Source organism: Amblyomma americanum, chromosome 3, assembly GCF_052857255.1.
Source record: "Amblyomma americanum isolate KBUSLIRL-KWMA chromosome 3, ASM5285725v1, whole genome shotgun sequence".
Lineage (NCBI taxonomy): Eukaryota > Metazoa > Arthropoda > Arachnida > Ixodida > Ixodidae > Amblyomma > Amblyomma americanum.
This window is the reverse complement of record NC_135499.1, coordinates 99247245-99319333: the sequence shown is the minus strand read 5'-3', so window position 1 is coordinate 99319333 and position 72089 is coordinate 99247245. Positions and strand designations below refer to the sequence as shown.

Genomic DNA, 72089 nt, shown 5'->3' with positions numbered 1-72089 from the left:
GTTCTAAAAGATAGCGCGAGAAATCCAAATACATAAAAGTGGTGCTACTTGAACGCAACAGATGCAAATTCGCATATTGTATATTCCGCGCCTAATGCAAACACAATACTCATCGGAGACTCGTTTACCTGGAACGCTTCGTACATTGCCAAGTGAAATAAAACCGTCATCCGATCTCTGTTCCTTGGCAGCAGGCGCTTTTCGGGGCGCAAGACGCGTGCATCTCCCGACGGCCCGCGCACCCAAGCACCGGCGCATCACCGCCGCCGAAGCAGTCTCTCGCTAGCAGCAAGCAAGCCGCGGGTCACGCACGTGAGGCGAGCTCGAGCTGCGACTGCACGTTTTTAGTGGGGCGGGGTTCCATCGCCGTCGCTCGACGGAAACGGAGAGCAGGGTCCAGCGAAACCAGCCGCCCGATTTGGGGGGTGGGGAAACTGGTCCGAAAACATCCCTCTCCGTCGGCTCCGGCAGCGACGGAGGAAGCGAAAAACCGGCTGTGAGAATGTGGCCTAACTGTAGCCGGGTGCGCCGGCGCGGCTCCGTCTAGATTCACGTGAAACCCGCTCCTGCTCTCATTGGCCCTCTGTCGCTGCCCTCTCCCGGCGTCGGCGTTTTTTTTTCTGTTCGGCCATAACACAACGATTTGGCGAAAAAGTCCTCTCCAGCGGCAAAAAAAAAAAAAAAACGCTCCGCAGCGGTCGACGCCGACGAATCGCTCGGAAAAACGCGCCATGGGGGCCACGCTTTAGGGCGCGCTCACACTTGTCCAAAAATCCGGCGAGCGAAGCGGATTCGCTCGCCGGGAAAACTAGGACCTGTTCTCACTTGTTGATGCCCGGGCGAGGCGGAACCGCCGCGCCGCTGCTGTTTCTCGATTTTCCACACACTTCCCGCCAACCACGTCACCGCTCGCGGCGTACATAGATATGGTTAGAAAAGAGCAAAAATCGATGCTGTCCGTGTACCATAACCGTATGTACGCTTGCGTATGTAAACGCAGCCACATTCCCATTTTTGGTTCAACGTATGCAAACAGACTCGCAACGAAAAGCTCAACCGAGTGGCGCCATCTGCTTGTCAAGACGGGAACTAGTACTGTAAACAAAACCGGCGCTCCTCTTAGGCTTAGTAGCGGCAGAATCGTCGCTCAAAATAAAAAATAAAGCAGATTTATCGCTTATACTTTTGCTTATAGGTGAGGTGAGACGAAGCGATGTACCGGTGTCCGATCTATGGCCAGTGAACGCGCTGAACAAGGCCGCAACAACGACGAATTCATTCCGAGGCGAGGGGCTGCGTCGAAGGGCGCCGCCATGTTTCTCGCCGCGACGGCGAACGCGAAAAATTTGGGTCCAGCCCGATCGCCCTCGCAGCGCCGCTTTCCGCCTCGCTCGGTGTCAAAAGCGGCCGAATCCGCATCGCTCGCCGGATTTTTGCACAAGTGTGAACGGGCCCTTAGACTCCAGGTGTAGCAGGAGACACAATCGCGGGGGGCCAGGTCAAAAATGTATACTGTCATTAAATTTGCAGCAGCTTTTGGTGCCCCCCAAAAATGTTTGTAGCTGAAAGGTAGATAAAGGGAAATGGAGGGGTAAAGGGGGGCATGAGCAGAGATGGGCGTAGCCATGAACCTGGGAAAAATAGTGCCTTGCATGGAGGGGCTAGCAGCCTCATTGGAAAAAGGGCGCGGCCGGGATGAAAGGTGGGGAGATTTGGGGATTAAAAAAGAGGGAAGGCGAAACCTAATAAAGGGATTTGGAATTCTTGGAGAATGCATGATGGGAAGCAATTAAGGTGATGCCATTAAGAGAAAAGGAAGTAAGAAACGCTCAATCCTCAGTGTATTACTGAGTGGAAGACGAAACGCAAGTGTTATGTGCGAGGCAGATGTTCGGAGCCAGAAACATTTGAAGAATAAAACATGAAGCATGGGCATTCATTTCTCCATAATGCCTTCAAATGCTCCTGTAATGTGAGAGGTAGCGTTATGTGGTCTTGGCTTGTTGAAAAATGCCATAATAATGCTGTCATAAAGATGGCAAAGCTATAAAGCGAGAATACACTGTTAGTCCAGAATACATGTTCTTTCGTGCTTCCATATTTATTTCGTGTGGGAAACAAGCTGGTATAACCCACGGCTGGCTATGGCCTGTCGTGAGTAATTTCACTCTCTTGTAGAGCAAATAATGCTGTACTTTTTTTACATATCTATGTAGACAAATCGGTCTCCGATATAAGATGAGGATGTATTCCACCCGTGCGTTCCGGGGCTTGCTGAAAAGAGGGCACTAGCCTAAAATGCATTGATTCCGACCTATTGCCTTACAACTGCCGCCTACAGAAATGCAGAAAACGACTAAAATGCTTTTAATTCCGTGCTTACTTGTGATGCTTTTCTTCAATAAAGATATTGTTTGAAATCGAAAAAAAAAGTACCTGTGTGCGATTATCAGAAGACGTAAGCCAGAGCGACGAAGAAAAATTAAGGAAGAGCGCAAAAAATGCATAAAAGCGACAATTTGGAACAATAATGCTCACAGAAAAGGACGGAAATCAAAATAGAAGAACACAACAAGATTCGTAATCACAGGGTGCGACGTACATTAGCGCAGGAATCTCTTTGCACGTGGCCGCGTGCCTTTATGATGCCGGACCAATATTTCGCACGTGTGCAAGGTAGAAGTCTAAAACACGAAGCCATTGCCTTGTTTCTGGCCGTTGCTAAAGCTGCGCATGAAGTCGGTTTAGCGATTACGGTCACGCCGAGGTACTCCCTTTTGGAAAAGTAGTTAAATCATGTAAATGCTCTGTTTTAGACCTTGATTTCGTGGCTGCAGTAAAAAAAAAAGAGGAATGCCTCGTTTTCTTCTCTTACTGCTGGTCGCAGTGTTCTATGAAAAGGGTAGTTTAAGGGTTATGCATGTTTAAACTCTCTAAGCGGCCCAGGCTATCAGTGAACCCGTAGTGAAGGACTCCGGAAATTTCGATCCCAAAGCGGTTCTTTAGCGTGCGCTGACATCGCACACTACATGATCCTCTATAATTTCACTTCCATCGATATTCGACCGGCACGGCCGGGATCTAACCCGCGTCTTTCGGGTTCGCAGCCGAGCGGCTTAAGGTGTTTAAAAGTCGACAGGTGCTATTTATAGACCCGTTTGAAATAATTCATATTTACAGTCTACTGAATGCAAGTATCGCACACACTGAACGGCGAACGAAACATGATTTTAATTCCTTATAGAGTGCCTGTGTGGTTAAGTTGTTGAGGCTCAAAAATATTTTCATTAAGGAAAGCCTGCTGAAAACTGCCGCAGTCTTGGTCACAGGTTTTCCAGTGCGAGCCTCCAATTGACGCTGCAAATTTTAAGCATCGCCGAAAACCGAGGTGAAAGGGAAGAATACAGCCGCAGCAGGATCAACAGCGATGCTACTGCTGTAGTCCTGTGTGTTTTTTCGTCGTTTCGGTTCGAAATTGCTAACTCGTTCGAATTTCGCGCGCTTTTCGATATCGAACGACGCATATTCACAATGCGTGGAAGCTCTAAAAGCGATCTGAAGGTTTTGATGGGAAAAATATTCGCTTATTTTAAATTTTGTTGCGCGGGCTACACAGAAAAGCATCCCCCTTTCTCACCCCTCGGCATCCTTGACACGAACAATGAGCAGCCCCCCCCCCCCCCCGCCTCTGCACGGGGACAAATCCTCTCCCCTTCCCTTTCCTGCTACCCCTCCTCAGCACTGATAAGAAGAGTTGTGCTCCAATAAAATAGTCAAGAGCAGTTCTTTCTTCCGCAAATCATAGACTTGAGTCAGCTGTGGAGACAATCTGCACTGCGTCATGGTGAGTTTATTCTCCGAAATGGCATATCTGGGACAACGCCTACAGCGAGTTCTTCCCCCATTTTCATCCGCCATCTACTTTCGCACACGAAAATTCTGTGAAGTGAACATACGCTGTCGGGAATTTGGTGCGGGAATTTTAATGAGGGGGCAGGGGGTGTTTGTCGTTGAGCATTATAAACGAGAATCGTGTCAGAGCTATCGTTGAGTGCCTGAAAAAACCTAGATTTGTGGAAATTTTTTTTTGGTTTTCCTCACTGTTGATAAGAACGACAAAACCACAATACTTTCAAAACGAAATTTTCTCCAGTGCACAACCTTACTATGCTCTATAATTAAGGTGTTGTTGATTCTTCTGGTAGCCTGCTACGCATCTGAAGATATCCAGGCGTTCGCTAGCAGGGCTGCTAACAAGTCTACATAGTCTCGAGATACTTTCGCGAGATGACGAGAAAAAAATCGAAAAAATCTGCCCATTTCGATTCAAACTTTGCCTAAAAAGAAGACACACTGGTCCTGTACAGCAATACTTAGTAATAATGTCTTGCATAACTTTTGGAACATTTCTTTGAATCAGTTATCCTCCAAAATCCTGCAACTATATTGACCTAACTTGTTTTAAGTAGCGCCTGAGACATACAAAGCGCTGTCTGTAGACGAATTTGTTTTCTAAATATCTCTATCTGCCATTTCTCATGTGTGCCGTATTCAATTCATTTTGTAAGATAACTGCTTACACCAAAGGCGTTATTGCATGCTGTCATTGAGGCTAAGACGACGGCAGTATTACGACAGTAGCCAAGAAATGCGCCCCACCCTGATTTTATGTCTTCATTGAGAGCAAAGATGATTCCGACCGCAGGAAAAAAGAGCTTTTCTAACGAGGCTTTAAATTTGATTATTTAAATATATACCTCTAATGGGACTTCTGAGATTGGAGCGTTTAAAAACGCGGCAAGTGCTTTGAGTCATTCTACGTGGGACACTCGACACGAGGCTTCTGGCATCAATTGGATATTCTTTTTGCAACATGTCTGAATCTCTCGCATTGCTCATGAAACTTCCAACAGCCTCGACCCGACATTGGCATTATTTCCGCACTAAAACAAACAATATACGCGCCAATGCCAAAGCAGTGATGTCGATGTCTAGGAAAGGGGCCGGCATTCTCTTAGAGGTGTAGCTCATGTATCTCTCCATGCTAAATATTTGATAACAGGCTTTATTTTCAGCAACGTTGAGCTTTCACGCATTTAACCACCCTCTGAGCCTTTTCGCGCGGAATGTCCTGTGGAATGGAGCACGACTTCGATCTGTGCGCGTTATGTTCCACGAACAGGGTTTTATGGAAGCACCGGTTGTTTGCACGCAGATGTGCACGTGGATCCTTTTAACCTCCCTCGGAGCCTTTTCGCACGGAATGCCCTGTGTTTGCACGCAGATGTGCACGTGGATCCTTTTAACCTCCCTCAGAGCCTTTTCGCACGGAATGCCCTGTGGAATGGAGCATGACTTAGCTGTGTGCGCGTTATGTTCCACGAACAGGGTTTTATGGAACCACCGCTTGTTTGCACGCAGATGTGCCCGTGGATCCTTTTAACCTCCCTCGGAGCCTTTTCGCACGGAATGCCCTGTGTTTGCACGGACATGTGCACGTGGATCCTTTTAACCTCCCTCAGAGCCTTTTCCCACGGAATGCCCTGTGGAATGGAGGACGACTTCGCTGTGTGCGCGTTATGTTCCACGAACAGCGTTTTCTGGAAGCACCGGTTGTTTGCACTCAGATGTTCACGTGGATCCTTTTAACCTCCCTCGGAGCCTTTTCGCACGAAATGCCCTGTGTAATGGCGGACGACTTCGCTGTGTCCGCGTTATGTTCCACGAATGGCGTTTTCTGGAAGCACCGATTGTTTGCACGCAGATGTGCACGTGGATCCTTTGAACCTCCCTCGGAGCCTTTTCACACGGAAATGCAAGGATACAGGTGGCTCACATGAAAGAGCGGAATGAGGCTCTTAGTGAAGAGACATTTAACAGCAAAATTAAATCTCTTCCCTCAAAGAAGCTGGTTGTAAAGAGTTGTTTCCTTGCTGCAAGGCGAAAATCACACAAGGGAATGCGATACGATGATGAGTGGATTTTAGAATGTATGCTGATGAGGATGCGAAGCCCGAAGTTGTAGGAACATCTCCGCAGACAGTCTATTATGGTTCTGCCAGGGCGAACTTGCCTGAAAAAGTACCTACAGCGCTTCAAGGGTGACTTTGGCATCAGTACAAAGGTCTTCGATGCCCTAAATGAAAAAACAAAGACCACGGATGCTTACAGTCGTCACGGTGGCCTCGTCAGTGACGAAATAAAGCTTTCGGAGCACCTAAATGTGAAATCAGCTGGGGAGTATAGCTGCAATGAATTCTTGGACCGTTCTGTGTATACGGTAAAAGCTCTTTGATTCAAACCCCGCAATGCGAAAATCCGCATAATTCGGACTGCCGGCGCGGTCCCGGCCAACGCTATGCAAGTCTATGGCGTTGCACGCTCGCTGTTTCGGAAGCTACGGGTCTCGCACCGGTTAATTCGAATGGGCTCCCAAAGGTGGTTGTGTACATACAGGTATCGGTTCGGCAAGCGGTCGTCCAAATAGCCCCCCTCAAAGCTGAATTCTGTGCTACAGAATCACTCGCGCACCTCTGACTTGCGCTGAACGGCAGGCGTGATGGCGGAGGGACGGCCTCATCTACAAGAGCGGACACAGTGATAGTTTCGATTTTGGTTTTCTGAAACGTACGCCCAACCGCACTAGCCAGCCAGCCAAACCCAGCTACGCGCCGTTTATAGCATTGGTTGGCTGTTTCGCTAATCTTCCCTATCCACATTTTTTTCTTGCCGCTTCGGAGCTGCTGAGCAATGCCGTATTCATCGCCCGTGAATCTTCCGCGCTTGCGGCGTGCGATGCACTAGCGGCAGAGCTCCACCGCTAAAAATAGTGATTGTTGCGCCGTTCTCATCTAAAATAACAAGCAACTACTGCCAAGTCTTTCACCAAATAAATTTACCGTGATGTAAGCGGTTCTTGTCAGTTTTTTTTTCGGAGCCATTCGATAGTTCGAACTTAATTTCAGACTATGCGAACATTTTTTCCGGTCCATTGAAGCACGAATCAGCGAGCTTTACAGTATGAGAAAAATACGATGTTCTGCTAAGCACTACAATATTGCTCGAGCCGTGCAGTGCTCTGGTAATATTCGATCGTCCAGTCTTTTAGCACGTGTTTCTTTTTATGCTGGTTTAGCCCCTTTGCCATATTCTGATCTGTGTTGAGAGATGTCTGCGCATAAAACAAGGTGTTTTCCTTGTGCTTTTTTCAGAATTCAGGTGATATTGAAGGCTTTGTTGACCTTGGAGGTCATACACCAGCTGACCAAAAGAATGTGCTGGCAGACCATGGGATGATTGTGCTGTTTCAGCCATTTACTGGTAAACGTTTTTTTTCTCTTGGTTACAGTTGGCAACTTTATACTTAAAACGCACGTACATTTGTGAGAGATTACCTTTCCGCAGGAAAATGAACGCAAATCCTCGGTTTTTTTGCCTCAAAGGGCAATGTGAAGGCCCCAATACTGGCGAAAATCATTTTGGAAACCACAGTCCTTGCGGAAAAGGCTGGTCTCTTCGTGGATTGCATAACATGCGACGGCGCCAGCTGGATTAGGAGCATGTGGCGGCTGTTTGGAATACAGGGTAAGGCTGTAATTTCACGCAAAATGCAAGATTGTTTAGAGTGTGCGTGGTGCTAGTGCAGATTTCATGTTTCTAATGTTTAAATATTGTGATGAAGAAACTGATCGCAATATTGTTTTTTTTTTCAAAGGTTCTCCAAGCCACAATCGGAGCAGCACCAAACACCCAGTGGATCCTAAAAGGCAGCTCTATTTTTTGTCAGATTTTCCACACCTTTTGAAGAATGTGAGAAATGGATTTGTTGGAAAAGGATACCTGACACCAGCTGGGCATGTTCACATTGGTATTGTACTAGCAGCCTTCGAAGCGGATCGAGAAAATGTTACACTGAATGTTATGTCAAGCCTGACAAATGCACACCTTAAGCCAAACTGCTTTGAAAAAATGAAAGTGGACATCTCATTTCAGCTCTTCAGCGACCAGGTCATCAAAGGACTTTTCATTTATAGAGAACACATTGAAGCCTCACATAGGACCGTGCAGCCGACAGTAGATTTCGTAAAAGAAATGAATCGCCTGATTCGTGTTATGACATCGCGAACAAGCGAGAAGGCACTCAAGCCTGACAGTCCAAATGTGCAATTTCTGAAAGGCTTCCTAGAGTATCTGCAGGAATGGGAGCAAACTGCAAAACCAGCTGTTGGTGATTTTCTTGCAGAAAGCACGTCTGCTGGGCTAAGGGTTACCATCAAGAGTACACTTGGCTTGCTGTCCTACCATACGTCGACTGTGGGTTTCAAGTATCTTTTAACATCCAGATTAAACCAGGATAAGCTTGAAAACCTTTTTGGTATAATTAGACAGTCGTCTGGCTATAACGACCATCCGACAGTGTCACAGTTTCTGATGACTGTGAATTTACTCGCATTCTACAACCTGGAAAAGCCACCTAGAGGAGTGAACTGCACCCCAGACGTATTCAAAGCACTGCTGAGCCCAAAGGTGGTGTGTGAAACTACGAGTAAGTTCCTTTCAGACAAAATAGATGACCTTCTTGACCACGGAAACGTCAGTGAAGCTGAAGATGTAGTTCAAGCTGTCGTGTCTAGCAGTGACCATGCATCGTGCATAGAGAAGAAGAGCCACAGTGCTTTCATCTACTACACTACAGGCTACGTGGCAAGAAAGATCATTGCTAAGAATTGTTGTCCACAGTGTGCAGGCTGCCTATGTGTAAGCAAAGCTGAAGCAAGTGCCGACGCCGCTTCGTACTTTACTAGCTATTTTGACAATGGGGGCCTAGTGTACCCCAGTCAGAGCTTGTCAGCTGCTGTAAAGGCCATGGAAGATGCCTTTACTGTGTTTTTTAGTAAAAACAAGCTCCATGAAATGAGTTTAGTGGAATTTTCTAGTCATCTACATACACTGTCTTTTCCTCAACTTGGCTGCTCAGAGCATGAAAAGGCAGTTTTATCTACCGTTGCAAAGTTTTATGTTCTCTTAAGGTTTCGTTTTTTTGTCAAGGGCCTCAACAAAGAGAGGGAAGCGCAAAGGCAGCGGCATAAGTTTCTAAAACTGCGTCGCTGCCAATAAATGCTTCTCATGTGCACATATGGGCCCTGCTTGCTGTACTTCTGTAACATGTCCGCGATTGATATTGCACGCGAATAAAAACGAGTGTTGCACGACTGTGTTTCCTGCGTTATTCACATTGCATGTGTTTACTCGTTCGCAAATGTAGTACGCACACAGCGAGAACACCTAATTATAATCCAATAAAATTACCGAAGCGTTTCGCCCACTTTATTAAAGAAAAGGTTACCGAAAAAGTACATCATATATATATATATATATGGATATTCGGAGGTCGTGGGTTCGGATCCCACCGGCGGCATGGTTGTTTTTTCTGCTGCTTTATAAGTAATTTTCTTTAATCGATTTATTAACCTAAGTACTATAATATCCCACTGATAAGCACAACACATAAAAAAAAACATTCCCCTATATGCACCTTGGTTTCGGTGACTGTTAGCTCCCTTAATAAGTTTGTCAAACGGGCCCCTCATTTCATTTAACTTATCTGCTAATAGCTTAACGAGGGTCTCGGTTCTGGCAGTCTTGATGCCATAGGTAGCTTAAGAGGGCTCTCGCACAGTTTCCGCCCTCGCCGTTAGATGACGTTCCACGTCACACTCGCGGTATTACAGGACGTGCTACGTCCGCCGCTATGGTCGAGGGTGGCGCTGGTGAACACTCTCAAGGTTCGCTTACACCCAATGAACATAAATACCCACGAGAGCGGCAGATTGGACAGCCGTCGCCGTAGCTCAGTTGGTAAGAGCACCGGACGCGATATTCGGAGGTCGTGGGTTCGGATCCCACCGGCGGCATGGTTGTTTTTTCTGCTGCTTTATAAGTAATTTTCTTTAATCGATTTATTAACCTAAGTACTATAAAATCCCACTGATAAGCACAACACATAAAAAAAAACATTCCCCTATATGCACCTTGGTTTCGGTGACTGTTAGCTCCCTTAATAAGTTTGTCAAACGGGCCCCTCATTTCATTTAACTTATCTGCTAATAGCTTAACGAGGGTCTCGGTTCTGGCAGTCTTGATGCCATAGGTAGCTTAAGAGGGCTCTCGCACAGTTTCCGCCCTCGCCGTTAGATGACGTTCCACGTCACACTCGCGGTATTACAGGACGTGCTACGTCCGCCGCTATGGTCGAGGGTGGCGCTGGTGAACACTCTCAAGGTTCGCTTACACCCAATGAACATAAATACCCACGAGAGCAGCAGATTGGACAGCCGTCGCCGTAGCTCAGTTGGTAAGAGCACCGGACGCGATATTCGGAGGTCGTGGGTTCGGATCCCACCGGCGGCATGGTTGTTTTTTCTGCTGCTTTATAAGTAATTTTCTTTAATCGATTTATTAACCTAAGTACTATAATATCCCACTGATAAGCACAACACATAAAAAAAACATTCCCCTATATGCACCTTGGTTTCGGTGACTGTTAGCTCCCTTAATAAGTTTGTCAAACGGGCCCCTCATTTCATTTACCTTATCTGCTAATATATATATATATATATATATATATATATATATATATATATATATATATATATATATATATATATATAAGATATCTATGTACAGCACAAGTTTCGTGTTTCGAAACACGAAGTTGTGCTGAATTTCGCAGCAGCTTTCGCGCAAGCGACAAGTGCTAAATGCGCAGCTCCTCGACAGAGACTCAACACAAACCATGAAACCTATAGTCAGCTGCCTCCATGACAGCTTTGGTCGATTACAGCTGAACGAAAGCAAAAATGCACTAGTCCTCTTGCCGATGTTGCGAGAGCGTTGCGGCTCGGCGGCACCCTCCCGACTTGCAGCGCTCCATGCGGCGGCCGTCGGCATTCATCGCTCGCGGTGCCACCAGGAAGGCCACGGTCGGCACACTAGCCAGTATATTCTAGGCACTATAGACCAGCTTTTCCTCCGTGACGTTACGCGCCGGCGCAGCGGCCCTAGCGGGAGGATCGGGAGTCAGGTGCTGGCTGCGGCCGCGCGCGACCGTGCGAGTTGGGGCCCAGCTTTTCCTCCGTGACGTCACGCGCCGGCGAAGCGCCCCTAGCGGGAGGAGCGGGAGTCAGGTGTTGGCTGCGGCCGCGCGCGACCGCGCGAGTTGGGGCCCAGCTTTTCCTCCGGCTGTCGTGACGTCACGTCACGTGGTTTGGTGGCTGCCCGGCCGCGCCCAAGGGCTGAACTGAGTGATAGCAATATGCAACGCATAAAAGGCGGACGACTTCGCTGTGTGCTCGTTATGTTCCACGAACGGCGTTTTCTGGAAGCACCGGAAGTTTGCACGCAGATGTGCTCGAGGATCCTTTGAACCTCCCTCGGAGCCTTTTCGCACGGAATTCCCTGCAGAATGGCGGAGCACTTCGCTGTGTGCGCGTTATGTTCCACGAACGGCGTTTTCTGAAACACCGGGTGTGTGCACGTGGTCTCTTTTAACCTCTCTCGGTGCATTTTCGCACGGAATTCCCTGTAGAATGGCGGACGACTTCGTTGTGTGCGCGTTTTGTTCCACGAACGGCGTTTTCTGGAAGCACTGGGTGTGTGCACGCAGATGTACACGTGGTTCGTATATGCATGAGCCCTAAGCAAAACATGCGTGCTGTTCCTTAAGCATTGCTAGAATTAGGTACCACTGGGCTCACCTATTTCTGAAAGCATGGCCATGAAGCCATTGATAAGGGATGTATAATGGCCACTCCCACTTGTATTCCTTCCCCACTGGAAAATTCAGGGAACGCTGGGGTAGCTGGCAGACAAGGAAGCGGGATAGATGACAACACCCATTTTCTTTCTGGTTGAAGGACCTGAGGACAGCATGAGATAAGAAGTTCAGGACAAAACAAGTTGGTCCCTGTTTCCCCTACCGATAAGCAGAGTGCAAGGGGAAAAACGAACACTTGCCCATCAATACACCCTCCTCTTCCCTTTCGAATCCACATTGCAGGGAAGGTGGAGCCCTAGAATTCTTGTGAATGTCATTGTTGTGACTAGGCGTGGGGGGATTAACTAACGTCTTTTTTCTCCCCTCCTTTTCGATCATGTGTTATTCTTCTCCTACCGGATTCATATCCCCATGCGACCGAGTCACGAACCAATGACCCCTGCCGACCTAAGCCTTGTCCACTTCCCTTCTACCCATCAATTCTCTCTCTCTCTTATCTACACATGACCTGAGCCACCTTGCCTATAAATGTGGAGCCAGGTGTATAGTGGGCGCAGTTTCCAGAAAGCTGTTGTACAGTGCTGGTCTCAAGTTGATTCGAGCCGTGAAGTCAGTGAAATCTCAAGCTTCGGTGTTTAAGCAGCAAGGAGGTTCATCTTGCATCCTGACGATCTTCAACGGATCTGTTCTTGAGGTGAGTTGATTCAGCCGTATATCTATGTCCGTATAGAAATTATCGTTTCGGTTCATCTATTAGCCCGCTGAATACTTTTACTTCTGCTGTTCTCACAACATTGCCCGTGCTTGCATACGAGTGTTGGTGTTGCAGGTTTGGATTTTTCACAGATTGATCCCAATATTCATTCGTTATTTTCATCAGTGCATTCAGGTCTACACAGAGGAAATCTTGGCTCCCTGCTCATCGACTCCTCGTGGAGTGTGTAATTCTACGGAAATTGAACTGCGACGTTTGAAGGAATTTTGTTTCGAGGCTAAAAATTGCAGTGATTAGATCAAATATACCCTAGGAACAAGTGTAAGACAATTGACGATAAGAAGTCCATAGAGAAACCGTGATCATAATTTCATGAGAGAATAGGTCGGTGCGTTATAACGGTACAATTTATCTATTGGAGCAAAAGCAGCTTTATCAGAGGTTGCCTTGTGTCGGACAAATTAGGAATTTCACATAGACCGTTCGTTTGCGGGTCACTTTTTTTTCCTGCATAGAGGTAATCGAGCACTATTTTTCGAGCGCAAATTCATGCAGAATTTAGGTTGATCCAAGAACCTTCTATGCTTTGGGTTTTTTGCGTTATATTCTACAGCGCAATGCGGTTTTCCAAAACAGTTTCTTTTCGTGCTTGACATAGGACACGCATTCTTTGCACTTCCTTTCATTAAGAAGCACAAAAATCACTCTTTCCACTAAATTTTGATGTCAAATTGAGAGTTTTCTTCCCTCTCTGTTGCAAATAGTCGCGTACATATCCAATCTCATACAGATCACTCTCACGGTTGAGTGGGATCAGCGTGCCTTTGTGTGTACAGAGCGAAAACATCAGCAACTATTTTAAACAGGGTCCATTGATGGGTGTGTGTTAAAGGCCGGTGGCGTACCATGCAGTGGGCCCAATAAAGCATCAGGTCTGTGGCCTTGCTCTGGGCTCTCGCTTCTTGGTCGCTCTGTTCAAATTTATGCCCAAATTATTCCACATGCATGGAATAGGCACTAGACATCCACAGAGTGAGATCCATCGTTTTTACAAACAATTTCCGTGCAGCCGCCGGATTTTTCGTCTTTCGGGATTCTGGGAATTCGAGGCACCACATCGCTGTCGTCCGCCTGATCTGCTGTGTCCGTTCAAGATATAATGGAGATCTTAACACACCTTTTCATAGGGCGGAACAATCTGTGAAAGAAGTTGTAGAGAGCGAGAGCCCAGAACATTTCCGCGGACATGGCGCTTTAGTGGACACTGCTATTCTCAAGAAAGTCATGATAATAGATTTGGCATTCGTGCTGCGTTCAACTCAAGGCGAAGTTATCTTTTTGAACGACACATCACGTTTTGTGGGCGAAAGACCAATTGTCCTTCCGCAATATGTGGTGGTGTAGCCAGGCGAGCGTTCGCGATCTGAATATTTCTCGGCCTGGTTGTAGATGATTACGCGTGATGAGGGCTGAGGCAGGTTTACGGCTGGATGCCCCACCTGACTAAATGCAATCTCACGCTTCACGTGGAGTCTTACGGCTGGATGCCCCATCTGGCTAAAAGTAATCTCCCGCTTCAAGTTGCAATGGTGTTCAGAGCATTTGCGCAGTGTTAACCAATGGGTGCTCTGCGAGACGAGCAAAATGTTTTGGAATGTTTTACGTCAAGCGTTTTATCGGTAGTGCTCTCGCCACGTGCCATGATCCGTTGCTGACTCCAACGTGCACGCATTTCGGTGCTTGAAAAATGACCGTCTTTGATATAGCGATTCACAGTACTGTAGCATGGTGTATGATGTACTCTGTTATTCTTCATAAACGCTGGACATCGCAGGTTCCCTGTGAAATCGGAAAACTGCTTTTAAAAAGTTTCTACAAGGTTGACCCTTGCGGGTTCAGCCAGTAGTCACCGAGCGCTATCACCTCGCGAATGGGCGTCATAAAAAGCGGCGCACAATCGGCTTAGCTTGAGAGCTGGCCGTGCGCGATCGAAAAGTGGGCACAACGACGAATATTAGTTCTGGGTTCGGCTCCCTTCTAATCCACAACCGAAGTTCGTATGGCGATAACTGGGCCGATTTCAATTGGCTCCAGTAAAACTGAACCGGTTCGGTAAAGGCTCTTAAATTATATATTTACTGTGACGATTGTATTGGTGGCCATTTTTCAAAGTTCACGCGTTGTTTTTTTTCCATTCATCACACAGCAGTCAACACAAGAGGGTAAAGAAACAGCGCCCAGAATCCTGTTCTCGCTTCCGAGGAATGACTTCCTCCGCCCGCTGAGCGAAAGACCTTCCGCCACAAATGCTGGCCGTCAGCTTCAACCGAGCTCGACCTCACGAGTGCATGACAGTGATGCTGCTGATATATTCTTACAGGAGGTAAGTACCACGCTTTGGTTTCGAATATGCTTATTAATGCGAAAGCATTTTCTGGCTATGTTTGCGGTATCGTGTAATCACGAGCTTGTCCCTAAGAGTTCGTCCGAACTAATGGGTTTATTAAAAAAAAATTGGTACCATCGGATACAGCATCAAAAAATATCTTACGGGAGATCGGGGGGTTGATGTGGGTTATATAGAACCCGAAATGTCAAAAAATCAGAACCAAAAAGTGGGCGGAGTCGGAGCAAAACAAGCGCCAAGTTTTAAAACACCGGAAATGCGCGGAGCCATGCGTGGCGTGAAATTTGAATGCAGAAGCGTGGCGCCCAGTTGAAAACTCAAAATGGGCAATTGATAGAAGAGGGGCCAGGAGGCGTCAATGCTTTCGCATTCCTCCAGTGGCGGTTACCTCAGTGGTGTCGAACGTTTTTAAGTCATCGCTCTTATGAAGAAAGACTGCTAATTAAAAGTTCTCCTGTGGTAGGGCGCTCTTACGGCGATTGCTAAGGGTCAACGAAAAGACCCAGCACTGACGCACAGGGCAGTGTGAAGTGCATTCTCGCTTTTTATCTTGTTCTCAAATGGTGTCACAAAAAAAATCAGATTAATCATTTTAATTCTCCTTCAACAGTAAACAAAAAGCCCAAAACTGATAGAAATTTGTGACCTTTACCTTGCTGAGAAATTTAAGATGGGCTCAAATAAGAGAATCTGCTAATATTTCGAAGAATCTTAGGGATAACGAAATACAAATAGCTATTCCCGGTCCGCGACCCTTTCAATCTTTTTATGGTGGGCCAGTCGTATTGTGCCTACGGCTAGAAATGGTAGTTGTTAGAAATTAAGGAGAAACCACCTTTGGCGTTCGGGAGAAAACAAAAAATAGGAAATGTGCAGGAGGATACGGGTTTCATACATATTTTTAATCATCAAATGAACCGCATTCGACAGAAGAGATTTTTGCAGATAGGTAATACATTATGTCAGAACAACGTACACTGCTTGAAATAGCAATAAAAATATCGCCTTCATTAAACAGGGGTAGAGAAAGAATACATATTTGCGTTTGTAAGAAAATTAGCCGAGAATACGAGCAAATACGCAGAGAGAAGGTTGAGTAACGTTGATATTAGTCGCGTTATTCCATTGAGTTGCGGTACTAGCAAAAAAGGGATATTTAATGCAATTTTTTTGCGCGGGTGGTCTCATTGTGAGTACAAGATTCTTGCTTACGCACGTGTAAATAAAGTTATATTTAAGAGGTTAACATTGTGGTCTTCATTTATAAGAGGGAAAGAGAAAAACCTTCTTATCCACTTACAAGTTCATGCAAGGACTTTTGTCTGGAAACTCCATTACGCTGTGTATGAATGCAAGTTGACTCGTTTAAAAGTTCTCCTGCTGAGAGGGATAGAAATTATTATAAATCAACCGAACAGTTTTTTTGGCACCCGTTCTAGCTTTTAGATATTAGTTTGTGTAACGATATCCCAGGTAACTGCTGCATTGTCTTGCACTGGTTATATAATTAAGTTATCTCCTAGTAGGCGATCGTATGTTATGGAGAACTGAAAAATAACGGTGAATTTTTCGGAAAATTATATTTATTCGTGTTTTAGCGGGAAAGCTTAAGCCCATTGTCACGAGTTGGGAGTTACTGAAACACGTCTAGTGGTGTTTCAAAAATACAACAATTTGAAATTACGTTTCCTATTCGCATATTTTGATCTAAAGTGTACATTAGCTTTTTTTCACCCAAGGAGAATTTGACAGTTGCAATAGGAAACATGAAAACTCCTTTGAAAAACATTGTTTACAAGCATTCCTCAGCCGGCGGCAGTAGCGCCACCTCACCTTGCTTACGCTGAATATTAGTTTGTTTCCATAGCCTAAAGTTATTATAGGTGGTACTTCTGCATATCGCACTAGTTGTACATATCTTTTTCTGAGAGGAATTCGCTTGGCCGGGTGCAGTAGGGGGAGTTTTAGGGGAACCTTTCGCTCTACGCAATCATCCGCGAAGCCTAAAAAACTGCGTTCTTCGAGAAGCTACAGATTTGTAGCCTTGGAGCAGTGCTCTCAATATCGCTGTGCTATCCATTCCTCTTTTTTTTTATTCCCACAAAGGTCTGTATGATAGGAAGAAGAAATTATAGATTCCAAGGTGCGCAGGAGTTGCGCATGTTTTTGTTCTTGCATACATTACATTTTGCATAAAACGAGATGAGAACCTCTTTGTGGGAGCTGACATTGAGGCCAGGATTCAAGCTATCAGATCTGTACATCACATTTGGATAGCAGGAGCACTTTGGGTCGGAAAACTAGTGAATTCTCTTCTCCTATATCTCTGGTCCTATAATTTAATTAGAGACAAGATGAAATGGCTTTTCGAGATTATGTGCGTCATTATTATTCAAAACTGAAGTCTGGAAGATCGTCTCTTAAAATGTTTTTTTTTTAATTTCTCTCCACCGCAGACGCAATATCCCATCAATCCTTCATTTTTGACTAAGCAAACGGAGGTAGACGAATGGATACGGGAGTGCCATCTCCATAGCCTTATCCGTACATGCAACGAGTTGCGGTCCTCACCCGAGACGCTTTTCCTCGCAGTTTCCCTCGCGGACCGCTACTCACAGGTAAGCCAGGTTTCTGTCATTACATCTGAACCGTGTTAACAAGTGCCGCCTAAAACGAAAGTGCAAACGAAAATGCAGTATAATCAAATTGAATGCGGAAACTAATACGAAAAAATTTGGAATTGAATGAGACGAGTGATGACCTAGCGTTACGTTTCACCTAAAAGGGACTTGAGAATTACCTCGTACGGAGCTCGAAAGCATTTGCTTTTAAATTCTCCGTTGTTGGTCTCGTTTCTAGTGTCTTTACCCATATAATTTTTCCTGTCTTATTGTAGGTTCCTCTGTGTTATAAGAAGGCATCTGCAGATTTTATTCCTCCTGATTGCGCATGCGTGAAGAACTGAGTATTGATATACTTTGTAATACTCGCCGTGTTTGTTTACCCTTTGTAGCTTTTGTGCTGCAGCTTCCAACAGTGCCTTGTACTGACGGAATTCACTGGCAGCGATGGTTGCAGTTGCGGAAGTGTTTAATATATCTTATGCATTGGATTAAGAAGACTATTCCAGGCGTGTTTAGCTTGAATTTAAGCTCGTCCTGAATGTGTACTTATGTGGTCATAATGAAAAGAGAGCCGTTTATTCAAACGCAACATTCCGGTAACAACTCGATCGCACTTTGCATATTGCCGACCATTGGTTAGAGTGCTGTGTTGGGCTCTATGGCGCATAACTAAAAGCTGTTCACGCTATGTCATTAGAAAATTCCGACGCGATTTATAGCTAGGCGAAGTAAATGTGAATTTGTACTCAGACACGCTTTGCTGTAGTCTTGTGTCATTTAGAGTGGCAAAACATTCTTTATGCGTGCATTAGCTGCTCAGGGAGCTTTCAATAACGAGTGTGTCTTGACTGTTCTGTGCTCCGGCTTCTGCTGCTTATCCCTCTACAGGTGCGCGTCGTGGATGAGCGCCGGATGAAGCTGCTGTGGGCAGTAGCTCTGTATGTTGCGGTGGAGCATAAGGAGCCCACGGAGGAATTGCGCTACCGCTCCTACCTCGCACCAACTCAAGGCATGTGAATGAGCAAAAAGGAAGAACTGTGCGCCATGGAAGAGGACATTTACCTGGGTGTCGGCTGGTCCCTGGACCTGGCGTCGCCCCTGGAATTTCTTCGTCGCAAATGCAAGGCTGCCATGGTATGTGCATGTGGTGCTTGGATCGATTTCCCTCCTTATTGATATCAGTGGGGAGTGTTGCGCATTATCTCCATTCTGAAGCAGAGAATATAGAAGCCTTCAGAGTATAATAGTGGTGACCTCATTCATTTGTCGACGATAACAATAAGCCTGTGATGTTGCTCGTCATCCACGACGTGACTTCATTGGGCTGTAGGTTCGATAGGTGCTCGATACAAGCGAGCTCTCAGAAGAGAAACTAAGCTGTCGTATTGTTGGCACCGCTGTATTAACGCTGTTTTCAGATTCAAAGGGAGCATTGATGTTGCAATATTTTATGTAGAGGACACAAAGGAGTGCAGATGAAGTACAGACACTTTCATCGGGTGCTAGTCATGATGATTTTTGTAAATATATTTATGTTAAGGTTAAGTGGTTACTTTGGCGGAGTCGGTCTGTATTCGTCGGTTTCTTATGCACACGCGTTGTTGTTACAGATTGTAGAAGCATGCAGTACTCTAGGCATGACTTGTTATGGCACCTGTGGATCTTAACTAATGTAGCAGAGACACGTAACTTCGGCTGAATATTTTCTTCTTTGTTATAAAGCGTACGACAATCTTCTAAATGGACCAGCACATTCTATTCCCCTAGGACCCATTATCAGTTTTATCGATGTTCCTTTCTTTTCAACAGCGGAGCGATGACTGTGACGTCACAAGTCCGTAGATTTGACATGAAGCTAGGAAAAACGTGTGATATAATCACTGCTTCTTCGTCTCAGTTAACGATGATGATAATGCCCGCCGGCCTCAATAGGAGGAACGCAATGGCATTAGTAGTAATTATATTGCATATTGTCTCATGTTTCACGTCACTGTAGGGACCTTTGATGTCATTGCGATATGTAGGCTTTTAAACCCAAAGGGTAAGAGGCGAGATATATTGCGATTTTAAATTGCTTAGCGGTCCCAGTCGAAAACCACGCTGTGATCCACGTATACTAATGTTTTACGCCCAGTTATAAAGCAGAAAACACGCGCCGAGAAATTAGACGCGTACATTCTTTTAAACAGACGTTGAATACAACTCTGTCGACATTTCGTGCTTTTACATTATAGTTTGTTATTCTACGTGCGTTTCCGGGCATGCTGTGGCTTTTTTCGGCAGCCTAATTGGCTGCATAGTGTCGGTAAAATTGAGTATAAACTTTTCTCTGTAATTTGTCTTAACTTTCCTCCAGTTTGGATTAAAGCATGGTGCAGAATTTATTGTGGCGTTGGCGCATGAAAACTTTTCGCACCTTGAATTTTAACATAGATATCGGGATGTTATGCCGAGCGATGTCGTTTACATTTTAGATTGCGGTAATGTACCCGGCCAACAACAATTTATCATCAGTCTCAATTGAAAACTCAAATTTCTCCTATAATAATTAAATTTTATGTTATCGAAGTTTGTAAGCCGGTGCATACGGTAAAATTCCAGCCGCACCCGGTTAGTTTGTTTCGATCGTCACTCTGTGCAATCAGCCGCCAAATATCAACTTGGATAATATTTTACAAGCATGACTGCAGAACAAAGACACTTTAATTTTTCTTGGTTGGCAGGGGGAGTTTACAAGGCCGCATGTTAGTCCGGGAGGTAGGAAAGGAATATTATAACTTGAGGCGCCTCTAAGAAACCAACATATTCAAAGGTAATAGTAGCATCTCACCAACCTACCTGCTAAAGTGGTGATAAACCTCCCTTTTTTGCTAAAAATGTTCTGGCAAAGTTTTTTCGCCGAGTTCAAAGCAAACAAATTTTTTTCAGAATTATCTAACGCGGTTGAGTGCCGCGTGTAGCAGGTTTCTGTTGGAGTAATTTATCTGGTTTTCTTCTGTCTAGTTTCTTGGGACGAAAAATAGCAAGGCACGAGATCTGGCTTCCACAGATATGCTTAGTGGAGTTGTTGGGTTTCTAACTGACCGGCTGCCGCATGTTTCTTGCCCTCAACAGGCAAGCGAGCAGGAACATCTCACGGCTTTGAACATCCTCGAGTTATGCTTTATCGACTTCACCATGGCTTGGATGAAGCCCTCCAAGAAGGCCGCATCTGCTCTGTACTATGCCATGCACTTACACGGAAAGCAAAATCTGCGGTATGCCATTGAGTCCTCACTATCTTTTCTCTCTTATAGCCTATAAACAAGGAAATCGCGCAGTAATCAGTCGCTTGAACAATTAAAAGATTGAATTAAACTCGGCAATGACTTCTTTAAAGTTTTATGCGAGCATCATCGTTGGACTGAATTCACGAGATGGAAAATAACGCATCTTGTCTTTTCCGAGCAGAGATGGGTTAGCTATCTTTCAACAGATTCATATTTATTAAGCAAAACTTTTCCAAATTCATTTTAAAAAATTGGAGGACACTTAAGCTTCGCATTTAAGAGTGGAACACGACAGCGTGTTGCAGCATTGCCATGTAGTCCATGGAACGCCACCGCCCGTTCGGAGCGACGCCTTGCCCGTTAGACAAATCGCTCAGATACGTGCGGTGAAACGGACGCGCGGAGCGGCAGACCACGTAAAGCGCTGCCAGGCTCCTTGTCGAAACGCGCGGGACTGAAGTTGCACTCGTAGTTCGTCGGCACATCGTTCTCGGCAAACTCGATGCTACGAACGCCAGCATAGATTCCGCGCCGACCGAATGGGCAGTAAGCCTCAAGCTTTGTGGCGAACTCGCTTTGGATGTGCGCTGCGTTGTTCGCCGCTCACCGCGTGATTCCTGCGTGCCCGCACGGCCCCACAGCGCCCGAACGAGACGAGCGGGAACCGCAGTTGTTCCTGTATATGCTCCCGCAGGGAGCATATAAAGGAGGCGCTGCCGTCGCGCGCCATACGTTGGGGCAGTGGCGTACATTGCGAGGAGGAGGAGGATCGATTTTTCGCTCACGGCCGACGCCAACGACACCGGCTTTTCTGTGACACGAGCTCCTTAACGCTCTCGCGTTAAAATACGCCACTTTTCAAAGGTTGCATTACTTTCGTGTTGCCTTACAGTCCGCAGAACCTCTTTCGCGCTCCTCTGAGATTCGTTCTCGTGAATTTCTAATGTGATCGCAATTTGTCTAATTGGAATCGGCGCTATATGTGCGCGAAAGTAACTAAGCTTCCAATCGAATGTGTATAAGAAAAAGAAATTTTAACTCTCATTGGTGCAAGGTTCTATTTCTTGCTAAATTTACAAAGTACGACATAATACAGATGTCCATTTCGTGAAAAGCGTCATTTGTTTGTGAATAAGACATTCGCATCGTATGTTTAACTCGGCTGAATGGTATTCTCTTCATGAGACGCTATCTGTATTCAGCGTTGCATTAAAAAAATGCTTATAACCCTCCGTTAACTGCTAAACGGGATGTTTTCAGCAGCTCTAGTAGTACCACTCAAATCGTCTCTTCAGCGCGTATATTTTCTCTTCTGGAGTCGCTGCGACTACTAAGCACACTGCTATTTATTTCCAGCTGGGGCCCCGAGATGCAGTTGTGCAGTGGTCACGACATAGGCGTCCTGCAGCCTATAGTGACAGGGATGCAACTGTTGATGATAGCCACCTGCGAAAGCGAACATAGCGTGGGTCTCAATTTTGCATATTCTCAACGTATAAATCTTGAGATAGCTCGTCTACTGGCACAGACCGTGCATGTCACTAGCGGCTAATTTAAATGTGAGGAGTTTTGCTTTCTCTGTCAAGTACAATGCATGAGATGAGCAACAGTGGTGACTAAAAAAGTCTCATATTCAGCAATTCCGCACGAAATCATTTTTCAACCGGAAAGAATTTATGACCGCAATTTTTTCAATCAGTGTGAGAATTAGTATGCCGGCAGTTCTCCCATGGCCAGCTTCAATTTTTTTTCTAATAACGGTTTTGTTAGTGTCTAAAATGTTCCCCGTTGGTTTTCTATGGCAGGTTAACTATTGAACGCGATTGACGAAGGATTTTAAAAATAGGTCATAAACGCCTCCGGAGAAACAACCATTGCCTAAATATTTCCATAACACAACCTTACAGTATTGAAGCTTTTTGTATAATAATGGACAAGAATGTCAGAGCTGCTGTTCGCAGTGTCATTACAAAAACATTGGAACACCTATTTTGCCGCATCTGGATGTCTTTTGCGGCAACACATTAAATATTTGGTGTATTCTATTGCAGGCCTAATGCAGATCTACGGGAAGGAATGGTCTGACTCTTCCGATTGATCATCGAACATCAATGCGCACCAGCTTCGCCTGATTTGAAAGGAAGATTTCTGAAGTTCAAGCTTTGCCCTCCAATGGCTGTATTCCACTGCATGTTTTGGGGCTCTGAGTTTCTTCAGCAAATGCAGCCATTCTCTGTTGTCTTAATATTTCTTATGCTTTGTCCGTAATTAAGTATAGTATTTAAGTGACCACAGCGTCGTGTGTACCTGTGCAGCACAGCTACCTGCGTGAAGTGGCGCTGACAGTAAAGTCCCACAGCTGTATCTTGAATAATGGTGAGTTGGGCCAGTTGGATGTAGTTAATTTTGGCGGTAAAATTCAGCGCTAACGGACGAAGGACACAGAAAGGAGACAAAACAGCGCTTGTTTTGTCTCCTTTCTGTGTCCTTCGTCCGTTCGCGCTGAATTTTACCGCCAAATTGTATCTTGTATGTTGAAGTCAAAGGGGGTTAACTGTAATTTGGCGAATTTGGCGATGAGCAGTCTACCACTTGCATTATTGACCTTGCTTTAGTCCTGTGGCTCCTGGCACGCTACAGGTTTTGAAGAATCATCCACAAAACTGTCAGGAACCCGCGAATCCCCTCTTCGCGTCTTTATTTCACTTACTTTCGCAAGTTAAATGAAGAAGAGTCTAGCGTATATATACGTATACTGAGCTTCAGCATTATGTTAAAATACTTTGTGTATGGTGATGTGATGGAGGAGACGCTCTCTAAACAATATAAAGAACAGTTTTTTTAATAGCATTCGGAGTTCGCTACAGGAAAATATAGAATACTATGGTTAGCCGGGAGGTTATGCGAGGGTGATCTACAAAATGCTCTTGATTCGGTAATCAAAAGCGTTATTTGGCCAGTAGCCTGCCTTTTTCTTTTTTGCTGACAGTAAACTTGTGTTGAGAAGTTGTTCAGCTCAACTTCGTTTTAGGCATGTGCAGTTGCAAGCGGAAGCAACTGTTGCGAACCGCTACGCACCGGTGTTGCTATCTCAGCGTCACGAAAAGGCGTACACTCGATTTACACTTGTATAATTCGGACACAGAATTCCACGATCGTAAACGCAACGCACAATATAAGGCACGCTTCCATCCACATTATATTCGATGCAGAGCAAATGCATTGCCCTAAAATGTTCTGGCGTTCAGCTGTAAGAGGGTGCTTCGACGAATGACCTCTGCAAAAAAGAAGTGGTCGGAAATAATGCTCGCGACGTGACGAACATTGCGTTTGCAGTTTAAGGCGCAGGATTTCGCACAGATGGAAGAAAGGAGTGGGAAAAATTCAGTGCGAGCCGTTGCTCCGTGTTGTAAACAAATTGAGCATGCTATAAATGCAGATGTTATTTACGTGTTCCAAACAGGAATATGCGGTCGACGAACGCAACGAGGTGACTTAAATATCAGTGGAACGCTCCGCAGTGCCTACGTTTCCCGCACATTGTAAGTACTGTGAACTTAAGCCCGGGATACATGGAACGTTTTTTGGGCGGTTCTCGCTCGACGGCGCGCATTTGACGCCCGGTCTCGAAAAAAACGCCCGCCGCCGCCTATCTGGCCCCGCCAGATATTGACGCGCGGCGTCCGGAGAGACCGGAAGCGGCAGTCGGAGCAAGCCAATAGCAGCGCAGAAAGCCCGCTCTTCCGGTTTGGCCGCCTCCGCCGCCAGCATGGCCGCCATGGCCGACGAGCTCTGCTGTGTTTATTGCACGAAAATGTTATTATCGTGAAAATAAACGCTTCACAAGGCATGAAATGTCACTTTTTTTGGAGAACATGACCGAATCTTGGATCGAAATGCCCGCTTTTCCTCCCTGAAGCGAAGGTGCCGAAGAAAACCGCAGCCGATGGTAGCCACGGCTGAGCGGGCATCGAAAGGTACGCGACCGCATGTATTTCGTTATTCTGAATAAGGAGTCTGCGTCGCTGCTCTCAAAGAGCTCCTCGCTCAATGGTATTTGCCACTTGTTGATCATATTGCTTTCGCGCTGAGAGATACGCGGCGGCGGGCTGCCGCTTTTTCGCTCCATGTATCTCCGGCCGGGCGTCGCGCCGCCGCGACGTTTTCTGCCGCGCGAACATTGTCGGAAAAAACGTCGTATGTATCCCGGGCTTTAATGCTGTTTAGACAAAGCAATTGTGTTATATCACCTCAAGGATCAAATTCTGCGGCAGTTTGTTCAAGAATTCCTTGTCTGCAAATAACCAGATATAACGGTGGAGCAAGCTTCTGTAGCGCTGACTGCGCGCGAGATAAGCATCTTACGGCAAGGTGAAAGCTTGCATCACAATGGGCGTGCTTCTTTCAATATGTATTGATATATTTTTTTTTCATAGTGATAACTCATGCGTTGCCTGCGTGGGGAGAGCTGGCGAATAAGAACAATATTTGCCAGCTGAGCGAGCTTCTTTGAAAGTAAAACCAACTTGAGTATTTTACTCAGTATTCTCGTGCTTGAAAACAAGAAAAAAAAAGACCTGGATCCTTTCTGAGAGCGAATATCTGAAATGTGGGCGTTGGAGCTGAAGAGCGTTCCAGGAGGTGTCAACGGAAAGGCTGTGTCTAATATTAAAGACAAGAGTCTGCTTTTTCAATATTAGCCACGCACAAAAGGGCTTCATCGTCGTGTACCGTTGGAACGCTGTGAGGACGATACCGTTACCCGGTTGTAGGCCGATGTTTTTCCTGTTGAACGTAGTGGCATATGACGGCTGTGCGTACGTGTGCGGTGGCTGAGGACCCCACAACTCCCGCATGGGTGGCAACTTTTACCGCTTCGGTACGAACACAAAGACATGGAGCTCGACTGAGGTGTGTATTGATCAGCCCACGTTTCTCTGTTACTCTGCCTGCGTGGTAGGACACCGTGTGTACGCTCTTTGACAAAAGTTTAGAGCCCGGCGGTTCTGCTTCTAAGCCTTGCTCTGGGACAGCTGTATCATTCATGGAAATCCTACCCATTGGAGGAGGCAGGACCGGAAAGGTCCTTATCTTCAGGAAATTTGGATTGCTCGACATCACATTACGAACCGCACAGTGTGCTTCAGAAGTGAACCGCCTGGGCTCCGAAATTTTATCACAGGTTGTACATTATTAGTCGCCAACCGTAGGTTCACTTTCTTGACCTGGATGCTTACAAGTCATCCACTTTAAAACAGTGTAGAAGGTGCAATATGATATCCTGGTGGCTCAGCCTGTGCACTCGTTAGCCGAATTACCTCTGGCGCAGCGCGCCCTGCAGCAACTGTGTGTTTTACCTGGACACAGTTAACGCCACCTTGGTGCTCCCGGAGTTACGCCTCAGCCATACCCTCATCGTGCTTAGACAAGACATGTGTACATATTCGATTTTTATAACACGAAGCTACCTATCGCCTTTGCTGAGGTGCACATAAAGTACCACCCAGAGAAGTCACGATGAACACAAGTGAAGCCAAAGAATTCGGACCCATGTGCCAGAGTGCTCCATGCGTTGTGCGTGACTGGGCGATTGCTTTTCGCGGCCACACTGAAATTAGTGCTGTGACTGTCTGGATTGCGGCATCGTTGGGCTTCGAAAAAAAAACAGAGAAGGAAAACCGAGACAAGGGGAGAGAGAGAAATGGCAAAAGGAAGAAGCCTCTTAAAGTTAGAAACTATATGTTTTAGTGCTGACAGTTACCGGGTCGCTGGCACTCGGGGCGGTTCGCTGAGCTTCGTTAGGAAACGCTTGACTACGTCAGCGCTATGCTTGATCACGCGGGATGATGCACTACAGAGCTGGTATAATCGCTCTATGTAATGGGACTGCACTAGTTGCAATATAGTGCCCGGAAAAGGCGGCTTACAGAAACTAGAACCCGAGAGATATTGCAGGCTTTCTGAACACATAGCAGAAAATATTAACCTTTTTTTTTGGACTGCCCAGCTTTGAGGAGAATGAGTCGACCGATCTTTAGCCAGCAATATCCATGTAGCAGTAGCCCTTATGCCAGTCATTAACAAACAATATCCTAATAAAAGTGGAAGAATTAGCTTGAATATGCTCGGACGCATCTGTTCCCGCCGAAAAATGAACTGCTCATTTCATCGTAGGCTGCGCAGTACACGAATAAACGACAATGCGGGCGCTATCTTTCAGAGCCTGCTGAGTGGAAATTGCAGTGCCAGCAAAATTACACGTGGGACGGAATAACAAGCGTTGAACATAAGTTAAAAAAAGAATACAGGACCAGAATACACACATACAGTATATGTCCAGGGACTTCGCTCTTCAACTCAACGACAAAGGTCGCCGTTGACCGCCTCTTCACAGTGCAACAAATTGACTCACAATCTTAACTCCCCCCCCCCCTTCTTCCTCCCTTTCTTCAACGCCTTTTGCATCAGAGCTTTCGTTCCTTTGGCCTCCTCAATACTTAAAGACGCTAGCTACTGCCCTCAGTCACGCCTAATGAAGGAGCCGAGTCGGCTTCGAAATGTTGGGTTAAAAATTAATGATTTGGATAGAGTTGGCAGATTAGTATAAGTCTTCAAACCCTACCAGACAGGCAAATTAGTCGAAATGCTTAGTTTTCCAGACCCTGTTTCGCACAATTTCCTGCCGGTTTCTTAATTTCTCCGCACTATTTTGTCTTACATGACGGTTAAAGAAGGTGTCGGTCGTCCTGCGCTTCCTCATGTGTGCACATGGATGAAATGTATAGTGTGAAGTCACATGTGAGTCTCGTTACGTTAGGTGATTGCGAAGCTACGTGTCGCATTACGCAGGATATTTTTGTCGCTTGTGATCCGTATTTAATCAAACGTTGCGTGCGTTTGAGGCAAGCGCGTCCATACAGCAGGCGCTGTGAAAATTTATATTCCAAGAAGCATATATGCCCATCGCAGTGCCCATCAGAATTAAGGATATCAATAGCACTTCCTGAAAGCCGACAAGAAGCTTCAGTACACTTTGAGATGCTGTCCTTTAATGTCGTTTCCTATTTATGTACAGGATAAATATAACACCATAGGCGGTCCAGATTAGCAATCGTTTTCATTCAATAAAAATACTGCAGTTCTGTGGTAGCCGTGATGTGTTTCATCCACCGGCTTTGAAGCAGGTGTGTTGAGGGGTGGACAGTTCATCCTACCCAAAATCATTGACCACAACTGGCAGCTTGTTTTGATGAATTTGTTTCCTAGCCGGTTACCGTTGCGTTGCTCCAGACCAAACTGTATTGCAAATTCCTAAAACTGAACCTTTCCGAACTACTTTTACATTAATCGTATTCTTCTAACTTTTCACAGACTTCGCATTAAAAATGTATCTTCTTAAGTGCTCAATCTCCCCTCTGTCCTTTTTAACGGAGAATTTTGTTGTTTATCCTTCTCGCTTGTCTTGAAACTCGTACCGAACTGGTTGCAGTGTATAACACCTGAAATTGGCAGGAAGCGGAAAACCAATTTTACAATACTTGATCGATAAATTCCACTCCGGCAGGCCCTCTGCCTTGACCGATCAACCAGAGAAGCAATGGTTGACCTTCGAATAGTTTCTGAATTTAAATTCTATGCTTTCTTAGAACCCGCACATGTAAATTATGTGGGAAGACGGGGAGGCGCATAGAATGGTAGGGCGAAAAATGAAAAAAAAATCTCCTTATGCAGTCATCCTCCTATTTTTCCTGCTTTCAAGATAAATCGCATTGATTTTGAGAACTTATCTCTAAACTAATCTTAAGCACTGTTGTTTGCATTTTAAAAATAACGCTGACTTTTTAAACGTAAATAAAAATATGAATAGCCGCAAGAACTGAATATCAGCTCGCCTTTGAATACGCTCACTGCATGCAAGCAGTGCTACAATGAAAGCCTGGAGTAGCATGCCAGGGCAACAACCAGACAGACCTCTCCTGTTTCATTAAAGTCTCTCCTCCTCCTCCTCCACAAAGAATGCTTAGAGCCAATGGAGAAATAATTAGGATCCCTGCTGTGAACAACAAATTTTTAGACATACTGAGAACCCATGGGGTAGCTCGGTAAGTTCAAAGAGGCCGCGAAAAGCACATATTCAAGGCCACAATTGCCACTTGTTGGCGGCTCATGGAAGCTGGTTTTGCCACTGGCTCACTGGTTGCTCACGCCACACCCAATAAAGTTTGAGGGTGGCCCACTGGTAGGCTATGAGGCACATGAGCTAAATGGCTTCGGGGCAGGTTATATATGCGCATCGGGTGAACGTTTAAGGAAAAATGCCTATGACAGCTGTCATCTAGATGCGATATGACAGATTCAGAAACGTGACAAAAATCACATCCAGTTTTAGCTGAGGAGTAATGCACAAAATATCCGGGCTTCAGAAATCCCGCGTCAAATGCCTCATGCGGAATGACTCGCTGCGCTTGCCGCGTTGTGAAAAACTGAATTCATAAATGAAAACGCTTGGTAAAAAGATTGAATATCTTGTTTCGTAAACCACACTTATTTCATAATTTAACTCAGGAATAAGAAAACGTTTATATATTTGCACCGCAACAAAGATGCTTCAGTGACATTTCTGGAAAAGATGACGGATACACTGCATGACATAGAATCAATGAAAAGCATTCCACCAGACTGAGTCTTGAATGCAGGGTGGGCAACTGCTTTTCCCAAGGTCGGGTTGGAGTGCACGAACGCAACGTTTATTACGCGCGCTCTCGTCAGACTGTCGCGCAACTTCGCATGCATATTACCGAACTGCGAGTATCGTCTTTCAAGAGACACTAATTACTTGAAAATCCGGCGTCGGTGACATGTTCCTGCCCTGTGCATTTCGTTGATACAAAGACGTTCCGAACAGTCTTGCCACTGTTGGCTACTTTTCTACAAATCTGCGAATTTTTCGACAAGGTACACTGCTGCGTAAGAAATTAACAACATGTTTATTCTGTGGTTATAGTTGCAGCCAATCAACTGTAAACCTAAATTCACCCGATAAATAGTATAAATGGCTGCCGCCCGCTTTTAAACGAAAATGCTCCCGTGTGCTGTGCGATGTCAGTACACGTTAATGATCCCCATTAGTTCGAAATTTTACTGTTTACCTCCAGTACGGCACATCTTTCTATCCTCTGTTCTTTCACTCCCGCCTTCTTTTATGGAGAGGTATGGGTGTCCACCGAGATGTTTGAGACAGCTACTGCACCATTTCCTTTCGTCAAAAACTAATATTATCATTTTTCCTGCCATTTTAAAACCAAAGAGTAAAACAGAGCATTCACCCGATTTTACTATTTTCGAAAAGACGTGCGTCGGCATAGATACGTAAGGTTGAAGGCGGCAGTCTGGTGCGAGCGTTATCGCTCAACCCATTGCGAGGGCAGTTTTAGCGAAGGCACGAAGCAAAGGAATGCTTCGTATTATAGAGCCATATTTTGCGCACATGCGAAATATTTGGGTGGCATCATAAACGCACACAGGTTCGGTCTAGTAGATTCCTGCGCAGTTGTGCCTAGTGACCTGTGATTACGCATTTTCTTGTGTTCGATTTTTTTGTGTCCTCCTTCGATGGAAATCGTAGTGTTCAAAATTCTTCTTTCTTAATGCTCTTGCTTAATGGGTATTTGGGGATCTTTCTTCAGCTTATAACAATTTACGACCACATATTTTTACTTTTTTCTCTCAAACATTGCCTCTACAGAAGAGAAGCTTCGGAATTAATTAAAATATCAATTTAACACGTTATTCTCGTATTTGATTCGGGAAAATTCCAATACAACAGGTCGGAATGGCCCCATTACAGACTAGTGCGTCGCGATTTGCTCAGCGTAGGCTCAGGCCAACTTGCCCACCACTGAATAAAACTACCTCCAGCGCTGTTAGTTGGACGTGTGTTAGCCCAGCTTGTTTGCCACTTGAATCATATATGAAAGAGACCATGAAAGACCACGCACTCTCTTTGCATATATTGTTTCTCTTTTATAATTTTGTTAATTTTATGACAATTTTTTCATGCCATCTTGAACCAACAGAAGCCACGTCACAGAGTCTCACACATTACCCAAGTATTTGGAGCCTTTTTCGCGAAATCGACGGCCGCGCTCCACGCTTCTCGCTTCAAATGTATTGGGCGCCGAACATATATGTCTGGCATATACCTCTTACTATTCCCCTTTCATTGAGATAAACCTTTGACGCTTGGCCTTTCTCATTTCCTGGTCCATTAATGGCATTGTCTTCTGAACTGCTCATGACTTATACTCCAAGAATTGCAGACCCTTTTCAATGGCCTCGCCTTCCCTCCTTTTCAAGTCCTTTATCTCCCCGCCTTTGCTTCCGGCCGCACCATTTTTCTGTGAAGAGAGCAAGCTAGCACACAAGGGGCACAATTTTCTTGGCATGTAATATGCATTCGCTTTCCCCAACATGTTTTTCCCTCGCCTTCCGTTATGTCCATCGCTGGTCATGGGCTCTTCCTCGATTTCTCTTTATCCAGTTTTCAGCTGCAAACTTTCCTTTGGAATAACAAAAGATCGGGGAAGGATAATGGCCTTACAACCCCTTCTTCCCAATTATCTTCGGTCACTCTCCTTGTCGCTTGTGGGTACAGCGACGGGTCACCATGCCACAGCCTTGAATCTAACAAAGCAAGAAGGATGATAGTTGATGCGTCATAGTGGAGACATGGGGCAAACCTTTTTCAAGAAACACATAAAAAACGGGACCAGAAGCGCTCATGTTCTCGTTTTTTCGACGGGTCTTCTCCGTGAATCGCACGGTTCCTTTCGCGACCATTTCTTACGCGCCTGGAAGATGTAGTCCATGGAAAAAGCATGCAGAGTGCTGCAGATTTCCTCGTGTCTTGAGATATTCGGTACTGGAGAGCTGGGAAAAGGCTTTTCCATTAAATCGGACGTTCCTGCCGAGAGAAAACGCGTTTCGTCCTCTGGTTTGCCCCTACTCTTTGTCAATGTCCAGCTCTCTCGGGCAAAAATTCTGAAAGTTGCACAATTGTTAGACACTGTTATGGAAATATTGAAGGTAATGGTCTATTTTAGTGGTCCAAGGTAATGCTCTCTGTTTAAGGGTTTCCATGGATTGCAGCCAACTGTTAAGACTGCAGTAAAAAACCACCGGGGAACGCTTTTGACGATAGTGAAACGTTAATAGAAAAACAAAATACAAGACCGCTATCGGGAGATCTGGGCGCATATTGATTGTTATAGTGAAATCTGACATTATAGGAAAAATTGCGTTCATAAACAGTTTCCCGCTCAAAAATGCTTTCGTCCAGAAATGTTGGGTATGCAAACGTTAGTGATTCGGGACTCTGGAAGACCTTCATTGACCGAAAATAAATGCGCATTTCAGTATTGGACGTCTGCTCCTTTTAAGTTGTTTTTTCAGGCAATTTTCGTAGCAATTTTCATATTATACGATGCCATTTTTGATGCTCAGAGGAGTATATTTGACTTTATGAGGAAGCCCACTTGCAATGCACTACTTCAATGAGAGCCTCATTTTACAGCTCTGTGCTCCAGATTAAATCCTTCGATGAAATCTCAGCGACGGATTACGAAGAACACTTATATTCGGTACAATACGTTTTTTTTTTCCCGCGCTTTCTTTCGGGGTATTAAATTCGAAATAACTAAATGAATGAAAATAGAGAAGCCACCTTTGCAAACAAGTAGGGCGCTTTGAAATTCTTTGATATCAACATATACGCAGTTCTTGTTATCGCTGTTTACAGGGCACGACATGAAAGGAGGCTCTTTTTGAGTAAAGATTAGAAAAAAATAGGGAATAAAAGAAGCGAGCACAACTGCGTCGCACGAACGCCGGGCGGTCGCTCTTAAAATTGGCATCAACGGCGGTCCAACACTCCTATTTAGGCAAAGCGCTACCATTTTAACACATTGGCCTGACTTTCATTCCATTATCGCGGCAGCTTTGGGCGAACGAGAGGCCGACGCTCGATCGTCTATCAGACCGGCATTCAAGCGCTTGCATCCTGCTGTCGAATATCGCCAGCAATTCTTGGAATAACGGCACAATTAGCACAAGTGTCCAAATGATCGGTGTCGTGGATGTGCAATTCTACCTAGCAAAATTTCTTAAAACAAGACTGCTAAAGTATTGAAAAACAATTTTATTGCACTGAGTTACAAGGGGCATGAGGCTAGGGCATGCACGATGCCTTGAACACAAAGAGCCATCCTGTGGTCGAAGGGAAAGAGTGGCTCAAGAACAAGGTTGCAGGAAAAATCATTCACTTTCAAGATTGTTGCCTTGATGATGATTCAGGCTGGGCAACGCAGCTTTACGAGTTGCGGTGGCACGACTAAGGCAGCCATAAACTGCTTAACGTAGCTGCCCTCCAGCAGACTTATTAGTCACATCTCTAATTGTAGTCATCATCTGGCAACAAGACCGTTGCGCTGGATTCAAACAAATTCCTCGTCCAGCTCTTGCACGATGACCTCCCGATACGTCGAACCTAAGAGAGATTCATGATATCGTGATCATCAGCCTAAATACTGCCATCGCGGGGCATCGCCAAAACAATCAAATCGCTGGCGGACAAGTTTGTGAAACAGACTCTTTTTGAAGATGGTTGCAACAGATTTTACAGGAAAATTGTAATTTGCGCTTAAGGACTAGTGCCACAATACTTGAGAAAAGTAGATTGGAATTTACTAAATGTGACCTTTACCAAAAGTTTGTTATCTAGTTTTAATGCGTCTTACTGCGAGCCGTAATAAACTGATTCACTGTGAAAAAAACAAATTAACTTGGTAATTCAAGCAAACCAATATTGGCTTTGGATTTATTATCATAATTACGTATCTATATTTAGGGAGTTCGTTTTTTTTTTAGCATCTCCTTCACATGGGCTTCAACTTCTTCTGAGGATTTTTTCTGCATGACGTGAAATAGATGACATGCCCTCTATCGAAAACGCTGAACGCAGGGAACTGAGGGCAACTTTGTTGTGGAAAAAAATAAGTGAACAGCTTACTTTATTCCCTTTGCATGAATGTAATATAGAGAACAATTCTGTGATTTCAACGTATGTCGTATATTCCAGAGTTTTCTTTTTTATTGAGAGATAACATCGGCAAGTTAGAACCAGAAATTTCCCATTTTCGAATGCGCCTGCAGGTGTGCAAGTCAAAGAGAAAAAGTAGCAAAGTATTCACGAATCCTTGCTGACGAGGCGTGCATTGGAAAAACAAGCCGTTCTGACCTCGGTTGCGTATAATCAGTAGAATACAAACGTCTTCCCGGGCGCATCAGATTATAGATTACATAAAATTTCAACCCGCGGATTGTTGTGGCGAAGAACGTTTGGTGAATTGATCTCCCCAAGGACAAAAAAAAAGAGTTCTTACCAAAGATCATTACGCCGCCGCGGTGGCTCAGTGGTTATGGTACTCTTCTATTGACCCGAAAGACGCGGGTTCGATCCTTGCCGCGGCGGTCGAATTTCGATGGAGACGAAATTCGAGAGGACCGTGTACTGTGCGACGCCTGTGAACTTTAAAAAACCCCAGGTAGTCGAAATTTTTGGAGGCCTCCACTACGACGTCCCTCATAGCCTGAGCAGCTTTGGAACGTTCAATCCGCAGAAACCAAACCAATGATAATTACATTGCGCGCGACGTAAAGCCAGACAATTCGCAATGAGAGCAGGTACACAAAGTGGTAATCGTGTTTCGCCTCTCTCTTTTCCTGCCGAAAAAAAACCCTCCTGAGCCCAATAAAACTATTACTCCCAAAACTATTGTCATTTCTGAAAGTATATCGCGAAAGGCTAGTACTCACGAACAAAATCTATCATTGCAGGATAATTTACTATGTCGGACTCTCTTAACCAATCACGTGTGGCTTTTCGCTTGCACCCATTGCTGAAGGGTTGCACCCATTGCTGAACGCATTCCCTTGTATAATAACATAACACCCTTGTATAATCACATAACACCAACAACAGCAACAACCACAACAAGGTAAATCCCAGAGATACATTAGCACAGCAACAACATGATACATCCAAGAGATACATTAACACCGCAACAACAACAACAAATCAACAACAACACCAAAAAGAAACATTCTAGAGATAGCAAGAGCTGTTTGATTCTCTTCTTGTAAAAGTACGGTTCCTAATACTCTGTCTGGTACTTCATTCCGAAGAAAAATTTGTTTATCCAATGCCAATAGCCACTCTTTGAAGCGGTAGGCCGATTGCTGGCGTCTTGCCCAGAGCTACGAGACCAACGCTTCCCTTCGGGACTGTGCGTTGGCACACATCACATGAGCGAACAACGCGCTTAACGCCATTTTGAACACCCGGCCAAAAGAACTCCTCGATGATCATAGGCGCCGTTTTTTTAACACCCTGGTGTCCGGCCATAATGGCTTCATGTCCTAAGCGTAGCACGTACTCTCGCATATCTCTGGGTAACACCAGCTGTTGAACCCGCCTTCCTGAACTAAATATGCATTCCTTGTGCAGAAGACCATTTACCAATTCATATTGGAAGGACGTACGACTCTTCTTTCTTTTCGCTTTTTCCCCGACTCTTTCGAAGCAGGCTTTCAAGCTCGGGTCTTCTTTTTGCCTAATTGCAATTTCGCCCGGTGTTACGCTCAAGCACATCGCAACAGGAGTATTGAGCGGACGCTGCGTTGCTCTGGCTGTCGCTTGAGCTCTTGTCTCCACTGCCGACGAGAAACTGACTGCACTGGTCTGAGCTGTCGCGGGCCTTTCTTCCTTTGGCTGTTCTTCAACGTCGAGTATCCTCCACGGGGGATCGGGGTCTTCGACACTTCTTGCACACCCGTAACGTCTCCCAAGATGAGATCGCAGATGAGTTTGTCTACGCATTTTGCCACTACCTGCCGAGTATAATATAGCGTGGACACTAGAATCGTGGATTCAGGAAGGTACGTCACTGTGCTATCTACAAGAGTGACGACCAACGCTTCCCCTGTAAGATCCTCGTCCTTCACCAGGCTTCTCCGAACCAAGACTGTGTTAGCTCCGCTGTCTCTAAGCACCAATATAAGGTGGTCCCCTATTTGCCCAACCACAACTGGCATTGCTGCTTTCGACTTGGGTGTTGCACTCACTGCCTCATTTTCCAGCGGCGTTTGCTTTCCTTTCAGCTGTGGATCTTTGGGTGGCGTGACAAGTTCTACCCTAGATTCGACAACGCATGCAGCTCGGTCCTGCGTTCTGTATCGGCACTCAACCAGAGTATGACCCCTCCTCTCACAACATTGACACACAACCTGTGTTTTCTGGGCAGCGCTACTAGTGCGACAGTCAGCTCCACGGTGTCCTACCTTGCCGCAGAGAAAACACCTTACTGGCGCCTTAGATGCACCGCCATATGCTCTTAGTTTTGCCGCATCTCTCTCAAGGGTCTTTTGAGGTTCCTCCTTTGCCTTACTCAAATTTCTTAACCCTTGAGCCTCTAGGAATTGGTCTGCAGTGTCGGCGAACGCTTCCAACGAACACAGGGGTGGCGCTGCGATCGCCGAGGTGAGCAGACGTGATCACATGGGCTCTGTCATTGCTAACCTATTACGCAGTGCTAATTACCTCGAAACAAAGTTTTCCTTGCACCAATGTGTCCGTGAAGGCCAGCGGCATCGACCGATACCAGGTGACCCTAGAGGTGCGTTTTTCTTTGCCATATTTTGTGACTTTTTCTACCGCCGCGGTGTGAAGGAGTGCTAGGCCTAGGCTTGTCCCGCGGACGCTAGGCTCAACACCGTCGCACCGGTCGCCGCCTGCCGTACTCCTCGGCGGCGGCCGCTCGTCAGCTCCGAGATGGAGGCGTCCGCTCGACAACAATGATCGTGGACAACAAAATGTGCGTTCAAGTTCAAGGAAAAGAGATATCACCAGAGGAATACCACAACGACGCCGGGTGGACGCTCGCGGGGGAACGCATGTCGAGGCTGCGCCAGCGGACCCCCACAGCGGCAAGCCCGACGGACCCGGCGGGAGTCAAACAAGCCCGAAATCGAAATTCAACAAGAATGTCAGAGCCTCGGCCATCAAGGCAGCACGCCAGCCATGTCACTGGAAGAAAGCAATAAAGTCGTCAGACCCGGAGGGGGACTGGACATCGTCAAGACCAGCACCACCACCGTCGCTGCGGCCATACTCGCCGCGGCCAAGATCACGAGCGAGGAAACCGCCGCGGACACCATCTGCCCCAACACGCAACAGAACATCATGGTCGTCAGTACACCGAACGAAGACAACGCGGCAAGGTACGCTAAAATCCAGGAAATCTATATTCAAGGCCAACCCTACGAGGTCAGCGCATATCGCACGGCTCCTCACGACACCGTAAAGGGCGTCATCAGAGTCATTCCAATCGACGCGAGCACCGCCGAGCTAGATAGGAACATCGTCAACGAGAGAAACCCGCTAGCAGTGGGCGCAAAGAGGATCGGCAGCACGACCAGCGCGATCGTGGTGTTCCAGGGACCCAAGGTACCGAACTTCGTCCGATACGGAGTCACCCTTATACCGTGCCGCCTCTACAGAAAACAGATCGACGTTTGCCAGCAGTGCGGCCGAGTGGGACACCGAAAGGACGTGTGCCCGACCACCACAATCAAGACGTGCCTGGCATGCGGACTCGCCAACCCCAAAGAAGACCATCGCTGTACCCCAAAATGTAAGTTGTGCGAGATAGATGATCAATACAAGATCCCCTATGTATTGCGTAAGCGACAATGGGAGCGCCGACAGGCCGAACGCCAGCTGCTGTCCGAGAGCGATTTCCCGCCACTCGACAAGCCGCCAGCTGCGGGAAAGTCAAGGACTCCATCAGAGAACCGCGCGCCAAAATCCAGAGACAGCAGCTCCTGCAAGTGAGGCCTCAGTAGGAAAAGGTCACCATCACGTGAGCGAGTCAGCTGGGTCGACGCAGCTAAAGGGAACAATATAAGGAACGCGCAGAAAATCACCGAAGCCACGAAGAAAGACGATATAAACAAGGTGCGAGAAGCCAACGAGACCTTAAGACAAGAGAACGCGGCGTTGCGAACGACCATCAACAGCCTCACGAGAGAGATCGCCGAGATCCGTAAGTTGCTGCTGTGAAACATCGAGCCTCTACAGAGACCCACGCCAAGCAGAAGCAAGGACGACGAAACCACCATGAACACCCAGGCCGTAGAGGAACCGGCACCGAAGAAGCGAGCCGTGGAGGCCTCGCGCAAGCAAACAGAAAACGATCGAATCGACAACACCGAGACTAAATTCGAAGCGAGATTCACCAAACTCGAACAATTAATCACGGCGAACATCGCAGCAGTGACAGCAATGAAACAAACAATGGAGACCTACCAAGCCGAGAACACGAACAGATTCGCCTACATCGAAAGGACCCTACAGCCGATAGTGAGCCACCCGACGTTTGCGCCCCTCTTCGCGCAACATCCACCCTACCAGGAAACCAGGTACACACCAACGCAATCATGGCCGCCAACGCAACAACAGCAGCGTGGCAGTGGAACTGTCGCGGCCTCGGAAGGAAGAAGGCAGTCATCCAACAGCACAAAGCACATGCCGCGCGCAAGCCGGACGTGATCCTATTACAAGAAACACTCACCGACGCACCGTCCCTCCCCGGCTACAGAGTGCACAAGGGCCAGCCCGACGGGAGAGGCCTGTGCACAATGGTCAGGAAGGGACTCACGTTCGTTGAGCCCGAGCTGCAAAGCAATATCAAGATCGAGCACACACTCACCGAAATAATCCCGGGCAAGAAGAGAAAAGGAAGCATATTTCTGCTCAACATCTACAGCAACCCATCGCAGAGAAAAAAGAGATTCAAAACAATACTGCACAGAGCCAGCACCGCAGCAGGCCTGAACACGCTGATCGTCTGCGGCGACTTCAACGCGATGAACCCAGCCTGGGGTTACAACAAGTACACAGCAAAGGACCGCGACCTGTACAAAGACGCCATGGAACTCGACTTCACCCTCATCACTGACCCGACGCATCCGACGAGAATCGGTAACTCTGTGTCCCGGGACACTTCTCCGGACCTCACGTTCGTCAAGAATGACGTTCGGGGCGCGATCACCTGGAGAAACACGGGAACCGACCTCGGCAGAGACCACACCATCGTGGAAATCAGCATACCAGAACACAACGACACCAGCGTCAAAACACACAGCTGGATAGACTGGGATGCCTTCCGAGACGCCAGAAGCCAGAAGACAGACGCTGACGACGAGATCGAAGACATAGAGTCTTGGACGGCTGAAATCACCAAGGGCGTACGCGACGCGACCAAAGAAATTGAAACGGACGCGGTGATTGATAAAGTAGACAGCCGGCTAGCGCATCTCATCGAAGCCAAGCAGTCGATACTCAGGCGGTGGAAGAAACAACGGCTCAACCGCAGACTCAGAAAGAAGGTGGCGGAGGTCAACCGAGCAGTCGAGGAGCACTGCCGCGCGCAATGCATGCAACAGTGGATCGAGATCTTCAGCGCGGCAGACGGGCAGATGCATAGTGGGAAGACGTGGAACCTGCTGCGGCACCTGCTCGACGAAACCAAGACCAAGTCGCGCCAAAGGGACAGACTCGCCAAGCTCATGCATCGGGCGGTCTCGGTACACGGCGCACACGAAGTCACCAGGCGCATCAATGACAAATACCTGCCCACTACACCCATCGAACAACACGCGCCGCACGGCGGCCTACCCAGCGCGAAGCTCGATCGTGACATCGACGTCGAGGAGGTCCGTGCGGCCCTGCACGACCTCAACAGCAGGTCGCCAGCTGGCCCGGACCTCGTTACGAACAAGGCGCTCAATAACCTCGACGACGGCTCGATTGAGAACCTCCCAAAATACTTCCACAAGTGCTGGAGAGCGGCCTGCGCTACCAAAGCTGTGGAAGACAGCCAAGACTATCCTGATACCCAAGCCGGGGAAGCCACCGGACACGGACAACCTCCGGCCCATCTCGCTCACGTTCTGTGGGGGCAAGGTGCTGGAGCACGTCCTATTCAACAGGTGGCAAGACTACGTGGAACGAGAAGAGCTGTACCCGGCCACGGTGTTCGACTTCAGACAGCACCTAAGCACGCAGGACGCGATGCTGCAGCTCAAATACCAAATCATAGACGATGGCGGCAGCGCCCGCGACAACAAGGCAATCCTGGGACTCGACCTAACGAGCGCCTTCGATAATGTTAAACACTCGGCAATTCTGTCCCAAGTCTCTAAGCTCAACATGGGCGAAAGATCGCACAACTACATCAAGGACTTCCTCACGGACAGGACCGCAGAGCTACGAGCAGGTGACCTACAAACGCAAGACAAGAAGCTAGGGAGCACCGGCACACCGCAGGGATCGGTCATTTCGCCGATACTGTTCAACCTGGTAATCATCGGAGTGGCCGAGAAGCTCGCGGACATCGAAGACGTCAGGCACACCATCTACGCGGGCGATATCACACTGTGGGTGACCGGCGGCAGCGACGCCCACATCGAGGGCGCGCTGCGAGCCGCGGTCGACGCGATAGAAGACCAGCTGGAAGGCACCGGACAGAGATGTTCACCGAGCAGATCGGAGCTCCTCATACTCCCACCTACCAGCAATGGCAGAAGCAAGACCAGACAACGCGAATACGAAAAAATCAGAATCGTAACCAAATCCGGCAACGTGATCCCCGAGGTCAGCAAAATCAGGATCCTAGGCATGGCCATCGAAAATCATGGAAGAAACGGCGAAACCATCGCCCGTCTCACGGCAAAAGCGGCCAACGCTATGCGACTCCTCAAAAGAGTCACTTCCCGGAAGGCTGGCATGAGAGAGGAGAGCCTAATCAGGCTCGTCCAATCCTTCAGCATCAGCCACGTCGCGTACGTTGCAGCCTACTATAGATGCCTGCAACACGACCCGTTCAAAACGCACGACAGAAATTCCTGTCGCGCATATGTCGCGCGACAAAATTTTGTATCGCAAGACAAGCTTTCTTGTCGTGCTATGTGTCGCGTGACAAAGGGTCGTGTCGTGGCTTCTGTAGCGCGACAAAACCTCTGCAGTGGGGTTTGTCGCAAGACAGACATTTCTGCTGTCGTGTGTCGTGCGACAAAGGTATCTGTCGCAGGCTTTGTCGCGCGACAGACATCTGTCGCAGGTACTGCCGTGCGACAGAGAGAGTCGTGCCGCACGACAGAGCTGCCCGCCTCGACAGAGCTACCTGTCGTGGGTTCACCCGCGCGACAGAAGTGCCTGTCGTGGGTTCTGTCGCGCGGCACGACTTTGTCGCGCGACAGAGCCCACGACAGGCACTTTTGTCGCGCCCACGACAAGCAACAGCGCCGCCTGTTGTGGGTTCAGTGGCGCGACAGACTTGTAGCACGCCTCTTAGTGCGACAGAGGTGTCTGCCGCGGGTTCTGTCGCGGCGCGACAGATTCCTGCCGAGGGACTGTGCTGCTTTGCTGCAGATTTGTCACAATGCTGTCACTGCGGATTCAGAGCTCAAATTCATCAATGATGACGTTTCAAAAAGTTTTGTACTACAGAAATAAATTGTCTAAAAAATTCATATATGTAAATGGGTCTAAAAATTAACATGCTGCTAACTCAGTTTTTGAAGGAACAGCAGTTTAGAATTGGTTGTGAGACACTGGAAGTGGTAAGGGAATAAGTCTATTTTGGGCTGGTATAACTGAAGATCTGGACCATATATGAGTGTGAATTTAAAAAATGAGAATGGGGCATGTTTGACAGGTATATACTCAGATAAATTTAGCTTTATAACAATCTCACGAGAAATATTTTATAGCTAGCTGTCCATTCCTACCGGTGCTCACCTTTGGGGCAGAAACATGGAGGCTAATGAAAAGGGTCCAACCAACTTAACTTGAGAACAATACAGAGAGCTGCATGGAAAGAAAAATAATATGTGTATACTGATAAAGGACAGGAAGACAACAGAGTGAATCAGAGAACAAACGTGGATAATTGACAGCCTAGTGGAAATCTAGAGGAAATAGGCTTGAGGCATGTGATGCGAAGGCAAGATGACATGGTCATTAAGGGTAACGGATTCGGTTATAAGAGAAGGCAAGTGTATTTGGCAGAAAGTTCGGTGGGTGGGTTATATTAAGAATTGTGCACAGAAAGATAGCTGTGGCTGGCACAGGATGAGGTTAAGTGGAGAGATATTTGGGAGAGGCCTTTGTCCTGTAGCAGGCATATACGCAACATACATGTTACCATCAGGACTATAGTGATTCATTGTAATAATTCGGTGAATCGATTCACCATAAGATCTAGGTTTTACAGAGGATTCGCAAAGTGCTGCATTCAATGGCTAGGGTTAAGTACGCATTGGGCCTGTAGGTGCCAATTTTATATTCCTTAGCCCATTCCTTATGGCTGCCAAATAACTGACACCCTTGAAGAGCATGATGATGTTCCTTGAAAATGCACCTCATTTATGAGCAGTGGGACTGTCATTGTCATGCCTTTCTGCCACTGATGCTGTCTGCAGCATCGAATTGGTAACTGGTCCACACAATGCAAAATCAGTGCCCTCCAAATAGTGCTTATATTTTGGCACGCAAACCTCTGCACGAAGCAGCACTGAGATACTGTTGTTGGAGGTGCATGACTATTATATCTCCAGGAAAAGTTGCCAGTCTTCCCCAAGTGAGTTGCATAGCCAGGCATGACTGCTCACTGCAGGCCACCTTGCAGTTGTGCATTCTAGCACCAGATCAGTATTGTTGGGACAGTAAGTAGGCACAGAAATTATTTATTGTCAGGGCCTTATAACACAGAAAATCCAAACCTTACTCAAGGTCACAGAGAACATAACCCTCGTCATCTGCAGAAAACTCAATATAAACACCAAACAAAATGCTGTTCTTACAACTGCTCATGGGTGAAGTTCTCAGCATTATACAGTCAACAACCTACTTCAACCAACCACCATAGGCACCAGCTGCACTGACTAGATATTTGCACAATGCACATGTGGAAAACAAAAACTGTGTTTGTTACAGTTATACTTCACCTATCAAATTCAATTGTTGTCCTAAGTGATGGCAAAAAATAGTCACAGAAAAACATGGAAACATTGGTGAACTTACTAACAATGATTGGTGATTACACATGGCAAAAAATACGTACAGAGCAGCACTCATGCATTCCTGTACTGGGGTAGTCGAAGTGTAGGACATTACATCACAACTTTTGCGGTATAATCACTTCAAAACCACAACTGTAACCTACAAGTTATGCATGCGGCAAAATGTCATATGCATATGACAATATGTATGCACTGCCAAAGAAGTAAACATATTTCAGAAACACAAACTAATTGCACAGGAATAATACAAAATGCTGGTTACATGTGTGGTAACTACACCTGAGGTAAACTAAACACATTTTCAGGTAACAAAGGGGAAAAATTGATGACAACATGTCCTTGCTAAGAACTTGTTGGAGGCAGAAATGGTTTCTAAGGAGTCAGCAGAAAGGCCAGGGGGCCAACAGGCAGGAAACACGGCCACAAAGGGAGGAATCAGATGAATCCTTGCAATATGGTACTTCATGTAAATGAGACCTCTGAGCAAAAGAGCAATGCATACAAACTAAAAACAGCTGGCTTGTAGAAACCGCACTACCTGGTTCGAAGTTATCCTTGACCAGTGCCACCATATCTCTTTGCATGAATGACAAAGGCAAAGATGAAGCAGAATATGAAAAGCATAGAGAGGCAATTCTGAGTTCTGCGTCACCAAGAGCAGCACAGCCATAACTTTAGTGGTTTCTTTTGTGGTTAAGAGTAGCACTAAAAGTAGGTTCTGACTCTGTTACATATCACTTTAGGTGGGGTAACTTCTATGCCTGGCAATTACCTATTAATGACCCTCGCTGATCAAGCACCAGCAAGGACTGACTGTACAGCTGTGTGCTGAATCAATGTCGTGTCTGTGTGACCGGCTTGCACTGAGCAACAGCATGACACAGAAACACTACTTTGGCAGGTGCAATCTCTTGCATTGGATCATATCAGGCATAGTATGCAAAATATTTGGCAAACTATGCTGGGTACCAAGGCCAGAGCAGTAGCCAAATGGTTTCAGTATCCATCTTTAATGTGACGGGTGCATGGTTCGATCCCCTATGGCATTCAGTACGGACCGGCATAAGATGCCAGGCACCTATACCACAGCAGTGAAAAAGTGGTTTAAACATCTGCCTTATATGCAAGAGCTAGGTGTGCAGCTCAATCCCTATTGGCAATGAGTACAGATTGGTATAAGCTGACTGCTAATGGAAAAGCAATGGGTCTACACCTGGTCTGGTGATCTGCTCTTCAGGGGTGAAATGCTCGGAAAATGAATCTTCGACGCCACCTTACGCTATGGCACGCTTTGGCCAAGACGCCCTTGCGCTATAGGAAAACATCATCGTCACCATGACAAGCAGCTCCAGCCGAGCACATTTTCTTAACCAAAAGAACCCCTATTCGCTTATTTAAATTGGCTGCCCCGATGGCTCAGTGGTTATGATCCTGGGCTGCTGACCGTAAAGACATGGATTTGATCCGAGCCACTGCAGTTGCATTTCGATGGAGGAAAAATGCTTCAGGCCAGTGTACTGTGCAATCTCTGTGCGCGTAAAAGAACCCTAAATGGTTGAAATTTCCAGAGCCCTCCACTATGGCATCCTTTCAAGCCTAAGTCGCTTAGGGACATTAAACAGCACAGAACCAAACCACAAAACCTATTTAAATAGAGAAAATGTCTAGGAAAAAATATAAGTCACAATTATTAAACCTTCGCATAGCATGTATTTGTGTGTGCAGATTTCAAATATGCCATTTAACCTCATGTAAACAAAGTCCTAGTGAACGCATATGTTATGTAAACTTTTTGTCACAAGCTTTGAGGAAATTTTGCTGCAAGGATTTTGCTAAAATGCATGGCACTGGCTTCCCCTGACAACATGGAATGCAGCAAGAGTAAAATTAATACTGCATAATACAAATTGAGCTCTAAAGTTTTTAAAATTGTTGCTATTTAAACAGCATATTTGTAATTATCATTCAAAATATATGTTCTTTTAAGGCTTGAAAAATGTGACTCCAGTAATATAATTTTTTAGGCCTCTATTCTCCATTTAAAGTTGGCAGTACCAAGGTACTGAAATCCTTCTTTCACTCAATCTATGCTGTAATTGTTTGCAATATCGCAAACATAAGAAACATTCTCCATTTCGAGCAACACACACTGGGCAGCAACATTATCAGATGAGCACAGACAGAGATTTCGACTCGCAGGAGCACGCTTACAGGGGTGCATGTACGTGACATTTCGAAAGACTGGCTGGCAGATTACCAACTCTTGGCACACGAGTGCAACCTTTCGGCCATTTATGTTGAAAGAGCAGATGTCTATCACAAGGCAGTAAATGCCATTAGTCATCCTCACACAGTAAGAACAAGTCTTTTCAGGCCTATTGTATTGAGTACTGTGAATGGTGATGCCATTTATCTCTACTCGAGCATAATGTGACATGACAGGCACTTCTCCATACTGAGTAATGAACATTCCGGTGACGGCGTCCTCCAGGTGCATCGATCGCAGTGGTGCTCCTAGCACATGTGTACCAGTTGTTTGCATGTCACGAACCATTAACATTTTGTTTTTTCTCTGCAAGAGAGTTGATGACATGCCCACAAACCTATTTGCATTTTTGAGCCACATTTTCATCATGCAACGCTCCGCCACCTGCAATGGCACACCTTTTGCGGCTGTAACATGTCTTACCAGTTGCCTATTTACATTTTCAAATGGAAATGTGGAGGTTCCCCACAGAGGCCCAAACATTTCCACACTTTTAGTAAGATGCAGCAATTGATGCACATTAAATGAGGCATTGCTTTTTCCGTACAGAAAGGAAAACCTGTTCACAAATGATGACAGCAGTTGCTCTGCTTCAGTGAGGTGAACACTACTCATGGAGGTCTGAATCAGCAGAAAAATGCCTTGACACAACAATGAAAAATGATTTAGGTGCCTTTCAGGGATCAGATCCCTTAAGCAAGGGAGAGCTTAATACAGTAACCAGAACATCCACTCAGTGGCCTTCCAATTTTTACGCTCTGAAATTGGTCTAGGCAATCGGCAGAACTTAATCGGAGGCTTCAGTTGCTGAATGCGATGCTCGAGTTCATGAACATGCCTGCCAATATAAAAAGGCTTTCCAACAGCAGTCAGCCATATCTCGGTTACTTGTTGCGTTACCCCCTCAAGAACACAGTGCATATAATCGGGTGGCAGGCCCCACACAAGATTGAAGCCTTGGAGGCTCACAAGTGGAGAAAGTCCTTTCACCCCACGCACGGTCTGGCGCTGTCTGTGGGCAGACTGCATGTCTTGACGCATGTTAGTGTGCGTGCGTGGCGCTGCTGGCTCAGCTCCTTGGATATACCGAATCGTGCCTGCAAGAGACAGGCACAGGAATTAAGCACTTACAAAACTACAGCATCATGGTGCAAAAACAGAACAGATGACTGCAAAAGAGCGAACGCAGTTGTCTGCTTTCCTTCCATTATGCCTGTGTACATTCTATGCTGTGCCTTCATTGTGAGTATAGACAACCAGGCTATCATTATCAATAAAATCATAGCAGCTGCTAAAGTGAAATAAAACCTCAGTAAATATGAATACACGATTGCCTGTGCTACAACATTGACTCACAATCAATGGAATAACAAAATTCTCTGTCATGCAGTGCCCTACAGCCACTTTATTAAAAGGGCTCTGAAACACCTTCCGAGGAGAGTGCATCAACTCGCTCAATAAGTGCACTGTGTTTTCACAAAAATCTGACCCAAAAATACACTTCTACACGCAGCATAAAATTGACGAGACCTTCCCGCCGACTTTTTTATGTTCGCATCCTCCTCCATTGCCTGCACCTGCATAAGAAAGTTGAGAGCTGACTATTGGTTACATTCTTTGAGACGTCAGGCCGTTACCGTGACCACAGCCACTAAGCCGCGCAGCTCCGAGAGGTCAGGAAGCTCCGCTCCCAGAATTGGGGTCGGTGGAGGAGCGTCGACCTTCCAGCATACAAAAAGTGATGAGAGGAGAGGAAAAAGTGCAAAGACAGTGAAATTTTAATATCAACTACAGATAACTCGGCTTCTACAAAGCGCATTAAAAATATTCTTGCTGGACAATATTCGTGAAGCAGCGTGTTTTAACATCCCAGGCATACCGCAACTTTATTAGAACCCCTTTAAATATGTGCACTGCTATATCACAGCACTAAATTTGTCACCAGCCTGTTTATGAGGCATCAATGCCATGCATCAGGGCTATGTGTACTTCATGAAGCTTTTTGAGATGCCTTAAACATGAAAACAATGCTAGCAGTGCAAGACTGCAATCATGGTAAGTGTCTTGTGTCCTGCCTTATATCAAAGGATGTTGTATCTAGATCTTCAATGTCAGACTATACACAACCAGTAAATTGCACACCCTACAATAATGAAAACTTAATATTCTAGGAGCAATGACAGGATGAAGTCAACTTGCATTAATAAGCATTTTCAATACATGTTACTTCTCATGACATGGACTTTGTTTCTGAGCCTCATAATGCTACTAGTAAGTGTGAAGAGAAGTGTACAAGAGCAGATGCCACGATGTCAGGCACTGCGCATACAAATGATTATGTTGCCAATGCCACTCATGCAGGAGGCTGCCTCGCACAAATTACACGTACCTGTGCCATGAACAAACAGTGCTAAAACAATAAAATTACTAGTTTTTAAAATATAACAAAATACTGATGTACAGGTTAAGCAAGCTTTGACGCTCAGCATACAATACAAAGGACCCTTAGTTTAAAAGCATTTAGTAGACCACAATGCAAGCTAATATGAATACAAGCCCGATTCCCCAAAATAAATGGCTTACCATCGACAGGAGTTTCCTTCTGCAGGCACCAGGAGCACCCGAAATATCCATTGAACTGCTTCATGTTAAGCAAAGATGCCCTGGCTGGCGAGTCGACACAGCAGCATGCCACAGTCAGTCTAGATAGCACAGTTTCAGAGGCATGCTTCCACACTATGGTGCCAATGTCATTAAACGCCTTGACAAACGCCTTCATAAATAGATGTTGAGGAGGATGGGTCTTCGGAAACCACAGTGCCCCCACAATTACATTACGGAACCGAATGTTGAAAGGCAGCTCATTTATGAGTAGTTGAACAGGCCATACACTAGACTTACTGGATTTAAAAACAGGTGATCCATCTGTGTTCATAGTGACTGTCAGGTCACTCCATTTTGCCTTCAGTTGGCTTCTTGTGCTTCGATAGAGCCGCCCATCTGTGATATCTGCATACATGGAAGGTACAGTCGAGGCCATTTGCTTCAAGCAGTGAAACAGGAACCCAGAGTACTGTGTAACGATGTCGTAGATTTGCTCCTTCAGGTTGAAAATTATAAAGAAATCGCCTCTTGCTATCAGCCGCCGCACCGTCTGCGTGGTGTTGCAATGCATGCATGTGAATGTGTGTGTTGTTTCCTTCCTCCCTTTGCTTCCAAAGTAGCCAAAGCAAACCTGGCAAAAGAAGTGGACCTGAAGGGAATCCATTTCTGTCTCCCACGTCTTCCTAAGCATGTGTGTGGTGTCAGGCAACACGTCACTGCCACAAAGCGTGTTGATGAGCTTCAACAAACCCTCTACTTGGGTCCAAGAGAGGCCTGCGTGCACAACGTACATCAAAATTAGAAGGATGGTCTGTGCTTTGTTTATGACCTGATTGGGCAGGGTTTCTTTTGCACATTCTAGGCAATAACGTCTGAAGTTTTCATCACATTCTCTAAATGACGCTGGCTCTTCTTCGTTCGGGGGGCCCCCCTCGCCACTCTCGCCCACCTCACTGAAAGATGCCCATTCATCTGTGTTGGGAGTGCCGCCTTCGCTACGCTCGCCGACGTCAGTGAACGATGTCGACTCGCCCGAGTTTGGAGGGCTGTCTTCGGCACTCCCGCCTACATCGCTGACCGACGCCATCTCGTCTTCGTTCGCAGGATGGCCGTTGTTGCACATTTCCACTGGTTTTGATCCGACAGGGTGATCAAAATCGCCGATTGCCTGTTCGTGGCAATCAAAAAAATCGTCAGGCGCTTCATTGCCATCAACACAGCTAGTATCGTCTCCTGAGTGGCTGGAACTGTCTGAACATCGGCTTCCGTGCGCATGGTCGGACTCGTCGCCTTATGTCACACTATCCACGTTGCTAGCGTGAGCGCGTCGAGCTCTCTTCAGCACATCGTTGTACGCCGTCTGCCTCGGCACATCCCACGGCTGCCCGGGCTCCAAGTACTGACGGTACAGCTTGCGACGAGGAGTACTCATCGCTGTACGTACGAGGGGCAAAAGTGTTTGCGGTGCTGCCGGCCTCACGTTGGATGGATGCGACTGCGCGCCAGGAAGAAAAGTGAACACGACCATACCTAAATATAAACGGATTGGATTGGGTTGGATTGTGGAGGGCTCACTCGTTGGCTCTGTGTTTAACCTTCTAAACGAGCTCTAGTCCACCGTGGCTGGAATCGAACATGAGTGCTCAGTCCTCCTCTCAGTATCGAGCGCAGTGACACCTGACACCTGAGGTGTCCCTCGGGTGTCGTTTGATTTGAACCATTAAGCCACGTACCGTGGCGGGGTTTACTAAAGGCTGCCCAGGTTCGAACCCAGCCGCGGCGGCTGCATGCGTTTCAATGGATGCGAAGTGCAAAAAGCGCCCGTATGCTATGCGATGGAAGTGCACATTAAAAATCCCCAGGGTCGAAATTATTCCTGAGCTCTCCACTGCAACACTTCCCTCTTCCTTTCTTCCTTCAATTCCTCCTTCATTCTTTCCCTTACGGCGCTGTTCGGGTATCCGTGCACTGAGATGTGAGGTCATTTCTTTCCTCAAAAACCAATTTCTTTTTTTTCCCCGTCAAAAAAAAAGTTGGCCTGGGGCTCATATGATATATCGTGTCAACCGTCTAAACTGGTGGCTTTTTGTTCGCTCTTTGCACAGCCTGCTCGCCGACCGTCACTCGAAAGAGGAACCCCAACTGGGGTCCTTCAATGCGCAACCTTATTTCCCATTTGGGAGGCCGGTATAATCAAAAGAGCTACTACTGGGGCTAGTTGGAAATGCATCCTTGAAGGTATTGGTGAGCGCTATCAAATACGAAGAAATATGGAGTCTACCTGTGTGTTCGTCCCTTTCCGTATTTTGATAGCACTCACCAATACACCTTTAAGGCGGTATAATCACAACCGGAGGAACGTGCGCCGTAGGTCAAAAGTTCAGAGCTCAAAACCGCGTGCAATGTTGTATGGCTAGTTATACCCATGTACGTATCCCATATATCTCTTGAATTTGAACTCGTCACAGCAGATCTGAGGGCTCTGCGTGTGCCGCCCTAGCTGCACTTTCTCGTTTCTTGACAAAAGGGGGTGGCCGAATTAAGTTCCTGAGTTGGGGAGAAGTGTGTGAACGTCGAACCGACATTCATTGCGAGCTGAAAGGCGGTGAATATATGTACTCACAGTTAATACGCTGGACTGCACATCGAAAGCAGACAGTGCGGTTTAATGCGTGTTGCATGCAATTCGCATTTCGGAGGTAATTTGCGCTGTCGCACACCTGAGTATACATACGCGTACTATCGCGATCGAAAGGAAGGCGAACAACACGGAGCGTACGCGCTCAGCTGTTCGCATTTCTTTTCATCACGATTTTACTTCGGTGGTAGCAAAAAAGACGCTATAGAGTCGTCCGTGATGCATTCTAGGACGAACGTCATGTGAAAGCGCGATCAAAAGAAATGTGAACAGCGGAGCGCGTAGGCGCCGCGTTGTTCGTGTTTCTTTCGATCGCGATAGTAAGAGCTAAAAATTGAGCAAAAAAATTAATGTAGTAACTGCATAACGATGCAATTACGTATAACACACAAAAAGAAACACGGAAGACGCAGCGTCAACTTATTTTTGTCACCCCTTTTTATGCCACAGCACATGTGGTATGAATAACCAACTATTATATAGCTAGTGTACATACACGTACACTCTAGCTATTGGAGAGAATTTACTAGACTGCATCCCGTCGATCAGCTGGTGTCCTAATTCTGTTTTCTTCTTTTTTTTGCGATTGACACCATTAATATATATGCCTGAACATTATGCGGGCCATCAACTTTTTTCTGCCCTTTACAGCATGCAAAAAATCTTGCGCATATGTGCAGTACCATTTGCCTGATCGAGATAGTTATATAGTATATTTACTCGAATCTAGGCCGTGACCAAGACTTTAAGACGATCGACGCTTGAAAGTTAAAGGTCGAATCGATCAGAACGTTCAGCAGGGACAGCACGCAAACGGCATTTCTTTCATGTGAACCTACTCCCGCTCACTCGTCCTTGCCATCACTGGCCTCCTCCGTATCACTCTCCTCTTTGTACAGTTCCAATCTTCTGTGCAGTCAATCAAGAGGTTTGTAGTGCTGCTCTTTTGAAACGAGTGCTCAACCAGGATTTCCGGGATGCGTGTTTAAAGCGGCCTGTCGGAGTTTGCTCGTGCGTTTCATTGGTCACGTGGAATCTAAGCCGACCTAGGAGTTCTATATCTTGTGATTAAAAAAAACAACTATCGGCCTAATATAGAGTCGAATATACAGGGCACCTCAATATATCTTCTGCGCACTTTGTACTTCAATTGCAAGTTCGCGTTTAATACTTCTCTTTCCTAAAGAGCCACTCTCGGGCTTTTTGGTCCTACCAGTACTCGGAATGAAGTATCTGTTCTGCACCCCTTATTTTTTTTTTCACTACATATTCACGTGTATATGCACATGAGTATTAGGCTATATTTTATTTTCACATGCCGCTTGTCGCGGACATTTGTAATAAAAAAACAAATTAAACAGAATTCAACATGAACGATAAATGCTTGTTTACAAAGAAAAGTGGTGCGGTTTCGTTTCCGACATATACGAAGTTATTTGGTTTCCGGCCACGACTAGGCGTGGCCATACCGTTTCGGAGAATTCGCGGCACATGTTTAGCCCTAGCGTAGTGTGAAGGTGAGCTCGGGTGTGCTCTTATGTGCTCGCTTTGCTGACTCTGTTGGGGCAAGGAAATGTTCGTGCTTGTCCAGTACGAAGGCGAAGACAAACGCTACGTCGTATCGGACGCCGACGTTCGAAATTTTGCACCGCATGATATCGACGACTTTGAGAGGGGGAAGCCTTATGATGTGTTTTGGGCGGTCAACACCACCACCCGGGCCGGATTTTACAAGGCCACCATTGTCCATATGACAGGTAAGAGTTAGGATCCTCTCCGGCATTGCCGAACACGATTTTGTCGTTCACTTATAATAATGCGGTAAAAATTGCAGAGACTGAAGAGGAAATGAGAACGTGGGGCCAAAACAAGCGTATGGCCTCGCGCAAGTGTTCCTCGAAGGATGGCCCGCCGCGGAAGAAGGCGCGTCCAACTGGCTTTCCTGGGCTTGCTGAACATTATGCGCTTAGTTCACATTAACCGCAATTATCTTTGAACCAGGAACTTACCAACATGTGTACTGTGTCCATGTTCTTGATATTGCTTTTTTTGGATTAGTGATCAGCCTAGGAGATTCACGCATGGGTTCCACGTATTGCCCGCTGCACGGCTTTCACGTGTTGTCGGTCACACGGAAGCAATAAAAACGTCGTTCCAGTAGATTTATTGATTTGCAGGTGGGCTTAGCGCGAGCCAATGCAGGGACAAAGGACGAGCGCTAACTTGCTACTGAAAGAAACGGAAGCAGAATTACTAGCTCGAGGATCTTAATGCACGCCCAGCTATCCACTGAGGATAGCAAGCAAGTTTTGTCTGGACGTTGTTTTGAAGGCACCTCGAAAAGCATCAGGCTTGCAAGTTAGTTGCGTGCAAAGTTGGTGTTGTTTACGAGGTCCCCCTGAGCTGTGGCCGTGTCTAAATAGGGCAGACTGGTCGCTGCCTCAGTGAACGTCTAGAGAACATGCTACTTCTTTTAAATCGTCTCAATCTAACAACCTGCCTAAGCATTATTTGAGCTGCAAATGTCATGCACTGTTTGGAAAAAGAAAAGTTCTTGGCCGTTCTTAAGGACAACTAGCAGGGGAGGTTCTTGAGGCGTCATTTATTCATAAGCTAGGAAGTGTTAAGTTCCTGAGTGACGCGTCTATTGTCATGTTGCGAAATGAATCTGTTTCTAAATGTTGAGTAATTTCTTGGGTATTGCTGCTTGAAGGTGGAAGAGGTGCTTCCAGTTTCTTTCTGTGCCATTTTTGCCGCCATTCAGTCCCAGATTATCTTGGTTCAGTTTGCCTTTATCCAGACCCCGTCTTAATGAGTGGATAGCTGGGCATGCACATTCAGTTCCTTGAGCTCGTAATTCTGCTTCTCTTTCTTTTAGTTGCAAGTTAGCGGTCATCCTGTGTCCCTCTCTTGTCCTCGTTTGTCTCACGCTAAGCCCACCTCCAAATCACGACTTGCCAACTGGCCCAAAACTCCACTTTGCTCAGTAGATTTCTTGCTTGGAGGAATTTCTTCTTGTTGACAGTGCACGAGGGATTTTTTTCTCTAGCATGCTGGAAGCTGAGGGGAAGGATTTACTGTGTCTACCAAGGTTTGCGACAGTCAGAAATGGGGGCACCCATTGGCAAACCTTTAAATTGCCTGCAAAAGCAGCTTCGTAACATAAAGTGTTGACTAACGAGAATAGCGGGAGTCAGCAGAGATTCGGGAAGTCGACATAGGAGCCATGAGGTAAAGCTCTGTTAGCTTCGAGATCAGTAAAGGAAAAGTACGGCAAGACCAACAGGAAGGAACGCTCGAGCAAATTGAACAGTGAAATCCGAGTTGTTACCCTGTGCTATTCGGCCCGTGCTCAATGGGCCGCCCAATCTCTATATCTAGCTACCCTCACTGTGCCCTCTCGCCTCCTGTTGGTCTTGGCTTGATGCGTGTATGCAACTAAAATGACGCTGATGACATAGCCTTCATATGTATGTCACTACGAGCCCGTCTTCCCTATCGTTTTCTGCTCAACCGGCTGTGTTTGCATTAGCGAGGTGGAAATGTGATGCGCCAAAAAGCGTAATGGCGTTGAAAACAAAACGGTGTGTTTCAGCAGTTTTGCCAAACACTGTGTCATCTGCCTACGACTTTTGATGGGGGGAGGGGATGCGCATACTTCCAGCTAAAAAAAAAAGGTATTTCCTAGAACTGTAATTATGCAAGTGACTAATGACACCCTAAATTGTAGCCACTAAGGTCAACCCCCAGTGTACATATGCTTCCTGACCCTCTTTTTAAAATCCAATGCAGCTTTAATCACTTTGTTGTGAACAAGGCTCCTGTACAGTAGGGGAAATTATTTATCCTTTTAATTTTTGTGGTTTCAATTCACTTTTTAATGTGATGTCTTATCAGGCAAGTTTTTGTTGAAATCTCATTTTTGTACCAGTTTTCTCGGGTTACAAGCTGTCCCTTGACCTGGTAGTTGGCTTTCCGTGGGCTGGAATGCTTGGGACAAGGTTTAGGACCAGTGGTTATAGTGCTCGGCTGCTGACCTGAACGACACGGGATTGATCCCGGCCGCTGCTGCGATCGCATTTTGATGGAGACGAAATGATAGCGGAGTTGCTTTGGGATGTTAAACCCCATAAAGCCTAAATCATTCTTTTGATGGATCACTATTTCATCCCGCTGGCAAGAAGTTTACATCCACTTCATTTGGAAAAGGGCCGAGGATTTGACTAAGCACTTCTTTATTTTTCAGTCCAAGCTGAACTTCAAGGCTAGGGCCCTGGCAAAAAGAAGTGCTGAGGACGAGCTGATGGAACAAACAAGTGAGATGGAGGGGACTGAGGGCACAAGCAAAGCTGTAAGCCTTCAATTCAAGGTTGCAGACTTGGTGGCACGGGTGAAGGAGCTCGAGAGCCTTAACAAGGAGCTGCAGAAGGCCCTCTCTGCCAAAGTTTTGAATATGGGTATGTGAATAATTTGGACTCCAAATGCTTGCCTGTTATAGCAAGATTGCTTTTTACACCACGCTGTAAAGGGTGCCCTCTTTCTGCTAGTTCACATAGGCTTTCACCGTTGGTCATGAAGTGACAGCTTTTGCGAAGCTATATACTTGGGTAACAGTGAAAGTGGGCTGCCTTCCTGCAGCAGGTGCTCACTGTTAGTAGGATTTACGCAGTACAAGAACCGGATGTTAAAACCACATGCACAGTGCTTTGGTTGCATCAAGACAGCTATGCACTATCACTAGATTCTACCATTGTAATTAGTAGGTATGAGAAAACGGAGCATTTCTGTACAATTTCGGCACTCAAAAGTTATCACCTCTTCAGTGTTCTGAACCTGGCATGTCTGTTCAGTAATTTGATGCTTCCCTTTGTAACTTCTCTTTAGATTCCTGTGTGTTGGAATGTGGCCATGGGCAGCCAAGTTCTCACCGTGCGCAGCCAGGACCACCTAGAGCAGCAGGTTCGTAAACCTCTTTTGCAACGCAGAATGGCATAGTGAGTCAGCAGGTGTTTGAGCATTTGCTATTGAATCAAGATTACCGTGCCATTTACATTGGCCAGTGCCCATGTGACCAACTGTGTAAACAAAAACAACAAAAACAGCCGAAGCAAAATGTCATCCTTGGAGTACACCTAAAACATGGTCGCTGGGAGCCAACCATTGTCTGATTCCACAGCAGTCGAAAAGAATGAGTGCGAGAGAGGGTGAAGAGTGCAGGAAGAGACTGAAGTTAATGGCAAGAGCAAAATCGAACATCAAGGCAAAAGCAGTTGTTAGTAAAAGACAACAATGTGAACTGTAATGGAAACATTTTACATAAAGGTGCACCATCTGCCTAACTAAGTTGCTTCAGGATAAAGGCTACCAGTGTTATTTCTATTAACCCTGTCCAATGCCAGCTGTGGCCAGCTTATCCTGCTAACTTCCTAATCTCATTCACCCGGCTTTCTGCTGCCATCTGCTACACATGCCTTTGTGGTAGGTGATCCACATTTATTTGGGGTCCCGGTAGCTGCAGATGGTGAGCCGGCGGAGCGGGCTGTTGACGTTGCTGGCCAGGCCTGCTGCTGAAAGCGTTCTGTAGTGCGTGAGTCAGGTCGCGCTCTGAGCTTCGTCTTCATCAGCGCCGTTGTCGATACCAGCGCCGCTACACCTTCTCGTGGACCTCTTGCTGCTACTGCTGCTGCTGCTGCTGCTTTTAATCTTGCTCGTCCTTCACTGTTTTGTTTCGTCACTATTTTTTTTGTTATGCTGGATCTAGGTTCCTGATGGGCCCATGAAGACTGCCTCAGATTCATGAAATTTTGCTTTGGCTATGTTTGTCTTGTTTGTTTGTAGTTTCTTTGTCCTATGGGCTCTGGCTGTTCTATAAATGATGCTGATAAAAAAATCATGAGCATGGTAGTTGACAAGTGGCATGGCAGGGCACTGATTGGCCAGCAGGTTGTGTGTCGTCGCGAGACCACATGATATAACTGAGTTGACAGCTGCCAACTCGAGCAACTCCTTTGACGTGAGGGTGCGAGATGGAAATTGAATCCAGGACTCTTGGATCCAGAGTCAGACACCGTGCCCCTTGGCCATGCATGCACATTCATACAGCTTAGTTAAAGCGGGGCTCTGTATCGTCGGGTAATCTGCAAATAATGTGACAGGCTACGATTGTATTCTTATGAGTGTGAAAGATAGAGGAGCAAGTTAAAGAATTAGTGGTTACGAGAGTAGCAAAGTGCATGTACACGAATGAGGATCTGCAAGAAGAGTCTGATGGGAGCCATTAAACACTCCCACATCATGCATCGAATGAGGATCTGCAAGAAGAGTCTGATGGGAGCCATTAAACACTGCCACATCATGCCCTTGAAGGCGACGAAGCTGAAGAATACCCAAATTTTTTGTTTTTGCTGTTGCAAATTTTTTGAAATTTTTTTGTGCATAATGAATGCTCTTCCCAATTTTGAGCTATTTTTTAAAATGTATTCTTCTTTTGAGTGAACATGGTAAATGCTGCTCTGTGTGCTTAATTAGTTGATAGTGTATTATACTGGTATCTGTAGGAATAGGAAGTTTTGTCAAATTTTATGTGCTTATTTGATTTCCAGTCCCCGGCCATGCTTCTTGGGTTGAAAGTCAGTGTGCCCATGGCAGCAGTGCTTCACAGGCTAAGCCCTCGTCGCCCTTGCCGCAGCTGGCTGGTACCAACTTTTAACATTCTTGAAATATTCCCGTGTTATCATCTTCATGCAAAATTAGCATAAACTGCTGCCTTTCTACTAGCGCAAAAATTCGGAGCCTGGACTGTTAGCAGGGCTGTTCTATGTAGAGTGGCTTGCACATTATTTCATTCGAGACACTGTAATGATCGAATCAATCAAAGCCCAACACCTATCCCCAAAAGAGTTAAGTTCTCGTGACATAATGCTGCTATACAGTCCAGCTCACTTTATGAATATGACTATGTTACATATGGGGAGCTAATTGCCACAGCACTGCCGATTAGGCTTCTTGTTATGAACAATATGCCATGTCTAGTGGATAGAGCTTACTGGTAGCATGCAGTGGCAGAAATGCTTATCTTTTTCATTGATTTCGACAAGAACGGTAGTCACTGAAGTGTGAAGGGTTTTTGCGCAGTTGAATTTTGCATGCAGTCGACCATTGAATGAGGAAGGAGTTCTTAGATGCATGCAGCATGCAGTAGACTAGAGTCACTAAATAAAAAGTTAGAGTACCGGCACTCTTTTCTCTTATTATGTACCGCTGCCACGATCATTGGTCAGTTTGCATCACGTGATATTTGTTTACACTGCGATGGTTCATGGGGGTGGCCATTTTGTGGCTTATGCGTTTTCAGTCGGCCAACTGTGGTAGTCCTAATGCTGCGACGCTGCAAGTGCTGTCAGTGGCCGACGCATTGACCACGAGATCCCGCGCTTCGCAGCATTTCAGCTGCACAAGAGCATACGAGGTTGCCGTTTTGCTGCGTTGTTGGCTGTTTCAACTCGCAAAATGACAGAAAACGCTTCATGCGCTTTCAGTTGGGGAAAAAGGACGGTGCCCGACTACGCGCACGGCTGCAACTCGTGAGCCGCAATGATTTCGATTGTGCCATTCCCTGTAACGATTATGCCATTCTCTGTAACCAGCCCCCAAAGTTTCACAGAATTATAGTGATTACTGTACTCCGGAAGCGTGCTGACCACCCAGTTACACCGGCTACAAGTTGCGAATACACGTGCAGATGGCTCGCTGCCGTTAGCTTCAAGATTAAGCCGCTGTTTGAAGGAGTCGCCAGTGCGCCCAGCATTATTTTACCTCCAGCGGGGTTACCCTTGCCTTAATCACCGTGAATTGCTCAGCCAGAGCGCTCGTATATTTCTCCTGTAAAAGTTTGGAGTAACCGCGAAGACACCCGTAGTAGCATTTCACTCGACCGCTGCCTACATTGAGCCATTAGCAATACTCCCGCGGTGTTGACACATTAGCTCCTACAAAATAAAAGCAAGTTTAAAAGGCAACGCATGAAGTGTTATAGCAACAGCTTCTACTGAGGAGGCGACCGCAATATATAATAAAGCATACGAACAGCGCAACGCCGATTGTGCAGAGTCTAGAAAAATTTGCCCAGAATAATCAACAATAACCTGGAATATTTAAGTTCATACTGCAAGGAGTGTCTCCCCACGATGAAAGCATAGACTGATGGTAACGGCTGTACCCTTTGCATTTGAGCGGTTCCAAGCCGCACGATTCCCGCCGCAGCGTCAGGGTGGCTAACAGCATTGTTTATGAAATAGTTGGGCTAAAGTTAGCGGCGAGGTCACAGAAGTGGCAATCTGACAACAGTGATAAACACCAAAATGGCCGCCCCTGCTTAACGCCGTGTTACAGTGTCGGTACTCTAAGTTTTATTTAGTGACTCTACAGTAGACCAGCCTTGTCAAAGAAGTTGTAATGATGCAATGACAAAGCTGCCATAGCACCTATGACATGAAGCATTTCATGATTTCTCTGCTGTCAGCATGCAATTGACATGGTAACAGCGCAAAAGCTGGTGAGCTGGTTGGGAATCCAGCGCAAGGCACATGACAGCTTCAGCCGGTGAGGCATACCATATTGAAATTTTCAGTTTGCTGGCAGCTGTAGATCACTGACTGTGTGCAGTAGTTTCACTTGCTCTGATGCCCACTTATCGCACCCACTAGACCCAGGATTCTATTATCGGCGGTTTGCCCGTGTAGGACATATGGATCATTAGGGGCAAAAGTACCAGACCCCCCCCCCCCCCCTCCAAGTTTAGACTCATGCCACTGTGCGTAGGGGCGTCACCTGAAAAAGCACTTTTGGTGTCGAAACAGGCCCTCTGCGCCGGTCTCGACACCAGAAGTGTTTCGTCAGGTGGCGTTCCCGTGCACAGTGGCAAGGGCCAGAACTTAGACATGGCGTCTGTTACTTTTTCCCCGTAATGGTACACACTATGTAACTTTGTAAATGTTTGGCATGCTGTTACACTTTCAGTGCAGTCATTTTGTAGCTTTTCTTGAGGCAGCACATTGTTTTGAGGGCACCTCCCCTCAAAAGAAGGGGACTGGGATGTCTTTCGGTGTCCGGGTGCTTCTGCTAAGACGTGCAAGTGCTTCAACTAAAGGATGAATTGCAGTGCCTCTTTGTTTCGTCTGACTGAGGCATGGCTGCAGTTTGTTCTATCCGAGGCGCTGTGACAATGGGCTAATGCACATTTTGACGGCAGGACTGCCCTCATTCATAATTAGTAAGCGTCAATTATAACTGGAGCTGGTATTGCGATTACAATTATAGCATGTGCAGGAGCTATGGACAGAAATGCGAACAGAGCGGAGCCTGGGTAAAAGCACAATGAATAGAAATGCGAACAGCGGAGCCTGGGTGCTCCACTGTTTGCATTTTTTTTTCATCTTGCTTTCACTTCAGTGGACACGAGAGTCGTCTGTTATGCATTCATGGATTACTTTAACATCTTTTTCTTACCACCTTGGTAAAAGCGCAATCAAAAGAAATTCGAACAGCGGAACGCATATGTGCCGTGTTGTTCACATTTCTTTCCATTGTTATAGTACTTTATAATGAGAAGTACTGCCTACATTGATAGACATTCTTTGCTAGTGTTCATAGTGACACCATTTTTGTGGTGCCATTATTCGCATGTAAGGCACTGAATATTTCCTGTCAAGGGGTAGCCAGCTTGTCAAGCAGCCGTATGGTCGCTTTTTGTGGCTGATCCTTGCCTGCAGTAAGGAAAAATAAATTAATTTCAGGGTATTTTGCGGCAGTAAAAAGGGAGACACTTTTGTTGAGAATGGTGTGTTACGTTCGTTTCAGAAATTTTTCTGGGCAGGAATTTTGGATGCAAGACACAAAAGGGTCGTTTTTATTTCGTTAATAGTGGACCCTGCACCATTTCCCGACGTGAACCCCGCAGACGAAGCAAGGCTGCCAAAAGGTATGTTTTTGCTTGCACAAGCTGAAGGAAACTTGGCAAGAGGGCTCTTCATTGTGCGAATAGCAATTCTTTAATGGTGTTCCCGGCATTTAACTTTTGTTTTACTGCCCTGAATACTGACTTCATCCTTATTAATGCCTTGCAAGTGAAAACCCAGGTTTATTTTATTATGCCGAATGTAATCTGACCCTGCTTGGGCAGTCGGCTGCCAGTTGTCAAGCTCACTCCTGAAAAAAATTGTCTTGGGGCGGTCTCTACAACCTCACTTTCCGCCTTGTAGGTTGGCCTCCTCTGCATTTGCAGTACCTGTCTGCTGCATTACATGCGGCTATCTCAATACTGTGCCCTTGTATTAGTGAAGCCATGCTTCTGGTTTTTCTTAGAGCACATTTACATCAAGAAACATGATTTACTCCATAGCCTTCAGTAAAAGTGCCTTGCTGCACTGGAGAACTATGGTGTCTTGGGATTTTTGTGGTGTATTCTGAAGGAGTCAGCCTTTTCACAATCCATGATATGGAAAGCAGCGTGCATCTGTTGTTTAAAGCACTTGTGACTCGTTGGCATATACTCATGGAATGCATGCGATGCTGAAACTTCCACCACTCCACTGAAAAGCGTTATCTTTGTTCTGATTTTGGTGTAGCTCTAGTCTTCAAAGGTAAAACTGCCAGCTATGTTCCTAAGCACAGATGAGATTTCAAACATAAGCAAAGGTCTGAAATTGTGTGAGGTGAAAGAGTAAAAAAAAAACGGTGCTGTGTATCTATTACCTCAAATCAATGGGAAAAAACTCAAAATCAATGAAAATGAAAAAAACAATGAAAACAAAACTACCCAGGGCACATAATTCCTTACATGCTATGAATGCGAAAGCTGTGTGGGTTAATGTTCATACGTGCAGAATTGGTCATTCTTTACCTAAGATTCATAGATGGCAGATAGTTCTCGCACTACTACTGTAAGCTGCTTTTTACTTTATCCACCTGTCTTTCTTGTTTTTCCTCCTATTTTGCAGCTGTAGGGCCTACAGCACAAGTGTACAACACAGTGGGGATCACAAATGAAGCTGGAGAGGTGCGTGGTATTTCGATAGTTTTTTGTTTACGTACTGTGTTAGTCAGAGGTGAGAAAAAAAGCATTTCTTGAGACTTCATAATGGTCGTGGACTCTCGACCTCGTCAGTTTACCATGCTCGGGCAGCTTGCTGACCGCTAGAAAAGTCTAGACAGGAAGGTTCATCATAGTCATAAGGGATGGTTGCCACGGATCACGGAAGCACGCTGCTTTGCGGGCTAGTGCCTATCGTTGCTTGCACATGTACGGTAGATATTGGCTCCTTGGGAGCAGAAGAAACGACGTGAAGTTATTGGGCGGCTGCAGGCTGTAGAGCAAACAGCTGATCGCGTTTCGCACACATATGGCTACGACGACACGAGTGTATGGTGCTGTGTGCTATCTTGAAATCTGAACTTAAGCTTCGAGAAATCCTCAAAAGCACGTGACGAGCAGTTGCACTGGCTGCTCGCTTCCGCCCGCGCATCTTGTCCCACAGCTTTCCACCACTCCTCCTCCAGGCAGTGGCTGAATCGCTGATTTAGAAGCTGCGGGACAAGACGCACCGGCGGAAGCAAGCGGCCCCCTTGACAAAGGCCAGCTAGTTATGCCCTATGTGCATAAAATGGCACATAACCTGAAGAAGGTGGCGTCTTAGCAGGGAATCTGTCTTGTGTTCTCCGCCCCCTGCAAGTTGTCTCAACTTTGCAAGCATGTGGCGGACGGTCCGTGCAGCGCCGCCTGCACCACTGAAGTGGTGTACCAATTTCCACTGCTGTGTGGCAGCGTTTACATTGCCCAAACTGGCCAATGTATTAATGATAGACTGTGGCAGCATTTCTGCTCTCTGAAGAGTGAAATTGGTGCTAATCTCCCCAGACATTGCATGGAATGCAATGGTTGTTACCCCAAGCTTAATAAAACAATATCGTAGGAGGGGGAAAGTCTAGAATTGAGCGGGAGATTTTAGAAGCAGCATACATGCACACACTTGGCCTTGACACCCATGTAAGTGAGCCTTCTCTGGCTCTCCTAGAAAAATAGACCCGGTTTATTATCAACAAGTGATAGTTGCGTCACCCCTTTGCAATCGTTTTTCTTTTGTCATTATGTGTGATTTTACCACATGTTATTCTTGAGTTTATTGTTTTAATGATTTCATGGCATTCCACGCACAGACGCAATGTTTTGCTTCTATGTGTTTTTTGATACTCAATGTCATTTGGTGTCTACTTCTGTAATCTTCCACGGTGAAACACATAAGTTACACTGTGCCACATGTAAGTGTTTTGTACAACAGTGGCAACTTCAGACATGATTGAGTCCTGTAATTTCGTAGTGTGTCAATCTTAATTGAATTGAATCAAAATATTAGTGCATCCACTAAGTTTCCAGTGTTCTTCACAGCATGCTTTGGGCAAGTTACAAGGCCTGTAAAGCAGATATGTTTCCAAGCATGCCGGAGCAAACTTTTCCAGTCTTTCATTGTATTGTAAACAGCATGGAACACAGCTGCAGAGAAGTAAAACAGCAAGTGCTGTGCTATATATAAATTTTTTAGACCTTCGCTTACCACAAATAAATACCAACTTGACTAACTTGCCATAATTCTACGCTTCTTGCGGTGACTGGCTTCTTTGCCAGAGGGTTACAAGTCACGAGGTTCGGTGCCCGCTTGGACCTGAGAACTGTTTTCGCCCTTGCTAGCTTGATATCAAATATTGAAGTACTGGCTATGTGTGTTAATATTATAAAGGTGCCGGTACAGCGCATGTAATGAGTGCAGGCAGTGTAACAGTCGGTGGGCCTTGACTGTTGGGGCCCATGAAGCTAGTCCGGATTGTTCTGCAGTCCCGATGTAATTATGGAATATACAAGAACCCCAGGTGGTAGAAATATCCGAAGCTCTCCACTACGATGTTCCTTATAGCCTGAGTTGCTTTCAGACATCAAACCCCATAACACCAAACCAAACCATTTTTTACCATACACATATGAGTACTGCAGCATGTATCATGCTGCAGTGTGCAACTAGCAACTAGTGTGCAGCATTTGATAGAAAATACATGCAAGCCAAAAATTTGTTGTCTCCACTCTGCAATGTGTCTTGGTTACTTTGAGCGGAAATTAAAATGTGAAAGTGCTTCTCAGGAAACGCATCTAAGACTGGTTCCTTAATATGTACATTTTTTAGTGGCTTTGAATGTTCAATCAGAAGACAGATCACTAGCAAGTATGTTTATGTTGGCATTTCATGTCGGGTGAGTTCTGCATTTAAAACAGTATTAAAGCCATCTGTGCTCTGTGTTCAACTTCAGGTTCATGTTGGGCATGGAAGTTATGTGCCCGTGGCTGCATGGAATCGCCTGCTGGCATTGGGCAGTGATTCCACATTCTGCAAACAGTTGGCAGTGTGCCTGTGGGGCAACGAAATCCTCGCCCAAAGGAGCCTCACAGGCACGCTGTCAAATAACGCCGTCTCTAAGGGGATGACGAAGATACATCCGCCGCTTTCCCCTCTAAAGGTGGCTTCAGTGTCAGGTAAACCACTCGTTCTTGTTGCATAGCTGCATGCATTTAGTCACTCTTACTGGTGAATCTGGTGAATGTTTTTAGAATGTGGCCCATTTGAGATTCTGTGAGTTTGTAAATAATTAATTGCATTACTGGCATTGTTGTCAGACTGATGAGAACCAATTCACACTATAAAGAGGACTTTACAGTAAAAGCTCGTGAATTCGAACCTCGATAATTTGAATTTTTGGATAATTCGAACTACACTACTTGGTCCGGCCAAGCTCCATAGAGATATCTGTATAAAAAAGCCCGTTAATTCCAAAGCGAGTCGGTTCCGCTACGGATAATTCGAACTACGCGCTGCCGCGTCTGGGCAGCTTGGCACACAGCTCGTGGCCAAAAAAAAATAGCACCTCCGCATAGTTAGAGGCTGCGCATGTCTTAAACAGGGACTGAAGATGGTACCAGATAAAACCGTGGAAGAGTGGGCAAAGCCTAAATGGCGCAATCACCGGCGCGGCGGCACCGACGGGTAGGGGTCGACGGTCGCCGTGACGGCTGCCTGCCCTCATTTCCGCACAGCCTCCGAAACTCGCCACTAAATACTCGTTAATTCGAGTGCTGTTAATTCGGAAATATGGATAAATACTGTCAGCGCACTCTCAGCCAACGCCCATGAAAGGCTATGACTTCGGACGGGTGCTACGAATTACGTGCGAAAAGCTTTTTTTCTTTCGCAAGTGTCGTCCATCTTTCCACCCATCAGTCGCCAATGGAAGCATGCGGTCAGCCGCGATCATAACGCCGGCTTTTAGCATCGCCTGGCGGTCAGCCGCTGGCCGGAAGCGGCCAACGTCGGCTATCAGCGCAGACCAATCAGGGCGCGACCGCGTCATGCTTCCGCCTGCTTCTGCAACATGGCTGTGCCTGTCAAAGCGGCCTCTCACTTCACCACGAACTCGTCGTTGCCGCTACACTGGGCCTCATGTCCACGGCAAACAAAAGTCGCACGAAGCTTTTGCTTTGTCTGAAGATGTCCACAGCACAAAATTTTAGCGATGAAACGCGCCAAATTTTCAGAATGCTTCTGGATTTTCAAGGCTGCTAGGCTTAGCCACTACGCGTCGGTTGACGTCAGGAAGCGCAGGAGGTTCAAACAGGTTAATTATTTTGGTTCAGAAAAGAGCCATGAATAATTGGTCCTCTTGGTCGTCATTGAATAAATAATAGTTTAATTGTAAATGCACAGCTGTTCTTTTCATCATTTTACTAAGCATATGAAATCACGCAGTTTCTAAACCCTGGCGGCAGCCGGCCATTTTCCGCCACTTGTGGTGCTGCACGGCGGCGGTGCGGGGAACGCTGTGCCGCTCAAAGTCCGCAGCGCAAGTACGCTCCTATGGGTCGCCCTTAAGGCGAATTTACTGAAAATGAGGCTTGCATAACCGGACAAGCGCTGGCACTCTGCAAATTTCGCTTCTCCCCTTTGCTAGAGCTAATGTCAAAAGGTAAACACACTGGGATGTTATCGCTGCGCAGCATCTTGGCGCACTGCCAAGAAATGCGTTGTGGACCATGAAGGTATGAAATAGAGGGAAGTGTTAACGACTGACGCTATTTTTTTCAAATTCTTAGGCAGAAATTGGGGGTGGGTGGGTTCGTTACACAAGTAAATACGGTACGTTTACTACCATAATGCAAATGGTTCTTGTTAGTTTTTTCGGGCCCATTCGTTATTCGAACATCCGATAATTCAAACTTTTTTTCCCGGTCCCATGAAGTTCGAATTAACGAGCTTTTACTGTATATGAAAGTCACTTGAGTGATGCTTTGCTCGTCTAGTGGCAGCTGAAAAGTGCACAGTGGGCTGTGGGATCAGGCGGCAGCTGTTGCAGCCGCTGCTTTCCAACCTTCTTGCGAGTAAGGTGGTTTGAGAGGTCAAAATAGAGGTCGTAAAGACATGACGTATGGTTCCCTGCAGTTTCTTTTGCGTTGGCTCATGATGGTAGCAAGACTTTTGTTTCAGACTGATTCTGTCTGCTGTAAAAATAGACTCGGGGACTGAACGCATTCTGTTTACATTGCTGTCACAGCAGTTACTGAAGGGGGTGTGTTGTTCAACAGGTACAAGGAAATATCAGTATCGTCAGCTGCCCCATTTTAGATGAACGTGTCCGGAATGAACATGGCAGCACCAGTACAAAACAACAAAGATGCAGCGAAACGTTGACACACAAGCACCCCGGTGCCAGGAAAAAGTGCTAAAGTTGCTATATTTAAACGCGGAGTAGACTGCTGCTAAAACTTAGTGAAATGTATGTTTTTCAACATGCGCTGTCCATGGTTCAGGCATGATTCATACAGAGCAATGACATCGAATCGCATGACACGCAACCAGCTTCTGGACTAATGATTCACTCCTGTGAATCGGGTGTTACACTTACTAGAGGACAGAAGCCCCCTCTCCCATTGATCTTTAGTGAACTGTGCCTGTGCCACTTGCTGCCACCTTTTCAGAGTCGTGGGATAGAATTTGCTGGTGCCAGTTACAGTTGACGACCGATTTTTCGGACTGTCTAGGGACCACTAAAAGTCTGAAAAATCAGGCAGTTCGGACAATCAGATTTTACTGAAAAAATTACGACCTTATTACGAATATGCCGGAGAAAGGGGTCAGTTGTATTGCACACATTATAAAGCTCCTCACGACTAAATTTCTCCGCGTGACGTGCACAGACGACGGCGGTGACCGCTTTCACATGCTCGGCCTGGCTGTGGTGCCCTCTGCATGTCGCCGATAAATGCACGGTTGGGACAAAGCTTAAACGAGAAAGCAAGCACGCTGCTGTGGGAACTGCGCTGCACCCGCAATACGATGGGCCTGGAACGAGAATTCGAAGATGGCGAGACCATAACAATCGAGGAACAGCCGACGCAGGTGCTCCGTCGGCATTGGCCTCGTAATTAGGCCTAGCGACTGGAGCCAAAAATGGCATTGTATCCAGCGATATGCTCTTAGCGGTGGCTTGCATATAATGAGAGGTGTCTTGCCTGTCATCGAAACGCTAGTTGTTTACGGTTTTATGATAGAAAAGTCAGGTTTGCGGTGTGTTTTGCCGCGGGTACGCTGACCTCGCTTTGAAATGCACCACCATTTCCTCCTGCGCTCGCCGTCTTCGTGAAGCCGTACGCCTCCCACGCAGCTTTGCTGCTACCTGCTCTCGTATTCGCGACGAAAGACTCGGTACAGATGATTTCCGTGAACTCTGACTACTGTTCAAGTTCGTGTGGCGGAAAACATTCGAGAAAAGTATAAAATCAAAACCACGCGGGTGCAATGTGCCGACTTGCGTAGATCTTGAGCATCGCAAGTTAAGAGGCTCCCTTTAAGCTTGAATTTCGTTTTGTTTGATCAAGTTTTCGATCTCGCTTGAAGTTATGAATTAATGAGGTTCCACTGTTCACATTATATGGCAGCTTCAGTATTGGCGGCGAGTGCGAATGAGGTCCGAAAAATCAAGCAATCAGTTGTGGTGCGTCTGAAATTTTAGGCACTCTTGAACATTGGCTGGATGGGCCATATCGCGGTGCCGTGGAAAAGTCCGAATAATCAAGCATGTCCGAAAATTGTTTCATTTTGTCTTCAGCAGCTCAGAGGTAGCTAATGATGAAGGTGAGAAGATGTAATGCGAGGTGTACTGAAACTACGAATCTCTTTGCTTGTTAATTTTTTTGTCAATTCAGCTTTGGGTAGGCTTGCATAAGAGTTGGCATGAAATAAAGTGAAGAAAGCAGCAACCTTTGTGCAGTTTCTGTATGCCTCACATGACCTGAGCCCGTGTTTTACGTCATCTTACCCATTCGCTGGATGAACCAGCAACAAAAAAATGAAAAAGCTTGTTTTCAAATTATTTTATGATTTTTTTATAAACACACTGACATTACTCAATGTCCAAACTTTGCAGATTCCTTCCGGTAATATTTGATGCTGAAAGGGTGCTCTGCCGAGCAGCTTTCAAAGCGGCACAAGAAGTTCGTGCGGTATTTAGCACAGAAGTGCTGTGACCTGCGGCGGTAGATATCTGTGCAATATCTGTTTTCTGGTGTGTGAAAATACACTCTAATTTGCTTTTGTTTTCATTATCATCAGTAAAAGTCTGATGAACTGGCATGCACTGGCTCCACCGAAATGCAGCCGCAATGTCCTTGGTATCAGCAGTCGAGCGTTCTAACCACTAAGCCACCGCGGCAGTGTTCGTTGTTTAGGACGCTCGACAGCTCAAGAGTGTTCGCATTATGTGGCACTCGTAGGTTGCTGCTGCTGCCAACGCTTATAGTAGCAGTAGCAACCTTCACGTTTTTACAAAAATTACATTTTTTAACTTCACAAAGTGATGAAATTTGCCCAAATTTTCTTGAAACTTTTGTATCAAAACTGGCATGAAACTGCTTCGTTAAATCGAGGAAAAAAACACATGGATTTCAGTGGAAACTAAGAACTAAAATTAAACTTTGTTGCGCAGTGAACTTCCTTATATTGAGGTTTAGCTGTAACTAGGTGTGTGCGAATATTCGAAATTTTGAATACGAATCGAATATGTTTCATATTCGGTTCATATTCGTATTCGAGAAATGATATTCGTGAATTTTCGAAAATTCCCGAATACTCAGCAGCGATCGTATACCGCACCGACTTTCGTAAATCTGATTGTTGCAAAGGCGCAATATATGGGCAGATTATCTGAATATAGAGTTTAAAGTTCCAGGAAAACAATAAAAATGCCTTGTTCTCTTTCTTCTCCGTCGTTTATCGCGCCGACCGGTCGCATTCCGATGCCGCTAGGCTTGACCTTGTGCACAATTCCGCAAGTGGGCTTTTCCATATACCACACGTGCTGCGAACAACATGGGGGACGAGCCGCTTCTAACGGCTGCAATGCGAAAGCTTGTGTATTTTTTATTTTTCTGTAATGTGTTATCTAATTAATGCCCACACCCATGGCATTCGTTCTGTCACCTTAGCTCTCCGAGCGTGACCACCGCCATCTTGTTTTGGTCAACTACGCTATGCGGGAAAGCCTACTTGCGGAATTTCACGTGAGAATCCCGAAGGGACGAGTCTAGGTCTTAACTAGGACGAGTCTTAACTTTTTAACTACCAATCTCGAGCTGCACTCGTAATCGTAAATTGTACCAATATCTCCAGTGACAACTGCGGCCAGATGTCATGCTGCTATCACTGACAGACTAGCTACAGTCTGCTACAGCTTACAAATTATAACACTAGAAGATGTTAGTTTTCCATAAAAACGTTTCATGCATGTAGAACATTTTAAGCCTGACAACAGTCATTTTGGACTCTCTGCACCACTGTGCCTACAGATGTATCGCACAATGTCTGACTATACTAATGATGAAACCTTGTTTATGCTGGGACGAAGCAATGTCTATGCACTCTAGTGCATTACAGTGTATCGGATCGAATAGATATGGGGTTGTAACCCATTACTATATGGCATGCACTGAGGGAAAGGTGCCCGCAGGAGCAGCTTTTTCATTTTAGATTTTAATGGGAGACCATCTGGTTTCTTCTTTGGCCTGAAGTGCAAGGTTATGGATGTGGGGGCAGGTTTTGGCACCTTGTTAGCTGTAACTGTGTGGTTTGGCCATCTGGTTAGTCCTTTTTATATTGATGCAGTGTCATTTACCTAACGCATAATTGGTTGATGCAAGCCCTCGTTTGTAAAAAGATGAGCGTTCATTATAACTGCGGCCATGTCTACTTGACTGTCTAAAATGGGTGTCTGCTGACATTCAGTATTACATTAATTTTTCCTTTTTCAGCCAAGACAAGACCGCTTTTGGGCCACAAGAACCTGCAGCCAGGAGCCTGCAGCCGGGAGCCTGCAGCCAAGAGCCGGCATGCAGCCAGGGCAGCGTGCATGAGCAAGTGCTAAAAAAAGCTTAATTTATTACAATAAATATATTTATCATTTTCATGTCAAATAAGCTAAGTGGTTTTGTGCATGAATTACACTAGAATGGACGAAGCTTTTGTTAATTGAGAGGCGACCGTTAACAAGCTTCGCATTTTTGTGCATGACTTCCAGAATGCACAAAGCCTGTGTTACGTGATAGGTGACCATTAAGTTCACAAGAATTGCACAGTAATGACTGCAACACAGCGTACGAGGCTCTACACAAGACAAGACAGACTACAAAAGACAAGACAGACTATAAAAGAGAAGACAGACTACAAAAGAGAAGACAGACTACAAAAGACAAGACAGACTTCAAAAGACAAGACAGACTACAGACTACAAAAGACAAGACAGACTACAAAAGACAAGACCGACAACAAAAGACAAGACAGACTACAGACTTCAAAAGACAAGACAGACTACAAAAGACAAGACAGACTACACAAGACATGCCCAAAATACGACAAGACAACAGACTACAAACTTTTTCTGTCTTAGAATCCTGTAGTACGTTTTGACTGGGGAACGCAACAAAATCAATGTAATCATCAGAAGAGCGTACAAGACGGCGCTGGGCCTGTTCGAGTCCACGAGCACGACCCGCCTCTTACAACTCGGGATGCACAACACGCTCGAATAAATAGCCGAAGCGCAACGGACCTCTCAACTGGACCGGCTGTCCACGACCAAAGCCGGGAGGAAGATACTGGACGACCTGGGAATAGGACACTCGAACGAGGCGGAGATGAAGCTCCCCGTCCCCGAAGAGGTCCGACGCCAGACCTGAATCGACCCCATACTTAAAAACATGAACCCCGAGTTTAACAAATGAAGAAGAGCGGCGAGGGCCAAGGCTCTCATCGATTTTCATGGCAACGCGGCAGAATACCAACGAAACGCCTTCGCAGCGGTCGTCATAGAGGCGTCGACCGGCGCCACGAGGACGGCAGCGAGCGTGAGAAGCGCCGGAGCGGAACAAGCGCAGGAGGTGGCCATCGCCATGGCCATCGCCGACGCAGACTGCTACACGGTGCTGAGTGACTCGAGACAGGCGGTGCGAAACTTCGGCAAATTCCAAGTCTGCAGGGAGGCCGAGCGCGTGCTACGAGCGACCAAACTGCAAGACAGAAGAGTAAGAATCAAGTAGTTTTCGGTACACGCGGGCGACGCGTCGGAACGCAGTGAGAACCACAATGAGACGGCACACGCAGCGGCGCGAGCGCTAACCAACCGCGCCCCGGCAACACACCGTCCGACGTGGTTCGGAGCCAAGGACTGCATGACGGACTACAGCGAAATCACGAAGGCCTACCGCCTGGCACGCAGGACTCTCCCACCCCCGCACCCGGAGCTGAGTCGAGCGGAGGCGGTACTACTGAGACAGCTCCAGATCGGATCGCTACCGAGCCCGGGACTGATGCATCGCATGTATACCGAGACTTACCCGACCGATACGTGTAGAGTCTGCCGGAGGGAGACGGCAGATCACACGCACAACTTCTGGGACTGCATCAAAAATCCAAAAGAAGCAAGGTCAAGAACAATCCCGCCGCTGCTGGAGGCAGCCGCGAAGATCAACGACCAAGACCAACAGCTATGGGCCGTCCAGCAGGTCCTCGGGGCGCTCGAAAGGCGGGGACCCAGCGAGCCGGCAACGGCGAGCGGAGACCCGCGCCGAGTAACGGCAACCTCGTAGACGACGTAGGCCCTCGTCGGGGCGCGCGAGCGCCCAATTACAGGCACAAATAAAGTTTGCTCCAATCCAATCTAATCCAACGAACGCAACTTTCGTTCAGGAATAGCGCCAGCTTAAAGCTGCAACACGCTAAAAATTGCTCTGTGACCAGCTTGTCACGCACACCTTCAAAACTCTTTTCTGTGTGTGACATATCAAGCCACCTATCAAAATAGTTGGATAGCCTGCAGGAAACCTGCTTAGCGGTTTCCGAATCCTCAGGTTTTGCAGTGCGAAATCTCTCACGAAAACCCTCTCCCGTAAGCCAGAATCTTTGGAGGAGTGCCTTTTTGACTTTCTCGTAGTCCATGGAATCAGCAGC

General features: G+C 46.3%; 2 pseudogenes; both read left to right on the top strand.

Moving 5' to 3' along the window:
- Positions 1 to 36718: 36718 nt before the first annotated feature.
- Positions 36719 to 37967, top strand: LOC144123928 (uncharacterized; annotated as a pseudogene).
- A 377-nt stretch (positions 37968 to 38344) lies between these two features.
- Positions 38345 to 71728, top strand: LOC144123927 (uncharacterized; annotated as a pseudogene).
- Positions 71729 to 72089: the final 361 nt, after the last annotated feature.